Raw genomic sequence first — 70,243 nt, 5'->3', positions numbered from 1 at the left:
CTCAGAGCCACAGAGACCCCTCGAGAAGGAGGTCTGGCACACACATGTACGTGCACACACATGCACACACTGACCCCTGCCACAGAGTGACCTCAGCTCACCAAACTAGCAACACATACAATGGCATAGTGCCACCACTCCCCAGCACAGGGAGAGCTGTGCGTGATCTGCCTGCCGCCAGCACCATCATATCTCCCTCCTGTCCAGTAGCACAGTTTGAATCTGCACAGACGGAAACAACCTCATAGCCAAACCTTCACCGGACCTGGAAAACCACAGATGCTTCCTTCCTGTTCTGGGTGTTCCCATGGTGGGGGGGGGGGGGGCACACAGGACTATCTTTTTGGTGATCAGCTGGAGTCCCCTGGGTGGACTTTAGCACCTCCCCAGCCCTTCCGGCTGCTCACCAGCGGGACCCCGGCTGGCCACAGGCATGCGCTGTCCCTTTAAGAGAGCAGCCCTCGAGAGTTTGTGGACAGAGAGGGCTATTTGGATCTTGGAGGGAGGACAGGAAGAAGATAAAAGCGGGCTGGGCTACTAGAGAGGAAAAAGCCGAGTGTAGAGAAAGCAAGATGAGAAAACTGGTCCAGAGGGAGAATTTATGTTTGCAGCAAGGATTCCAGTCCCCCAGGGGCTCTTTCCACCAAACCCTGGGCCGGGCTGGGTCAGACACAAGTCCCTGCGCGGGGAGCCCTGCCATGGCCCTGGCCTGCCCACGGTCAGGCAGAGCCAGCATAGGGAGGCGGGGGGGGGGGGGGGCTGGCCGGCCCCTGAGAGCAGAGCCCAGAGACAAAGCTTCGGGGCCCCCAGGACCCCTGCCTCGTTAGCTCTTTTGTGTGGTGGGCACCTGTGCACTTGGCTCTGTGGGATTCCTGGGAGTAAATGCACAGCTTTCACAGCCTCTCACAGGGTGTTCAGAGCCCACGGGAAGAGTCGGGTTGAGGTCAGGCCCATATCAAGGCCCCTGAGAAGTGAGGGGATCTCGGGGTGGGTGAAGGTATGTCCCCAGAGTGGGCGCCAGACAGGTGACACCGTGAGAGCTCTCGAAACTGTAGAGGCCAGCTCAGGGAAGGGGGAGCTTTTTGTTTGTTTAAGATTGATTGATTTGTTTGAAAGGCAGAGTTACAGAGAAGGAGAGATAAAAAGAGAGGATCTTCCATCCTCTGGTTCACTCCCCAAATGGCTGCAATGGCCAGAGTCAGGCTGACCCAAAGCCAGGAGCCAGGAGCTTCTTCTGGGTCTCCTATGCTGGTGAAGGGACCCAAGGACTTGGACCATCTTCTACTGCTTTCCCAGGCCATAGCAGGGAGCTGGATCAGGAAGGAGCAGCCAGAACATGAACTGGCGCCCACATGGGATGCCAGTGCCACAGGCGGAGCTTAGCCTACTATGCCACAACACCGACCCCCAAGAGGGAGGTTTGTGGATGGCTTTGCCAAGTGTCCAGAGTCCAAAAACAGTGCCGTTGACACTGGCTGAGCTCATGGCACACAGAGGCCCACAGGTCCTGCACCAGACTCTGAATGTGGCTGCTCTAGGTACCAAGTAAGCCCATCCATAAACAGGCCAGACACCCACAGGGGCTCACCCCCGCCCCGCCCCACCCCACCAGCCCACCCTGGACCCCAGGCCCCATTGCAGAGCTGGATCTGCCCTGCTGGCTCTTGGAGGCCACAGCTCTGCAGTGGGGACAGCTGAGCACTGCGGGTCACGCTGAGGACACTGTCTGGCCTGAGGCAGGCGGAGGCAGCCAGCCCCTTCTCAGGGGACAGCTGGGCCCGGGTGTTCCTGGAGCCGGTTCCCAGAATGTTCCTTCCTGTCATTTTCAGAGGATTTGGGGAGCAGCCTCTGCAGGGAATTATCCCATCCAGGCTGCTCCACGCCCTAGCTGCACCAGCTCCAAAGCCTCTCCTAGCCCGAGGTCGGAGGAGAAAGACGGGGGGCTCCCCAGGCTGTGGTGCCCCTCCACACCTGCCACTCCCCCAGAGGTCCTAGTCTGTGGAGTCCGGGCCCTGGAGCAGGGCGCCTGTCTCCACCGTCACTTGTCATCAGGGGGCGCCCTGTGAGACCAGACTCCGTGCCCCAGGGAACGGTGTGGTGCCGCTTGCACTTGGGCTGCTTGCTCCTGGGGGAGCCAGGGCAGCTGTTGGAGTCTGAAGAGGGTGTGGGGCCCCCCACTGCCCCTCCTCCATGGCACCCTGCAGCACTGGACAGGTCCTGCCGTGTCAAGTACAACGGCTTGTGCCTAACAGCAATGTAAAAATTCTTGGAAAATGGAGTTAACAGGTAAGTCTCTTTTGGTGCAAACAAAATTTGAAATCCATGCATAGTTTTCTTGAAATACACACTTTTGGAAGGCCCCTCATGTGCATGGGTTTCAAAAGTTTTGCACCAAAACAAACATCTTTTAATGCCATTTTTTAAAAACTTATTTACTTATTTGAAAGGCAGAATGAGAAATTCCATCTGATGGTTCAATCCCCAAATGCCCACAATAGCTACAGCTGGGCCAGGGCAAAGTCAAGAGCCAGGAACTCAATTCAGGTCTCCCACATGGGTGACAGGGACCCAAGTACTTGAGCCACCACCTGCTGCTTCCGGGGTGCACATGGGAATGGGAATGGTGCAGGGACGAGAACCCAGGCACTCCCACGTGGGATGCAGGCTTCCCGAGCAGCATCAAAGCTACAGCACCGAAAGCCTGCCCCTTTTAATTCCATTTTCCATGAATTTTTTGAAGCACCCTAATATGTGTTGTTGGGAAAAAGGAAGGGAAGACGGGCAGATGGACCGACAGTATCAAACCAGTCAGACCTGACTGGTTTTTCCTTTCTGGGTTCCCCATCCCAGCCAGTTCAGAAGGAAGCAGCCTACAAAGACTGGATTGGGGGTGAGGGGAGAGGATTCAGGAGGCCGGCCCTGGGGGAGAAAGAAGGAACAAAAGTAAAAACCCCAATTGGCCAAATCCAAATCCCAACGGCTCTTGAACCGTCTCAACAGGGCTGCCTCTGCCCCGGGACTGGGCCAAAGTGCCCATTTGCTCAAGACCTGCCCCAGGCTCCCGTCCTGGGCCGGCTTCGCCTTCCCCTCTTGCTAAATAAACCAGCCTTTGTGTGTGTGTGTCCCAGAGGAGCGAGAGAGGGCTGGGGGAGGGGAGGAGGAGCCCTTTGTCAAAATAGACCTCCTGAATGCTTTTAAGGGCCTGCAGTTGGATGGGTAAATATTTTCCCTTTCAGATGAAAGGTGCAATCATTGCCGTTTTTTAATTACTTTAATTAGAAAAGATTGCCTTAATCTTTTACTTATCTGTTCCATTGTGGGAACTGCCAGAAAATGAAGTGCAGGCAAAACAGGTGGAGTTTGACCTTTGCTCCAAGCATCTTGAATTTCTTCTAGGCTGGTAATTAAGAAGAATCGGGGGAAGTGCCTTGCAGAAGCTAGGAAACCAAACACACACAGAATCCTGGCTACACAGGCACTCACTCGGGCTCCCTCCCGCGAGCTCGGACTTCCCCCCCCCCCCCCCCACACACACTGGCACACTCTCATGCACTCGTGTGCACGTGATCGGAAGGAAAAATGGACCCCGGTACCGCAGACCAGAAAGCTCCCACTTTGAGAGCAGCAGAGTTCCTGCTCCCGCCTGAGAGGGGCTTAATGAGTTTCCCAGGGTGGTCTGAAATGATTAATTAAGCAGCAGCCCCCCACCCCCGGCCCCTGCCCAAACAACGGAAACCATAACGGTCTGTTTGAGGAGGGCGCGGCAGGGGCCCCAGACTCCAGGGGCCGTTGGGGACGTGGCGTGGCGTAAGAGCCAGGAGCCCCAGATAAGGGACGAGAGCAACCGCTTGTAACGGCCGCCGAGGCTCATCCTGCCAAGCCCTGGCGAGAGGGCCGGGCCTGGGAAATGGCCTTCCTGCCCCATCTCCAGGCCCGAGGGGGCCTTCAGCAACATGGCTGCGCTGGCCTCCCTCCCGTGCCATTTCTACACTGCACCGCTCCTGAGCCCATTCCTGGACCCTGGGAAGGGGTTCGAGAGACTTCCTGGGTATCCAGACCCCCATGGGCACGGGTGGCAAGGACAAAGGAACAGCTAGGGAAAGGCCCCTGGAGCTTCTTCTAAGATCACCGCTGTCAGGGGGCCTCTCCATCCAGGTGTCAGGAGCCCCCAAGCCCGGCATGAGCCATTCACTGTCACAACAAACACACATGGAGCGTGTCCAGTGTGCAGCCACGATGGCGGCGTCCACACAGACGCCGGGCCCTGTGGCTGCACTGGGGGAGTCCTGGAATCCAGGTATCTTTCTGTGCACATGGGCTCCGTCTGCTTCTATTGCACCCATGGCATCGGGCTCTCTGTGTCTCCATGTGGCCCCCTGAGAAAAAGAGACTGGCCTCTCTGATGAGAGCGTGTCTACCTCCAAATCCTCGCTAAAATAAACCTGCTGGAAACACTTTAACAACAACTTGTTTTTTTTCCTGTCCTTGGCATGGCCACCAACACCAGCAGATCTCCATGGTCAATTTAGGAAGCTTGGGAAAACATCACTTGTAATTAAAAGTCTAGAAGCGCCTCAATTAGGACAGTGTTGGCCTGCCAGGCTGTTCCCAAATCCCACTAGGCAGCATTCCTCTCCTGGCTGGAAAAGGCCTTTGATTGGCACCAAATGTGCAGTGGCCACACTGGACTGGGCCTGGGCACTGTCGGCCCTGGCAGCCGCTCGGGGCACAGGCCAGTCTCTGCCCCAGGGCCTCTGTCAGCACAGGCTCAGCTCCCCGCCGCCTGACTTCATAGCCCTGCGTGGCGCTGAGCTCCCATTTTTGGAGGAGGCAGACCCCCTCTGAGAGGGCACTTGAATCCACCCGACCATCACCTTACACATCCTGGTCCACAGGCCACGGGCAGGCGGCACTGAGGACAAGGCAGCCACTGACTGTGCTGATGGGAGGGAGAAGTTCCGGGGCCTGCACCTCTCCTCGCTCCCCAGAGGCCTCCCCTATCTGAGCAGAGGCCTGTCCTAGAATAAGGCAGCTAGAAGGCTCGAGACCCCAGAGAAGAGAGCGGCTGGCCAGGAAATACACCCCGGCCTCTTTAACCTGATGGATTAAAGACCCACCGAGCTCAGCTAACTGGGCCCGGCCCTGGGGCCAAGTTGGCCCCCTCCTGTTGGTGGGGGTGCGGCAGCCACCACAGGGACATGAGCAAAGGCCCAGGCTTGGGAGGGAGGAGAAGGCAGAATCAGCTCAGGGACCACCTCTTTCCCCTCCCCACGATGCACACACTCACACCACCTGCTTGCCCCCACTGGCTCTCACAGACACGCACCTGTGTTCACAAGCAACACACACACACACACACACACAAGCTGAGTCTGCCAATGGGCCCTGGGTGTCCCAGGTCATGGCCACCCGCATAAACTCCCATCCCTCCACCACTTCACATTGCCCCCCATGCATGGTCACCAACACAACGATGGGCACACAGGCCTGTAGGCCCCATGCAGGAGCGTGTGGCCTGCCAGGGTGCTCCAGTTCTGGGCAGCCCCCACCCTTCGCTGAGTGGGGATAGAACCCCTATGCAGGTAGGTGGTCCCTGGGGTCGGGCCGTGAACCCCACTGGCCACTGAGGGAGCGGGTGTGGGCACAGCCCAAGTGCCTCCCTGAGCCTAAGGGAGAGCCTCAGGCCAGCAGCAGGGGGCCAGCAGGGGAAGGGTTACAAGCTAACTAGAAAAAACAATTACTAACGGGAAAGGCAGCCCATCGCAGCCGCTGAGCAGGCCTGCCAGGGCCGTGGGTGGGTCTTGGATTATGCATTTCCTTGAAAACAAAAAAGAGAGTTCAGGGCAGTTCAGCTGTGCCCTGAACCTCACTCTGGGGCCTTTGTGTCCAGCCCCTCAAGGCCTGCGTGCCTGTGTACACGCACACGCGGTGCCCGGCCCAGCCAGGCTCAGCTGGGAAAGGGAGAGCCGGACCCTGCGGGGAGCCTGTGAGAAAGTGGGGAAGGCTGCGGTAGTAAGGGGGGGGCTCTTATGGCTGGACGTCTCCCTGCACTGGGGAGGCTGGGCAGAGCCCTGTCCCGTCGCTCCCACGGGGGGAATTAGAGCCCCTGCTGCTCCAGGTGTGTGCCAGGCCTTGGTTGGGGGTCCCCCGGAGGGTTCAGTGAGGAAGGCCTGATGGCCCCCTTCGGCCCCGGATGGGGTCTCTCCCGTCTCTGTCCCAGTGTGGTTCTTCACTAACCTGGTCTCCCCTAGACTCTGAGGATCATGGTCATTCGGAGGAGTGCGGGCTGGCAAGGCATCAAGGGGGCCCCCACTTGGAGTGTGGTGGGGGAGCAATAGAGCTCGTAAACAGGGTGAGGACGGGGCCTCCCCAAGGAAGATGGGAGGGGCGGCCGCGGCACTGCCGTCATGGGAGCAGACTTGAAGGCCTCTGTCCTGCTCATCAGTGGGGGCCCCTCTGTTCCCCACTGAGGCCCTGTGAGTAGGCAGGGGCAGCACAAGGCCTGGAGCAGGAGCAGGGTCAAAGTCTTGCTTAAGCAGCTGCACGGGCCACCTCTGCCCGCCCTTCCCTCGGCAGCGCTCTGAGCGGCCGCTTCATGTCAGCTCCCAGAAGCCGCAAGCGACCACCTGTCGGAGCAGGCTGCCCCTCACTGCCTCCTTCCTCTCCCCTTCCTCTGTGTGAGCTTGTTAAATGTCCACCCTCCCATCAGCCTGTAAACCCCAGAGGGAAAGGCCTGACTCTGCATTGTCTGCCGCGCGGCCCAGCACACAGCAGGCCCTCAGTAAGTGTGGCCGGGGCCGGCGCTGTGGAATAGCAGGTAGAGCCGCCGCCTGCAGTGCCGGCATCCCATATGGGCATGGTTTGTGTCCTGACTGCTCTACTTCCAATCCTGCTCTCTGCTATGGCCAGGGAAAGCAGTAGAGGATGGCCCAAGTCCTTGGGCCCCTGCACCCGTGTGGGAGACCCAGAAGAGGCTCCTGGTTCCTGGCTTCGGATCAGTGCAGCTCCGGTTTCTGTGGCCAACTGGGGAGTGAACCAGCAGATGGAAGACCTCTCTCTGTCTCTGCTTCTCCTTCTCTCTCTGTGTAACTCTGACTTTCAAATAAACAAATCTAATAATAAGAAAAAAAGTGTCTGTGGCCACATAGCTGGGGTAGGTGCAAGCAGGTGGAGATCACGGTCCCTTGGCGTCTGGGCCCCTGCACTAGGGTCTGTGGTTGCTCTCCCCATCCTCCTCCCTCCAGGAGAGACGTGGGGAGAAGGCTCAGAGCCTATCCACCCAGCTCCATGCTGGGCCAGAAACAGCCCAGACTTTAAACTAGAGTCAGGTTCTGTAGCCGGGCTGCCTGTCGGTTAGGTAAGGGTCAGATGCCCAGGATTCAGAGTGTGCCAAAAACTTGCACTCATAGTGATCCCCAAGGAGGGCCAGGGCTGGCTGGTGCATGCCACTGGGCACATTTGTTCCCACTCTGGCCCATGGACATTTTCCAGGTGACAAGCCGGGTACTTAGGGGCAGCACCGGCCTTCAGAACACACTTGGTCTTTCCGGAGCATGGCAGGGGCAGAGCTGGGAAGTGTCTCAGACCCAGCACAGCAGGATGCTCTAGGAGCCAAGGATGTCAGGGCCAGGGGAGGGGCAGATGTGGGCAGGCCTGCCAGGCACAGGGAACAGCATGTGCAAAAGCACAGAGGTAAGGGAGGGCCTGGGGGCCTACGGGTGGGCGTGTGAACAGCCCGTATCAGTGACTGGGTTTGAGTCCTAGTTCCACTCTCGGATCCAGCTTCCTGCTAATGTGCCCCTCGGGGGGGCAGCAGGTGATGGCTGGAGGCAGAGGATGAAGTGTCGGCCTTGGCCTTGTGTCTGGGTGGCTAGAACGGATGCAGGTGCCGGCTGAGCTCTGAGTGGCCTGAACCTGAGCCTGGGGAGACGATGCAGCAGTGGAGCGAGCCTCTGCCCTCTGCTTAGACCCGAGCACGCTTCCGTGGGGGGGGGGGGGGGGGGGGCACTCAGCCAAGCCTGTCGGGAAGGGAGCAGCTTGCAGGAGGCCTTGGAGAGTGGCAGGGTGGGTTGGGCAGAGGGCCTTGGATGCAACAGCCAAAGTGCACACCACCACGGAAGGCGAAGACCAAGAGCGAGGGCCGGATGCTTGCAGTGCCCGCCCTTCCCTCTGGGGCACAGACCCCAGCCCACCCCAACGCGGCAGCCAGATGCTGCAGAGCACTCTCCCGGCTGGGGCTGTTAGCCCAGGGCCCGCGGGGCCACCCTGGAGCCGGGCTCTCCAATCTCTTGTTTCTTTCCACTGTGAGGCCTCTGTGGCCGAGGACAGGAGCTGGGCACGCTTTCCTGCTCCCTCTCCTACTCCGAAGGGAGACTTTCTACTTCCTGTTTCATTTTCCTTGGTGTTTTTGCAGGCCATGGTCCTTGGGAATCTGTCACCAACTCTCAGCCCCTTTTCCTGAGCCCCGCAGTAGAGGTCAGGAGAGGCCCTTGGTGCCACCGCGTGCTCCTGTCCCCTCTCCCACCCAGACCCCAATGCCTTCTCACCTGGGCTCCCCACTGCTGCCCGGCCTGTGTGCTGTCCCCATAGCTCCCCACAGAATCTGTGGGACCAGCAGACGTGGCTGGTTTCCGTGCCTTGGCTCTCCTAGTGTCGGTGACATTGCTGGTGGCCGGTGGCTAGCGGCCCACTCTGTGCCACAGGCCTATGCCCAGTCAACTCTGATGGCAACAGACACCCTGCCTCCTCTGGGCCCCCTGCCCTCCCCTGGCCCTCTCTGTCTCATTTCTGTTCCTGATATTCCTTCCCTTGGCCTCCCTCCTCAGACCGGACAGCCTGCGCGTATCCGGGATGCAGGGAGTGACCCGAGCCTTGGTCCTGGCCAAGGCGACTGCCCATCGAGGTGGAAATCATCACAGTAATGAACAGAGCTCCTGGGCGGCGCTGGGGCGGGGGGCGGAGAGGTGGAGGAGCACACAGCGGAGAGTCCCCCTCTTGCGCCAGCAATGGAGCCGGTGAGGCCCCTGGAGCAAGGCCAGTGCTTCCTAAACCTTTCTTGGGCGCAGAACAGAGAACTCACCCCTTACCCTCTGGGGCCCAGCATGTTCACTGGTGTGAGAGAAGCAGGAGTTGGGGACCTGGGGGAAGGGCCAGATCCTAGCCCAGCAGTGGCTGTAGCCCTGGGTGGGGGGCACCCAAAGAACACGCATGGGGCATTGCTGGGTACCCTTCCTGGGAGCTAATCTCTTCCTGGTGCCTCCCTGCACCAACAGGGCCCTACAGAGCCAAACTAGAGGGGCAGGAAGGCTCGGGGGAGCAGCTGGCGCCCGCCCTGTTTCCTCGGCAGCCACTCTGTCCTCGGCCCAGGGCTGCAGGTGAGCTCGATTCCACCTTCTCAGAGGCCCCGGCTGCACCGTTCAAAGCTGGAGCCAACCCGACCGCCTCCTCTGGGAGGTGGGAGAAAGCATGGGAGCCCCTCGCAGTCAGAGTGATCTTCAGGTCAACGAGGCACCTGCACCTCTGTCCCGACGAGGCCAACGCCTGGGCCAGGAGAAGGCGCGGCACTGCTGCGGCGGTTGGATGGAGAGATGTGGCCTAATGGTCATAGCAGCTTTTCCTCTGGCCCACAGGTGTGCCTTTCCAGTCTTCCTGTGTCAGGTCTCCCCAGCAGGAGGACGTGGGGTGACATCTGTGGTTTTCACACCCTACTCTCAGAGCCCAAGCAATCTATGGGGCAAAGCCAGAGCTGCAACAGCTCTGGTGTCCCGGTTCTACCCCAGCCTTTGTCCCCAAGAGCTCGTCCGCAGAAGGCGCCGGTGGCTGAGAGACACTGGATCAGCTCTGGGCTAGCTGAGGCCTGCGACCTCCCCAGCAGGAAACTCCCAGGGCTGCGCAGTACCAGAGCAGCTGGAGGCGGGCCCAGGAGCTGGAGAGAGGGTTCAGGCCTGGGAGGATGGCCAGGACCTGGAGGGGTGAGGCTGGCAGTGGCGGGTAGGCTCAGGACAGGTCCTCCTTTCGTGCCTGTGTGCACACGCATGCACATGCACACCCGCCTGCCCCTCACACGGAAGGTTCTGGCTGGAGAGATTCCCCGCTTCTCCCCCTGAGCCCTACCCCGCTCCCACGTACGTCCTGTGTGGACGCCTCAGGTTGACCCAGCACAGCTGTGCCTGGAGATGAGCAATCACCTCTCTCTGGGCTTGCTAAAGACCAACACATTCCCACCCACCCCCCATTTTTTTTTTTTTTTGGTTATTTATATAAAGGGAACAAATTTCATGTATTTCATATCGACACTTTTTTTAAAGTGTAATCTGAGGGCAATTTGATCCGTATGTTTCTGATTCCCTTGCACTTAAATCATCAAAATATTGGTTTTTAAGAGCCATTTGATGTCTAAGGAACCTTTTTAATAAGCTTTTAAAGCTCTTTAAACCCAGAGCCTGGAGCCGGTGCCAGGGCCCAGGCTGGCCGCTGGCCGCCTGCGCTTCACCCCGGCCCGCGGGGTCAGGATAGCTTTCAGCCGAGTCTCACTGCCCCTTGGCAGCTCCCCACCAGTCTGGCCTCCCTGCTCCACCCCCAAGTACCACCCAGGGGTCCCCGCCACAGCCTCCCGTGGGCGTGACGAGGGGCCCCCCACTCTTTCCGCAGCCTTCTCTCATGGTTCCTCAAAGCACCCTGAAGACACAAGGAGGAGCCCACACAGTGTCTTTAAACTGCTTATCTGTGGCCGAAATACGCTGTGACTTATTGAACAACAATGCAAGGGCACTCGGGTCCTTCCCCAGTGTGCACCTTCATGCGTGTTTCTATTGTCCTGGGATACGTTTCTGGAAGTGAAAACGCTGGACCCAGGGTACGTATGCCTGGGTCTCTCTCTCTGCTTTCGCCATATGAACTTACCAGCTGTGACGGCAGAGAGTTCTCCCTCCCACTGCCTCAGTCCCCAAATGCCTGCGAGGGCCAAGGCCGGCCAGGTTGAAGCCAGGAGCCAGATCTCAATCCGGGTCTCCCACGTGGTAGCAGAGACGCGAGTACTTGCGCCATCCCTGCTGCCTCCCTGGTAGGGGGCTGGAGCGGAGAGCAGAGCCAGGCCTGCAACCCAGAAGCTCCCATGTGGGGTGCAGGCATTGTGTGGCCCCAAGTCTCTTTACACACAGCTGCCACACCATGTTTCTGAAAGATTGGGCCAATTTATACTTCCAGAGGCGCCACCATGTACTCCTGGGCGGAGCTGTTGCAACAATGCTACCCCCTTGGGGCACCGGGAAGGGCTCCAGTGTAGCACTTAAGCCTGGGCTCTGGAACCACAATGCCTGCTGTCCTGCTCCATGTGGTGTTGCTCTGACAGGATACCACAGACGGGATCACTTACAAAGCGATTTCTTTTACTCACGTTAGCTGCTGAGGGCCCTCTCGCTCTGTCCTAACGTGGCAGAAGGCATCAGAGGACGGGAGCACCCAACGGAGCAGGCCAGCTCAGCTCTCTCCCCCAGGCTACATAGCCACGGATGGCCATGGAGTCCCACCCCCACGACCTCACCCCCAAATACCGTCAGTGGACGACTTTGGGCTCTATGTTTCCAACACAGGAACTTTGGGGAGCTCATTCAACCCAGAGCACTCACTCTGTGTCCCCAGTTGCAACTGGGGGATAACAACAGCACCCACACACATCAGTTTAGGTGGGGATGAAAGGAGACCCCTGAGACCAGTGCCTGATGTGCGCCTTGGGCTCAGTAAACGATGCTTGGTGTTATTCTTGCTTATCCTCCCTCCCCTTCCTTTTCTCTACCAGCCCCTGCTCACACCCCAGGTGTCCACTCAGGGGCTTCACGCTTGTCGCTTATACCGACTACACCCCTCCTTTGAGGACACTCACTACGGGCGCCGATACTCATCGCGACGCTTAATATGTACCTTCCTTGCGAAGCTGCCAGCCCCAGGAGGGCACAGTTGGAGCCTATCCGACAGCCAGAGCCTACGGCAGTGCTCACACACACCAGACAATAAATGCCTGTTGAACTGAGTGCAGCGGAATTGAATGGCATGCATCGGGTAGCGATGCCTTTCAAACCATACTTCCTAAAAATATTCTATTTACCCAGCAAGGGTGATTTTCCCTTTGAGAGTCAGAAGAGCTTGCAAAGACTAAAGGCCCACCTCCAAAGTGTTTAAGAAGGTGGCAGCGGCGGCAGTGGCGGCGGCGTCACCAGTAGCATGCGCACTGGTGGAGTGGGTGACGAGCCTGCTCTGGGGGAAAGGCCTGCCGTGAGCAGGCTCTTGACAGCAGACCAGGCGAGGAAGCCCCCTAGTTCCCTGCCTCCATCCTGTACTCATAGGGGAGCCCAGTTCTGCCCCCAAAAGTCCCATTTCAATCTGGTTCACCCCCAAAACATGGGCCTTGTGCAAGCCAGGTCTGGAGAGCTGGGCAGAGACGTGTGAAGCAGACGGCCCTCGTGGTGCAGGATGTCAGTGCCTTTAGAGACAGACCGTGACCCCACCCCAGCACTCCGTCCACCGGGGCCATTCGGGAAGGGGCCATGGACGGCTCTCTGGCACAGCTTCTTTGCTCGCGGGTGTGTTGGCACGTGTGTTTGCATGTGTACAGCGGTGGCTTGAATTTCCTGGAGTGCAGAGGCCACATGGAGAGAGGCTGCCCCACAGATCCTGCTCTGGCCTAGGCGCAATGCTGTTCAATAAACGGGTGAATGAGCAAAGCAGCCATCAACCTAAACCGCCCCACCCAGGCTGCCATCTGGGAAGGAGTCAGCGGGAGGCCCCATGGGGCACGGGCTGGGCTGGCTACTCTACGGTGAAAGAGCTGAACCCCCGTGGTCTCAAAAGTTCTTTCTGGCTCCGGAGGCTCCCCCTACTCCCCCACCCTGCAGGGCCTGGCCCAGTCCCCAGCCCTGCTCCGTCCCTGTAGCTGTAGAAGTTCTTAGACTCACAAAGGCCCCCAATCCAGTCACTGCCCAGCCTGTGGGGCTCGGGGCTATTTTGTCAGAATTCTCCAGGAACAGAGAAAAGTACAGAGGCTTTTACTAAAGCCCAGTGGGCAGGTCTCTCGGAGGACGCGGATTAAGTTCGTCTCTGTTGATCCCCCTTCACGGAGGCTGCTGTCTGGGTACAGGCTTGGGATTCCTTAGGGTTTATCCGCCCTCGTCTGTTTCCATTACCTTTACATTACCCTTGTGCCATTTTTAGCCTTCCCTTTGCAAAGCAGAACAAACCCCACGGGAACAAAGGAACTGCTGGGCCGGGCCAGTTCTAAATGGAGTCCCTCTTTCTTCAGCAAGCCCACCCCGGGATTGGCGGGGAGGACGCTCTCGACTCCCAGGCCTGGGCATCTCTGCCAGACCCTCACTCCAGACCTCCAAGACCATCCCCACTGGCGAGGAGAGGGCCCGGTCCCTTTCTCCCCAGCCAGGGCCAGGCTTGGGCTCGGCTGGAGCTGGAGCCGCTGGTGCCGGATTTGTGGAGTGACCCTGAGAGGATTATCTGGCTTTCGGAGGGTCACACAGGAGTCAGCAAGTCTGAGAGGCTCCAGCCTAAGCCACATGGGAGAGGTGGGACGAGGGGTCTCTGCCTCCCAGCGACCCCCTTTCGCTCTCGGAAATGCTTGTCTGCCCAGGAAAAAGTCCGATGCCTCTCAAGAGGGTCTCACCCTGCACCCGAGGAACCTGCTTCGGGCTCCACGTTGCCCTTTGCACTGAACACCACGCTCGCAGGCATGTGAGCTCTGTTTAGTGAGGGGATCGTGTTTTTGAGCAATGTATATGATTTTTTTAAAAATCTAGGTAAAATATTGATGTTTAAGTATTTAAACTGAACAATCTATTATTTTTAAAAGCAAATCCTCGAGGCCAGCACTGTGGTGTAGTAGGCAAAGCTGCCGCCTGCAGTGCCGGCATCCCATATGGGCACTGGGTCAAGTCCCGGCTGTTCCACTTCTGATCCAGCTCTCTACTGTGGCCTGGGAAAGCAGTGGAAGATGGTCCAAGTCCTTGGGCTCCTGTGGGAGACCTGGAAGAGGCTCCTGGCTCCTGGCTTCAGATTGGCTGAGCTCTGGCCATTGTGGCCATCTGGGAGTGAACCAGCGGATGGAAGACCTCTCTCTCTCTCTCTCTCTGCCTCTCCTTCTCTCTGTGTTACTCTGACTTTCAAATAAATAAATCTTAAAGAAAAAAAAATAAAACAAATCCTTGGTAGGGGAGAGGGGCCGGCGCTGTGGCATAGCTGGTTAAGCCTCAGCCTACAGTGCCCATCCCATATGGGCACCAGTTCTAGTCCCGGCTGCTCCACTTCAGATCCAGCTCCCTGTTGATGCTCCTGGTAAAGCAGCAGAAGATGGCCCAAGTGCTTGGGCCCTTGCACCCATGTGGGAGACCTGGAAGAAGCTCCTGGTTCCTAACTCCAGACCGGCCCAGCCCTGGCCTTTGTGGCCATTTGGGGAGTGAACCAGCAGATGGAAGATCTCTCTGTCTCTCCCTCTTTCTAACTCTGCTTTTCAAATAAATAAATAAATCTTCAAAACAATAATAAATCCTTGGAGTCCTGGCCAACTGGAAGGTTTTGGAAGTTCAGGGGCTGATTAGGAGAATGTTGTTCATGAGACTCGTGCATTGTGTGAATCCCTCACAGCATCTGGGGGATGAGATAGCTCAAAAAGTTCATGGAAAATGGAATTAAAAGATACAGGGGCTGGCAGTGTGGCATAGAAGGCTGTCTGTGCCTGCGACGTCAGAATTCCTTATGGGCATCGGTTCTAGTCCCAGCAGCTCTGCTTCCGATCCAGCTCTCTGCTGTGGCCTGGAAAACAGCAGAAGATGGCCCAAGTCCTTGGGCCCCTGCACCCGCGTGGGAGACCCGGAGAAAGCTCCTGGCTCCTGGCATTGGATCAGCCCAGCTCCAACCATTGCGGCCACTTGGGGAAGTGAACCAGTGGAAAGAAGACCTTTCTCTCTGTCTCTCCCTGTCTGTAACTCTGCCTCAAATAAATAAATAAAAATCTTTTTTAAAAAGATACGTTTAATTTGGTGTCAGAAACTTAAAAATCCATGCGTAGTAAGGGTCTTATGTGTATTGTGAAAAAGTGTGCATGGATTTCAAAATGCATCGTGCCAAAATAAATTTATTTTTTTAATTTCATTTTCCATTAACTTTTTAAGGCACCCTCATATCTGCTTCTATCAGGGCAGAATCTAGGACCAGAGATAATATTTCTAGATACTTGGTAGACCTGTTACCAACTCAGAGAGTTTGTCTTCTTGTTGCTAAGTCCACGGGCAGGGCCTCGGACCAGGGTGGCACAGGTGCTTTGGGAGTCTTGGCTAACTTCAACTGGTGCTGTCCACCTGTGCTGTCTCCCGTGCCTGCCGACAGGGAGGTGGTGCAGACACAGGACATTCTGAGTAAGCATCGGTGTCTTGTTGAGCTCTTAGTGACCATCTCAGTGTTAAGTAAAAATTACAGGCTGCAGTTCTGGGCTAAGCCGCTGTCCTGGGCCCCAGCAGACCAGGTGAAAAATCAAAATGGAGTCACTCATGCCAAAGTTCCACATCACCAAGCTAAAACTAGGCTGCTCATCTGACCTCCTGAGAACCCTTGAGAAAGAAGAGCTAACAGCCAAATTTCCCCAACAGACCAATTTTAATTGGCATAATGATGAAATTCTCTTTGTCTTAACCCCTACACATAAAAGGTAAGCTAAAGTTGCCTATCTCGGCCCATCAGCTCCTTTTATTTCTTTTTTTTTAATATTTTATTTATTTATCTGAGAGATAGAGTTACAAACAGTGAGGGGGAGAGACAGAGAGAAAGGTCTTCCTTCCATTGGTTCACTCCCTAAACGGTTGCAATGGCCTAAAGCTGTGCTGATCTGAAGCCAGGAGCCAGGAGCTTCTTCCTGGTCGCCCATGTGGGTGCAGGGGCCCAAGCACTTGGGCCGTCTTCTACTGCTTTCCCAGGCCACAGCAGAGAGTTGGATCCGAAGTGGAGCAGCCGGGACTAGAACCAGCGCCCATATGGGGTGCCAGCACCGCAAGCAGAGAATTAACCCACTGTGCCACAGTGCCGGCCCCATCATCAGCTCCTTTTCTATTGCTCTGTCGACCTACCTCACCTTGCAAGGACGGCCACTTTGAAATCACCAATCCACGTTCTAATTTTTGCTTCTGCTTTCCTCAACTCTTTTCTGTCTACAAAACCAACCTGCTCTGCTCAGCTCACCGAAACACCTGTTCTGGTTTATGGACTGAAGCTGCCTGCTTCTGGATCCCAAATAAAGCCAATTAGGATCATCAAGCTAAATTGCTATGCTAGTTCCCTTTGACACCAGGAAAAGAATGACATCTACCACTGGTACGGTGGACCGGGGCTTCCAGAATGGGAAGCACAACACTGAATGGATGTTTGGGAAGCTCTTCAACAAAGAAAGGCTTCAATAAAGCCGAAAACCAGCATGCAGCCAAAAACCAAGGAAGAAGTTCCTACTCCATCACAGAGGATAATTGCCCAAAATTCAGCTGGATGTTTTCCAATGGGCCTCGAGGTCTTGAGCCCCATCCATGCCCCACCTTTACTGTTTCGCCAAGATCATGTTGTTGGCGGGCGAGGTATATGCTAGAACAGGGTAGGAGACTACAGCCCATGGGCCGATTCTGACCAGACAACCTGTCCTAAGATCTTCTGGAGCAGGGGCCGGTGCTGTCACACAATGGATTAACGTCCTGGCCTGAAGCACCAGCATCCCATATGGGCACGAGTTCGAGACCTGGCTGCTCCACTTCCGATCCAGCTCTCTCTGCTGTGGCCTGGAAAAGCAGTGGAAGATGGCCCAAGTGCTTGGGCCCCTGCACCCGCATGGGAGACCAGGAAGAAGCTCCTGGTTCCTGGCTTTGGATCGGTGCAGCTCCGGCTGTTGCAGCCAATTGGGGAGTGAACCATTAGATGGAAGACCTCTCTCTCTCTCTCTCTCTCTCTCTCTCTCTCTCCTCTTTGTGTAACTCTGACTTTCAAATAAATAAATAAATCTTTTTTGGAAAAGAACTTCTGGAGCTAAAAGCTAACAGGTAGGAATAAAATAGAATGCACTTGTCAACTGACAGTTGCAACAGTTGTCAAGCAGCATCTTATTCAGAAGAATGAGTGCATTTTACGTCATCCCTACGTGTTAGCTTCAGAAGTTCTTAGGACAGGATATCAGAAGCAAGGCAGGCACTTAGATTGGTTCATTTCTTAAGGCAGTTGATGAACGAGAGGCAGGAAGTCGGATGCACAGGAGAGTTCTGCCACTGTGGCACTACTTTCTCAGGCACAGGTTTCAGTCCCAGCCGCTCCACTTCCAATGCAGCTCCCTGTCAATGTGCCCAAGATGGCCCAAGGACCTGGGCTCCTGCCACCTTTGTGGGGGACCCAGATGGAGTCCCTGGCTTCTGGCTTCTGGCTTCGACTCTGCCCAGCCCTGAGCATTGCAGCCATTTTGGGAGTGAACCAGTAGATGAAGCTCTCTCTCTCTCTCTCTCTCTCTAACTCTGCCTTTAAATAACCAAATAAATCCTCTTAAAAAAAAGAATTAATTGAGAGTCAAGGGATGGGACACAGCAGGTTAAGCCACTGTTTGCAATACCAGCATCCCATATTGGACTGCAAGTTTGAGTCCTGGCTGCTCCACTTCTGATCCAGCTTCCTGCTAAGGCACCTGGGAAAGCAGTAGATGATGGCCCGAATGCTTTGGCCCCTGCCACCTACACACATGGGAGATCCAGATGGAGTTTTAGGCTCCTGGCTTTGCCTGACCCACTGGTAGCCGTTGTGGACATCTGGGAAATGAACTAGCAGGTGGGAGATTTCTTTCTCACTCTGCTACTCTGCCTCTCAAATAAATAAAATAAATCTTTTCTAAAAAAATTTTTTTAATTAAGCTCTACTCTTAAAATGTGTGCACTATTCTGAATACATGCAGTACTTAAAAACAAATGTTCATGGCCGGCGCTGCGGCTCACTTGGCTAACCCTCCGCCTGCGGCGCCAGCACCCCAGGTTCTAGTCTCGGTTGGGGTGCTGGATTCTGTCCCGGTTGCTCCTCTTCCAGTCCAGCTCTCTGCTGTGGCCCGGGAGTGCAGTGGAGGATGGCCCAAGTCCTTGGGCCCTGCACCCACATTGGAGACCAGGAGAAAGCACCTGGCTCCTGGCTTCAGATCGGCGTAGTGCCGGCCATAGCAGCCATCTCGGGGGTGAACCAATGGAAGAAAGACCTTTCTCTCTGTCTCTCTCTCTCTCTCACTGTCTAACTCTGCCTGTCAAAAAAAATGTTCATGAGATGAAAGCAGGGGCCAGTGTCATGGCCTAGGAGGTAAAGCTGCCACCTGCTGTGCTGGCATCCCATATGGGTGCCAGTTTGAGTCCCAGCTGCTCCACTTCCGATCCAGCTCTCTGCTATGGCCTGGGAAAGCAGAAGGAATGGCCCAAGTGCTTGGGCCCCTGCAATCATGTGGGAGACCCAGAGGATGCTCCTGGCTCTGGGCTTCAGCCTAGCCCAGCCCTGGCCAGTAAAGTTTTCTGGGGAGTGAAGCAGTGGATGGAAGTTTATCTATCTATCTATCTATCTATCTATCTATCTCTCCTTCTCTCTGTAACTGACTTTCAAATAAATAAATAAATATTTTTAAAAAGAGCGAGCGAGAAAAGCAAATAGGCCCCTTCCTTCCACCCTACCAATCCCTGCCCAACGTAGCACATTTTCAAGGGAAAGAAGGCCTGTGTCTAGAATGCCATAAGCAGTGGCCCCCTGACCTGGGGCTGCCAGTTCTGAACCACACAACCCAGCCATATACTTTGTCCTGTACCCTGAAGGTGATGGAACAGAAATCACAAGACTTGGGAGTCAGACACACCCCAGCTCTGTCACTTAGCTCCTGTGGGACACTAGGCAAGTCGTCCAGTCTCTCCAGCCACTCCCCATGGTCTAAACCACACACGCTGTTGCTGGCATGTGCTGTTTGTTGTCCACCCAAATGCCATTCCTTCCCGCAATGGCTGAGCGTCCAGCTGAGCGACTTCCCTGTCTCCCCAGTTGCTGGAACATTGTATGTGGCCCTTCAGAGTGCCAGGGTGGGGAGCAGAAGCAGAGGACACCAGTGATCTTGGTGACATTGCTGTGCCAAACCCGGACCTGCCCTCTGGCTCACTGGGGGGAGAGAGGTGCCAGGGGTGGTCTCTCCTAAGGGGCTCGAGGGCTTCAGCTTCTCCACCCCCCACTAGAACTGAGCGATGCGAGGGTCCTCCTGGCAGCAGGGCAGGTCCCAGCGGAGGACAAGGAGTTGGGCATTTGGGTCCAACTATGACTGTCCAGGAGTAGCTTCTTTTTTAAATTTTCTATTTTTATTTATTTACTTGAAGGGCAGAGACAGAAAGACAGATGGAGAGAGAAAAAAGGTAACCCCTTGTCTGCTGATCCACTCCCCCAGTGCCCACAACAGCAGCCAGAAACTCCATCAAGGTCTCCCACAAGGGTGGCAGGGTCCCAAGTATGTGTGTGATCACCTGCTGCCTTCCAAGGTGCACATTATCAGGAAGCTACAATCAGGGGGTGTGGCTGGGACATGAACCCAGACACTAATATAGGACAGAGGCATCCCAGAGACATCTTAACCACTATACCAAATGCCTACCCCAGGGTTGCCTTCTTTTTCGTTTTTTAAGGTTTATTTATTTTATTATTTGAAAGACAGAGAGAGAGGGAGAGAGGGAGAGAGGCAGAGAGGCAGAAAGGCAGAGAGAGAGAGAATCTTCCATCGCTATTCACTCCCCAAATGGCCACCAACAGCCAGGACTGGGCCAGGCCGAAGCCAGGAGCCTAGAGCTTCTTCCAGGTCTCCCAAAAAGGTGCAGGCCTCAAGGACTTGGTCCATCTTCTGCTGTTTTCCCAGGTGCATTAGCAGGGAGCTGGATTGAAAGTGGAGCAGCCAGGACTCAAACAAGCGCCCATAAGGGATGCCAGCATCGTGGGTGGTGGTTTAACCTGCTATGCCACAGTGCCGCCCCTGAGGGCTGCCTTCCTATGTCTGTTTCAACAGTGCCTCTGACTCCTAGATCCTTTGCCTCATGGTGAAGAGACAGTGATGGACAAGAGGTTCCCCGTATTTGCAGAGCTGACCACCATGTGACCCCAGAGGCTCCATATTGATGCTTTTACAATCACAGTGAGCACATTCCCAACGCTATATTTTGAAATCCATCAAATATCCCAAAGGCACTCCCAAAGCCCTTAATACACACTGCCAGAAATGAGCTGAGAAGCAGGCAGTTGTGGGACCACAGACTTAACCACCACCTGGGACTCCTGCATCCCATGTAGGAGTGCTAGTTCGAGTCCCAGGCTACCCTACTTCCAATTCAGCTCCCTGCATGGGCACCAGGAAAGCAGTGGATGATGGCCCAAGTACTTGGGTCCCTGCCACCCACGCAGGGAACCCAGATGAAGTTCTTGTCTCCCAGCTTCAGCCCAGACCAGCCCAGCTATTGTAACCATTTGGGGAGTGAACCAGCAGATGGAAGGTATCTCTCTTCCTCTCTCACTCTATCATTCAAATTAATAAATAATCTTTAGTGCTGTATTTATTAAGTATCCTCTGTATGTAAGACATGAGTACATAAACAGATGGAGTGTGCTTTCACCCTATAAGGAGCTTAAATTCCTTAAAATTTATTTATTCTGGTTTTATTTGAGAGGCAGAGAGACAGAGATAGATGGAGCAAGTCTTCCATCCACTAGTTTACCCCCCAAATGCCTGCAACAGCCAGGACTGGGCCAGGTTAAAGTCAGGAGCCTGGAATTCAAACCAGATCTTCCATGTGGTTGGCAGGGATCCAGCTACTAGGCCCGTCATCTGCTGCCCCCCAGAATATACAGCAGTGGAAAGATGCATCAGGAGTGTGGAGGGAGCAAGGGCCTGCAGTGTGGCACATTATGCTAGGGGGCCACCTGCAACACTGGCATGCCATTTCATAGCACAGGTTCAAGTCCTGGCTGCCCTGCTTCTGATCCAGCTCTCTGCTAATGCTCCTGGGAAAGCAGTGGTGGATGGCCTAGTGCTTGGGCCCCTGTCACTCATCCAGGGAGACCTGGATGGAGCTCTGAGCTCCTGGTTTCAGCCTGGCCCAGCCTTGGCCATTGCAGACATTTGGGGAGTGAACCAGTAAATGAAAGATATCTCTCAATCTCTCTCTCTGTTTCTCTCTCTCCCACCTTTGATCCCTCCATGCTTCCCTCCTTCTCTGTGTCATTCTGGCTTTCAAATAAAATAAATCTCTTTTTTATAAAAGATTTATTTTATTTTATTTGAAAGGCAGAGTTGGAGAGGGCGAGAGACAGAGAGAGATCTTCCATCTGCTGGTTTACCTCCCAAATGGACACAATGACCAGGGCTGGGCCAGGCTGAAGCCAGAAGCCAGGAGCTTTCTCCGGGCCTCCCACGTGAGTGCAGGAGCCCAAGTACCTGGGCCATCCTCCACTGCATTTTTCCAGGCCATAAGCAGGGAGCTGGATCAGAAGCAGAGCAGCCAGGACTCGAACCAGGGCCCATATGGGATGCTGGTGCTACAGGCGGTGGCTTAACTCTGCTATGCCGCAACAACAGCCCCATAAATAAATCAAAGAAGAAAAAAAAGAAGTATGGAGTAGCTGGGACTCTAACCAGGCATCCAGTAGGGGATATGGGTGTTGCCAACAGCAGCTTAACCACTGCACCAAATGCCCATCCCATGAGGGCTTAAATCTAAGGTGGCCAACACTTGAAAAAACATCTGACTTAGGTAGCAGCAGCTACCACGCCCTGGGGAATTCCAAAGAAGGTCCAGCGCAGCTGAGCCAGCTTTGGGAGCCACGTGACCCTAAAGGCGGCAGGATGCTGCCAGGCAGGAAGGCTGGAGATGGTCCCCGCACAGGCCGAGGGCACGGCTGTAATGGAGCAGAACATGCTGACGGCGGAGACAGGGGACGAATCGGGCACCGTGGGCAGTCTGGCCTGGCAGGACCTCAAATCCCAGGCCAAGGAGTGCGCTCCACATCCTGCGATTTCTACAAAAAGGGCGGGGTGCGTGGGAAGGGAGCCTCGGTGGCATTTGTGATCGCTGGAGCTGACTTAGAGGAGGAGCCCACGGAGGCAGCAAACGGAGCCCCGAACGGCTTCAGAGCTTCCCCAGGGGGCACCACACTCCGGGCTGATTCCTGGCTCCGGTTACCCTGCCGAGAGAGTCTGTGCCAACCCCGCTGTGGGAGACCTCGGGTAGCCTCCCAACATCCAATTCCCCTTCTCTCTCCGCTAACAAGATCCTGAATCTGTTTGTGGCAGCAAAACTGCCTGGCAAGCACAGTCACCTTCCATACGCTCAGCTAACAAGCTCCCTGGCACCTGTTTCCGGCAAATGGGGTAGATAAGGAATTTTATGGCGGAGCTTCTAGAAAGGAAGTGTCCTCGTGATAAAAAGATAGATGCACTGGGCACAACCTTTCTCTACCTCCTTCTTCCAGTCTGGAACTCGGATGTGATGCCTGCCTGGAAGTGTTGCAGCCATTTGTGACCACGAGATCAAAGGGTGTAAGTCAAGGACAGCAGAACAGGGGGGTAGCTGAGGTCGCGAGTCTTCAGAACTCCCTGAGGAGCTGCAGCAAGCGAGGATGGTGAGAGACAAATCGCCCTTTAGCTGTTGTCTTAAGTAGCCAAGCGGAACTCGTAGCTGAGTTGCAGTTCTTCCAAAAGCTTGTGGAAAATAAAATGAAAAGGTAAATTTACTTTGCTGCAGGAAACATTTTGAACTGCACACATAGCTTCTTCATAAGACACATTTTCAATGAACTTTTTGAAGACTTTAATACATTTGGATTTCAAATTATTTTTGTACCAACATAAATTTATCTTTTCCTTCCATCTTCCATGAACTTCTTGAAGTACACTTGTACTTGGCAATCGTGAGTGCCTCCTTTCCATGAGCCTGAGACCTGGTTCAGGAGAGGGTCCTGTACCTGCCTCGCACTTTTCAGAAGCTGCCATACAAACAGCAGAAGAAGCCTGCAACCCAGGCTGCCCGCCTCAATCCCAACACGTGCAGCCATGCCTGGATATTCCCGAAACAGCGAGCAACACTAACTGGGACAACCCAGCACTCCGGACCCCAGGCCAGCGGTCGGGAATCCTGGGATCCTGGCCCACCTCTGCCATGAACCAGAACATGAACTTGACGCGGTCTTTCCCAGTCTCTTAGGTCTCAGCCACTCCACCTTTGAAAAGTAAGAATTGAGCTAGGCCAACAGTTTTTCAAAGCACACGCGTTAGCTTGCGCTCAGCTATAAATGACAAAAGCAGGCAGGCAGACAAAAATAAACACACAAAAAAATTGGCCTAATGGCTTAAACTAGCTGAAACAAGGATATTTATTATTTGAAAATAACAAGAAGTCCAGGGAGAGAGGGCCACTGCGGGGATGGTATGGACGGCTGCTCCCCTGGGCCATTAAGCACTCCGCAGTTCTCCATGGCTTCGCTCTGCCCACATGGCAGCTTCCTGCCGGGGCTCCGGATGGCTGTTAGCAGGCCCAGCAGCAGCCAGGAATCTTTCCTGTGCTTCCTTCTTAGGGGCAAGAAGCCTTTCCCACTGGATCCCGTCAGCCATCCTTTTACCTCTGCGGGCCAGAAGGGCCTATTCCTAAACCAAGCTGTGGAAAGGAAAGTGAGGGTGCCGAGAGGTGTGCACGTAAGCTGAGGAGCCCCTCGTGACCGGTGCAGAGAGGGAGGCCTCCTTTTCAAAGGCAGCACCACACCGTGCGACAGAGCAGGGGCCAGCCAGCCCCTTGCACTCCCAGTTCCCTGGGCCAGACCTCCAAGGCAGCTTCCTACCACAGTGTCGCCCTGGGTCCCTGTTTCTAAGAGTCAAGGCGCCAGCACAAGGGTGCCAACAGGAAAGGGGAAACTAATTGTGACTGTCGAGGTCACCCTGAAGATGAAGCCAGCCAGCCAACAGGCTTGCGATCAATAAAGAAACTCTCTGCGTTACTCCGCACTTACACACACAACAGTAGCCGGGGTCGAGACAACACTTCCTGCGCACAGGCTCTTGGTTGGACACATGTTGATGTGGGTAGGGGGGCAGCTAGCACAAAGGCACTGAGGATTGCCCACACCTGTGCTGCAGCCCCAAATCTCACTCCCATCATGCACTTGATACCATGACACTTCTGAGGTTTCCAAAAAAGGGGTGCGGAAGTGGGCAGTACTCAAGACCTGCCCCAAAGACTACCTTGTTTGACTATTCAATTTAGTCCTGCCCCAGACACCATCCCCTGTGCCTCCCCACCGTATGACCTTAAAGGGGAGTTCTCTCTCCCTTTCTCTCTCTCGGTTGCCCACACTCCCTCCCTCCTGAGTTTGTATTTTCCCTTTGCCCGTGGGTAAATCTTGCTTTCCCACTCACCTTTACCTATACTTCTCCCTTGAATGCTTTCTTTTTTAAAAAGATTTTATTTATTTGAGAGGTAGAGTTATAGACAGACAGAGGGAGAGACAGAGAGAGAGAGAGAGAGAGGTCTTCTACCCTCTGGTTCACTCCCCAAACGGCAGCAACAGCCAGAGCTGAACTGATTCAAAGCCAGGAGCCAGGAGTTTCTTCCAGGTCTCCCACACTTTGCAGGGACCCAAGCACTTGGGCCATCCTCCGCTGCTTTCCCACGTCATAAGCAGAGAGCCGGGTCAGAAGAAGAGAAGCCGGAACACGAACCGGCGCCTCTATGGGATGCCAGCACCACAGGTGGAGGCTTCACCTGCTATGCCATAGTGCCAGCCCCTGAACTCTCTCTTGTTTGGAGACAAGAACCTGGATCAAGCCCCGCCAGGGGTCCCCACAAGCAAGTGAGCTCATCCAGTCTTCCGAAGAAGCCCTATAAACCGTGTAAGACCCACGTGGCTCTATTTTAGAGGTGGGGAAACCAAGGCACTAAACAAGGAGGCATTTGCTCCAAAAACCCAGGACTGGTAGGGCCTGGCTTGGACCAGCAGCTTCAGATTTGGCCTAAGAGCAAAGGCGGCTCCTGAGAGGCTGGGAGAGCCAACGGCCAGGGCAAAGGGCACAGGCAAATGGCAAGGCCACGTCACTCGCTTTCCCCCAGCCTCCCTGTCCTCATCTGCAGGGTGGGGTCACTCAGCATGTGTCCCTTTGGGGATCACTCAGAGGACTGGGGGAACCCTGCAAAGGCCCCTGGGTTCTCTCAAAGGGCTGGGGGTCATCACAGCCTAGGCTGCGACAGCTCTGGGAGGGCAAGCCCTGCTTTCTCACCTCCACACTGCACCTGAGACGCCGGCTGCCCCGTGCCAGGCCACCGCCTCCTTCCTGGGGCGGCCTGGGCCGCAGCCCTAGCCAGACACTTCCCCCACTCCCTGGAGGCTGTCGGCGGCTAACGGCTCTCCCTGCAAGCTGGTTCATTAAAGATTTGTTCTTTCGAGCTACAATCAAAATAAACAGACAGGCCTGAAGGCCAGGGAACTAAAAACCAATTAAGAGGGCCTAGAGAGGGAAGGGGGTAGGGACAGGAGGGAAAAGAGGCTGCGGCTTTCCAAAGACGGAGTTCCCATGGCAGCCGGCTTCCAAAATAGTCTGGGCACGAACAATAATGAAAACCACCATGGCGAGCACCCTGATCCTGGCAGGAGAGCCCTGACCTGGGGATTGGCTAAGTCCTCTGCTCGGGCTGCCAGGGGGCACCTGGCCACCCAGCCCTGCCCCAGCCCTCCTGGTAGGGGGGAATAGTGCAGCCCCTCTGTGGGACCCTCCGCCAGGGCTCCAAGGGGAAGGAGCCGCCGTCAGCTCCCACCACCGGGGAACCAGCACTGCATGGAGAGACCAGAAAAGCATGAGAGGGCGAAGCCAAGGGGGGCGGAGGGCCAAGTCTGAAAGGGGAACGAGGCCCGTCATGGGACCCCAAGGAGGTCCCTGGTGCAGCTGCAGAGGGCTTCCTGGAGGAAGTGACATTTAAATAGATCCCAGCATCAAACTGTGCACCCTGCTCCCACCTTCTTTCCCATTTGCCCAGAGCCAGGCCTTCTGGGATGCCCACTGCCTTCCCTCACCCCCGTGACAGGCAGTGCCAGAGTGGTCGGGCATCTAGCAGTGGTGTCTTGGTGTTGTCTCGAGGGAGCCTTGCCCGGCAAGCAATTGCAGGCCCCTGGTGGCCTGCTCTCTGTTTCTTTGGTGAGGCTGCAGGAAAGCTGAGAGCCAGTGAGATGGACTTGCAGATGCCCAAAGAGAATAACAGCAAATTAAGTTAACCCTTTCTCCTTCACCTGCCTCTCCAGCCACAGAAATAACAGCACTGGAGCGCACTGTCTCCTAGGAGAAGCAGCCGCCTCGGGTGCCAAGGCCAGAGGGACTCCTGACCTCCCCAGCCAGGCCTGATGGGAGTGAGCCACGGTGCCCATCCCAGAGGAGCTCCGAGCCAGTGGCACCTGCCAATCTGAGGGGCTCCTGGATGGAAGCGGGACTATGCAGACAGGAGCCAGCTCTGCCCATCAGTGTGGGGCCACACGAGGGTGGACGCGGTTCCTGCCCAGGCGCTGACTTCTCACTGGCCTCTCTCTCTAAGTGGTGCAGCCAGCACCACATGGGAGCCTGTGGGAAATGGGGCAGCCCTGAGAAGGCACCAGCAGGGCCATTGCCTCCTAACCCCACGTTCCTGAAAGTTCCAGCTACACCAGGAGCCTAGGTAGCGAGGAACGAGCACTGGACTGGGAGTCCAGGAGGGAGCAGGGCAGGCAGAATGAGGGCCGGTTTTACGGCCAGGTCAGTCCTATTGCCATCACCCGGGAGCTGTGAGACCCTGGGCAAATTACTCCTCCCCGAGCTTCTATTGCCTCTGACATCCATGGGTGGACACAGGGGTGACACAAGGTGCCAAGGTACAGAGAGCAAGCATTCCTTCCTCCTCCAGGCCTCAGTGTCCTCAGCTGTCAGATGGGCTCACATCTATCCTGAGTTAAGTGTGTCAAACCTCAGACAACCACAGGGGGCTGCAGATGCCACAGCTGTCTCTGGCTGGGGAAGACACGAGAAATCATCCCTCCCAGCCCCGTTACCCTCCACGTTCCTCTCCCCACACAGACCCTTCCTGGGTAGCCACGGGGATAAAAAGAACACGCACGGAGCCCCCACTCACACCAAGGTAGGAAATGAGGATTGTTATGCGCCCCCCATCCCAGGGTCCGGTGGAAGGAAGGAAGGTGCAGGCACAAAGCGGAACCTGCCTGGAGTCGCACAGTTCAGAAGCCCTGGGTTTGGAATCCTACTCTGTCCACTGTCCGACTCCCAGCCCATGCCCCACCCTGCCAGACCCCACACCCCCATGTCACCAGCACAAAGATGGCCAGGGCCTCGGCGTGGGGACCCTTCTGAGACCTGACCGTGGCCACGACGCTGAAGCCATCCCAGGGTGATGTCCCTCCCTGAGTTTCCGGGGGGGGTGTCACATCCCCAACTCCCACCAGCTTCCTCGCAGGCGTGGGCCGCCTAGAATGAGTGGCCTGGAGGAGGGGACTCCCAGACTCGCTGTCTGGACAAGCCTCCTAACCCCTCGTGCTCCCAGGAAAGTCACCGAGGCCCAGGACAGGAAGAGCGCTTCCGTCTCACAGGCAGTTGGGGGAATTCAAATGCGCTGACAGGTGCTGAGCACGGTACATCTGGGTGTCGTTAGTAATTAGCACACTCATTATTTGTGCTTCTAAGCAACAGAGCTGCTAGGTGCGTTAAACGGCTTCTCAATCCACACTCCTCCAGCACACTGTCGACACCAGTCCTGCCCTGGGCACAGACCACCCAGGCGAACCTGCCCAGTGCCCAGTACAGCCTCTACCCCGGTGAGCACCCACGCAAGTGCTGGGCACCCACTCACACCAGCAGCCTCGGCCCTAAGACCCGTGGAGCCACGGGCGACAGGTGCAGCCGGCATGCTTCCTCCTGCATGCTCCCATAAATGAAGAAGCAGACAGAGACGTCGGCTGCACAGCCACCCCAGCGAACTCGTGTGCAGCACTGGCTGCCGGCCAGGCCCTGCGCCGGCCCCTGAGGGACAGAACGCTGGCAGCTCACACGGAACCTCCTGACGCAAGGGGCAGCTTCCCTTGGTCTCTCGCTTCCCTTTCCTGCTTCTTTCCCTCTCCCTCCCTTCCCTTCCTTTTCCTTCCCCCAGCTTTCTACTTCTGACCCCAAGAGCCAATTCAGGGCAGTGGCGGGGGAGGGAGGACCAGGGGCCTCCAGGCTCCTGTCTGGTGCAGGAGGCAAGGGCCCTGGGAGGACCTGCAGCCAGGGCAGCAAAAGCAAACAGGACAGGTGAAGAGATCGTGGGCTCAGGCCAGGGCATGTGCTCAAGAGGCCCCATCTGGGTTCCCCACAGGTACCATTAGCCAACCAGCCCCCAAGGTCGACGCCTCTACAGACTGTGGCCAGAAGAGGCCACGGCAAGGCCTGGGACGCCATGGGCACACAATCAAAGAGAACCCAATCAAGCAGAGTGGGCAAGAAATGGCGGCTTTCTCCCACACCTGGGGAAAGCAGGAGGGGGTGCCGCCCACCCCACCTCCAGCTGGGCGGGGTCTGGGGGAAGGAGGAAGGGAGTCAGAGAAAGCCCGGGGCAGCTGAGGGTGGGGGGACCCTGGCCCCTCAGGAGCTGCATCAGGGGCTGAAAGAAGCTCCCAGCCCTGGGGGCGCTAAGGGAGTCCCTTAACCCTAACCCTAACCCGTGTCTCTGCCTACAGCCACCCCGGGAGCAGGAATCGTCGAACCCAGAGCAATCGAAGGAGCCAGAAACTCAGAGAAGTGGAATAAGTGGCTCTGGGTCACGCAGTGTCCTTGTCAGTCCTGTCATCTGGCAGGATGGGTCCCCTCCAGCACTGACCATCCCCTCCACTCCTCTGACCTGCTGAGGGAACTCGGCCTGGGCCCCTCTGTCCACGTCCCCAGCCTTGAAGAGGGCCCCGCCTTGCAAAGTGGTTCTCTGGCACTTTGAAATGCAGAACTGGCAGCAAAGGGACCAGTTGCAGGGGGATCTGAGCAGCACTGGGCTAGCAGAGGTGGGGGCAGCCCTGAGCTGGAGCCCCGAGGACAGGAGACAGAACTGGACCCTGGGAGGCACAGGAGCTGAGAAGTTTGTGGGGTCCGTGATGCTGCCCTTGGGGACTGAGAAACGCGGGAAGGCACCGCTCTATGCCTGCCAAGCAGCACCACCAGGAGACCAGACCGCGCATGCGGCCTCTCCCGGCTTCCTCTCCCGGACGTGTGCAGTGAGGAATCGGAGCTGGCGCAGAGGTACCGCCGAGCCTGGCCGCCTTCTGAATTTTATTTTCAAGATTTATTTATTTGAAAGACAGTGTTACAGAGAAAAAGGGAGAGACACAAAGAAAGAGAGATCTTCCATCTGCTGGTTCACTCCCTAAGTGGTCGAAAATAGCCAGGGCTGGGCCAGGAGCTTTATCCAGACAGGGTCCAAAGGTACTTGGGCCGTCTTCTGCTGCTTTTCCCAGGCAATTAGCAGGGAGCTGGACCGGAAGTGGAGCAGCCGGAACATGAACTTGCGTCCACATAGGAAGCTGGCGTAGCAGCAGCAGCTGTACCCGCTGTCCACAGCGCCGGCCCTCCCTTGTGTGCTGTCCCCCTCTCGTGCTCACCTGCGTGCTCTGGTCAGTGCTAGTTTCTGTCCTTTTATATGTGGTCACCATGTGGCCTGCTGCGGCCCCCTGCAGCCTCTCTCCAGGCCTTTCTAGAGTCAGGACACGCTGCTTCAGTCCCCACCACTCATCGTGGCAATACAATCGTGTTTCCTGGTTCCGAAATCACTTCCCATGGTCGTTCTCCTCCGGGACATTTCTGGAATCATTTAAGCGCAGCCGTACGCTTTTCTCAACTTTTCATTGTGGCCTCATCTTTGTGGTTGTTACTGGGTCTAGAACGTATGTCACTGCAGGGCTACAGGCTATCCTCAAAGATCAGCCTCCTTTTTTTGTAAAGATGTAGATGTAACTGATCTGTTCAAGAGTCTCTACTTAGTAGGGACTAAGCATGAAAACAGATTTCTTCTGTCTTCTCCTGTCTGTGCTAAAGGCATCTGTACCACAGGAGGTTCCCCGGCGGCCCCTCCCTCCAGGACCCGGTGACTGCCAGCGGTTGCATCCACTCCGCAGGAGAACCTGCCTGCTTACAGGGATGGTGCGTGACCAAGGCCTGCCTGCCAGGGGCTCCGGGCCGGGGCATCTGCCAGGGAGGAACGTGTGCAACCTGCCTGCTTTCCCTGAATGCCGGGCCTGTTTCCACCTGGACAGAATGTGTCTCCACGAGGGGCCGGCGGTGACGGAGCACTCGAAACTCTCAGAGGAGCTGACGTGGACAAGGCGTGGGCAGCTCAAAGTGAATTATTGTGGGCCGGCGCCACGGCTCACTTGGCTAATCCTCCACCTGCGGCACCGGCACCCCAGGTTCTAGTCCAGGTCGAGGCGCCGGATTCTGTCCCAGTTGCTCCTCTTCCAGTCTAGCTCTCTGCTGTGGCCCGGGAGGGCAGTGGAGGATGGCCCAAGTGCTTGGGCCCTGCACCCCATGGGAGACCAGGAGGAAGCACCTGGCTCCTGGCTTCAGATCGGCGCAGCCCATCAGTGGTAGCGGCCATTTGAGGGGTGAACCAACGGAAGGAAGACCTTTCTCTCTGTCTCTCTCTCTTACTGTCCACTCTGCCTGTCAAAAAGAAAAAAAAAAAGTAAATTATTGTGCTTCGTGGCACTTCTGAAGTAAGACAGGGATGAGAACCAGGGGTGGCCAGGAGAGAACCCTGGGAAAGTGCCACAAAGACAAGCTGAGAATGAGTGGCAGAGGCCGGCGCTGTGGGTTAAAGCCATGACCTACAGCACTGGCATCCCATGTGGACACCGGTTCGAGTCCCGGCTGCTCTACTTTTCATCCAGCTCTCTGCCATGGACTGAGAAAGCAGCGAAAGATGGCCCAAGTCTTTGGCCCCCTGCACTCATGTGAGAGACCCGGCAGCCATTTGGGGAGTGAACCAGCAGATGGAAGATCTCTCTCTCCTTCTCTCCTTCTCTCTCTCTTTGTAACTCTGCCTTTCAAATAAATAAGTAAATCTTTTTTAAGAAAGAAAGAAAGAGAATGAGTGTAACCAGCAAAGCAGTCACCCGTGTGTTTAGACATTGTGTTTGATGGTCTCTCCCAACTCCACTTTCTCACTTCTTTTCTGTACCCTGTCAAAGAACAGGTTGGCGAAGCAAGACCAGCTTCCCCCAGCCGTGTGCCAGGTATCACAGCCCTGAAGGACCACTTCCCCACAATCAAAGGAGTTTGCTGGGTCGGCAGCCCATGAGGATGCCTGCATTGCACAGCGGAAATAGGAGGTCAGCCAAAACTTCCCCTGGACACAAGCTTGATTCCAGTCTTCTCTGGAGAGAGAAAGCAGGGTTCGACAGGTCTGGATCTCCCAGCCTCACACCCCACCACGCAGGGAGAGACAGGGCCTTTCCCAAAGACCTCCTTACAAGTCACAGGATTCAGGCTCGCTCATTGGCCAAAATGAGGCCATGCGCCTCTCTGTAAGCCAATCAGCATGCTGACTGGCCTGCCAGTCAGAACCCTCAGAGCTGCCACTCAACTGACTAGGGAGCTTCACTCTCCAAACCAGCTAAACACCTAACTTGTCACATTTTCCGACAGTGCAGATAAAATCGGTATTTAGTCATTTAGCACAGGGCCCTGACACACTCTGCATTGATCAATCGTAGCCATTATAGCTGTTAGCACGAATACCAAAAAACGAGGGCTCTGTCCTCACTCCTGGAGTGACAACAACAGCCTGCAACTCCTACTCTGAGCAGGAAGAGTGCGGTAGATGTAAAACACAATCCCCAACCCTAAGAGGGAAACTGAGGCAGTACGTTCAGAACACTACTGAAAGCACGGGGACCCAGGGGAGTCGACAGTGCCCACTACCCGCCCAGCAACCCCGCAGAAAAACAGGTAGAGCCGACGCTGCCCAAATATGACTTCCCTGGGGACAGGAAGCTACACTGTGACCTCCCCAGGGGCGGGGCCTGGGCCCCCGGAGCGGGACTGTCCCATCAAACGGCCACATTCAAAGTGAGAGGAGCAGACAGGCCTCAGAGCCCCTCTGGCTGGGCTCAGGGTGGGTGACAGGGTCATATGTCCTGACAGGCCTTTACCCAGGGAGAAAAATCTTTCTAATAGCCGAGAAGAATGCCCTAATCTGACAAGTTGTTTAGCAGATTATTGGGACCAGCTTTGATCTCCACTGGGCATAATGAGTGTGGCTCTCGGGCCAATCAGCGGTCATTAATTAGTAGCACAGCCAGCAGCTGGGGCTGCCCAGGAATGGGGCCCCGGCTTGTGAACTGAGTGGATGGTGGATGCTTCCAAGCCAGTCCAAGCCGGAGCCAAGCTAGGGAGGTATCAGGGTCACCGGGACCATTCCTGGGGTCTCTCTGGGAAAGTGCTCTCAGCCAGGTTTTCACAGGACAGACGATGCCACCCAGGGCTGGGCAGCGAGGGCCGGCCCCCCACTCCCTGCAGCACACGGCCCGAGAGCGAGTCTGCCCTGAGTCAGGGCATAGCAAACACGCGTCCCACTCGGCGAATGGCGGGCGGTCCCCAGCTGTGCAGCTGGCCCTCTCTGGGAAAGCGGGATTTTTGGCTTATTGGTTCTTGGCAAGAGTTTTCCCCCTCCTTGGGCTCCTGCATCCCCCCGCTGTGGCTCTGGTGTGTGAGAGTGGGTGGGCAAAAGAACACAGGTACTGAGGCCTCTGGTTTCCAACCTCAAGGCCCCAATTTAAGGCTGGGATTTCAGTACTGGGGGGGTAGAGAGGGCAGAGACTGGGCCAGAGGCAGTACTGGGTGGGGGTGCATGGTCTACAGCTAGCATGGGAAGTGCAGGGTTCCCGTGCAGCCTCCGCCACTCCCTAAACAGCCCTGTGACCTTGACCCCTGACCTTCTCTGGACAGCAACTTTGTCCTCTGTGTGAGGAAGGGGCTCTTGTCCACACAGCCAAGGTAGCGCGGTACTGTGCTTAGTTTTTGTATAACACCAAATACAGGGTTAAAACATGTATTTTAAGTGTTCAAACTTTTTAATGCATTGTAAAATCAGTGAAACTAAACATTTATTTTAACTTCAAAAATGAATGAACCTATAAAACTAAGTAAAACATAGAAACAAACATCAGACATCACTTCAAAACAAGGCATTAGATTACAATTTTAAAAATAAACCAGCATTCTAAAGAAAAAGCAATTAATGGTAAAAGTCAAATATTAACTGTTTGATCTTTTAAAATAGAAGCCTAAGGAAAATTAAAGATGTCATTTTAAAAAAATCATTATCATGACTTTGCTCTTTTCTAAAAAAATAATTTTTTTAAGATTTATCTATTTATTTGAGACACAGAGAGGTCTCTAAGCACCTGGGCCTCCTCCACTGCCCTCCCAGGACACCAGCAGAGAGTTGGACCAAAAGAGGAACAGCCAGGACACGAACCAGCACCATATGGGATGCTGGCATCACAAATGGAAGCTTAACCCACTATGCCACAGCACCAGCCCTTATTAACTAATTAATTAAATTGAGAAATAGAGATACTCCACAAGGCCCACCATGGCCAGGGCCAAAGCTGACAGTGGAAACTCAGGACAGGTCTCCCATATGAGCGGCAGGAACCCGACTTATCTGAGCTGCCACTGCTGCCTCCCAGGGTTCACATGAGCCCGGAGGCTGAGGTCAGAACCAGCACCAGGCTTCAAACTCAGTTCCTTCCCAACATGGGACGTGGGCATCTTAACCCCTAGGCTAAGCATCCCCCCAAAGGTTTACTGTTAGGTCAAGCACATTTGTGTGCCAACTGTTCCTACTGCTGTAAGAACATCCTCTAACTCACACGACTTAGGGAACACCAAGAAGAGAGTATTAAACGGATACCAATGTCTTCTTTTTGACATCATTATTGTTGATGGGGCGGGGAATCTACCTCTTGCCAAATAACTTTGAGAGAAGCATTTTGAATTTTTTTTTCCTAGCAGGAGCAGGTAGAAACGGAGATCTTTTTACAGCCAGTAAGTATTTGGGTTGGGTGGGTTGGAAGCCTTCTTTCCTCTCGGGGACACCACTCTCTGTATATATTGAGATGCTCTTGCATTCTTTGAACAAGAACTTCGAAGGAGGCTCTGCTGGCACGATTAGCATTGTCTTGCTCCTCTGCAGAGATGTGGAAATACTTTTTTTAAAAAAATAAAATTACTCTGATTTTACATTTTTTAAAAATAGAAACTACTAGTGTCACACTGAAACAACTGATGTCTGAGCGTTAAACACTACACACGGAGAGAAACCGACAACTGGGTTTGCAGTGTCTTCCTCTAGGCCAAGTCTTTTTCTGCTATTCTCTAAGATCCTATTGAGGGCAACCAGAAGGTCAAAAACAGCACAAGTGGCAGCGCTGTGGCTGGCAGGTTAAGCTGCCACCTGTGATGCTGGCATTCCACTTGAGCACGGGTTTGAGTTCCGGCTGCTCTGTTTCCTATTCAAATCCCTGCTAATGAGCCTGGGAAAGCAGCAGAAGATGGCTCACATACCTGGAGCCCAGCCACCCACATGGGAGAACCAGATGGAGTTCCAGCTCCTGGCTCCAGCCTGACCCAGTCCTAGCTGTTGGAGCCATCTAGGAAAGTGAACTAGCAGATAGAAAATCTCTCTCTCTCTCCCTCTTTCTCTCTGTAATTCTTCCTTTCAAATAAATAAATCTTCAACAAAACAAATAAACAAAACAGCAAAAGCAGGGATCCCTTTACCAAGTGTTGAAAAAGCTCAGAGCCCCACATCTCTCCTCTCTCAGTTGGATGTATTAACATGGGGAGGGGCCGGTGCCGTGGCTCAACAGGCTAATCCTCCGCCTTGCCGCGCTGGCACACCAGGTTCTAGTCCCGTTCGGGGCGCCGGATTCTGTCCCAGTTGCCCCTCTTCCAGGCCAGCTCTCTGCTATGGCCTGGGAAGGCAGTGGAGGATGGCCCAAGTGCTTGGGCCCTGCACCCCATGGGAGACCAGGAGAAGCACCTGGCTCCTGGCTTCGGATCAGTGAGCTGCGCCGGCCGCAGCGGCCATTGGAGGGTGAACCAACGGCAAAAAGGAAGACCTTTCTCTCTGTCTCTCTCTCACTATCCACTCTGCCTGTCAAAAAAAAATTTAATTAATTAATTAATTAAAAAATAAAAAAAAAAAACATGGGGAGGGTGGTGATGACCATATTGATTTACTCAGTTGGTTCTTTTGATCAAGGTTTGTTAGGCACGACTCTAGGCTCTGTGCTAGATTTTGAGAATGGAGTGGTTATGTGAGAGCAGAAAGATCCCTGTTGTCTGAGAGTTTACATTAAATAAATGTATATAGGTGCTGGCGCTGTGGCATAGTGGGTAAAGCCACTGCCTGCAGTGCCAGCATCTCATATGGGCTCTGGTTTGAGTCCCGGCAGCTCCACTTCCTATCCAGCTCTCTGCTATGGCCTGGGAAAGCAGTGGAAGATGCCCCAAGTCCTTGGGCTCCTGCACCTATGTGGGAGACCTTGAAGAAGCTCTTGGCTCCTGGCTTCAGATTGGCTGAGCTCTGGCCATTGCGGCCATCTGGGGAGTGAACCAGAGGGTGGAAGACCTTTCTCTCTGTCTCTCCCTCCTACTGTCTATAATTCTACCTCTCAAATAAATAATATCTTTAAAAGAAAAGTAAATGATTTAAAAATAAATAAATACTTTTTAAAGGATATATCGACTTAAAATCAGTATTTAACTGTTAACCGCAGGATTAAAGTTGTGGGGTATCAGAAGAGTGGACATCATTCAGGGACTGCATCCCCTTCTGGAGAAGGAACTTTTGCATTTTGGGCTATGTGAGGGCCAAGTGCATCATGTTAGGTGGAATGATGACCTTGTCATCGCTTTATTTGCAGATGAAATATGGTTTAAGGTGGTTCAGATGGGTACCAAGTTGACAAGGAGTGAACTTGTGATGGACAACTCTGTATACGTCAGCTTTGCTGGGCTTAAAGATACCCAGAGGGGTGCAAAGTGGAAACACTCTCACAGACACACCCATCGAAACAGCGGCTTGCCCTCTGTCACTCATTGCTTAGCCTGGTCAACTAGACATAGAAACTTAGCCAACACAGTGGTCAGCTGGGAGTAAACCTCCAACTGGTTTCATCGATGAATAGAATTTTTTACAGCCCAGTTTCCGGCTCTGTACTTCTCAAATCGTATTTCTCTTCACTCCCCACAAGCTTCCTGCTCTGAGAACCACTGGACGTACACACCACATCACTCCACGTGAATCAATACCACAGGCAGCAGGAGCATTCCGGAAAACAGCTGCTCCCCCCAGTAACCGTAAGGTCACAAAGAAGTGGCCGGGAGCCATATTCATGGAACAGCATACACAGGGCAGGCTCTTGGCACAGCAGTCACGACACTGCTTGGGACTCCCGCATCTCACATCAGAGGACTCAGGGTCAAGTCCCAGCTCTGCCGCTGATTCCACTTCCTGCTAATGCGCATGCTGGGAGGCAGCTCGTGACGGCTCCAGAACTCGGGTCGCTGCCACACAGGAGGCCTGGATTGAGTTCCTGGCTCTTAGCGTTGGCCTGGGTCAGTCCCAGCTGCCGTCCCAGCTGTTGCAAGACATTGAAGGAGTAAACCAGTGGTTGGAAAATCTCTCAAACCAAAAATGTGGAACAAAATTTTAAAAATTGTATGGACATCTGTTGCACGCCACATAAATGTATTCCCAGTTGCCCACATTAAAGGCACCTCCAGCACAAGTTCTGGTGAACTGGACCCCCAAAATGGCTACACTTACTCCACTGCCACCTCACAGGAGGGAAAATGCCACAGAGGGCAAGAAGTCAGGGTGAAGAGAGACAGCAGCCCCAAAAGACTGTGGCTGAACAAACACACTGTCACAAATTTTACCAAAGGAGGCCAGCCCTGTGGCATAGTAGGTTAAGCATCTGCCTGCTAGGGTGCCTGCACCCATGTGGGAGACCTGGAAGAAGCTCCCGGCTCCTGGCTTCAGATCAGTCCAGCTCCTGCTGTCGCAGCCATTTGGGGAGTGAACCAGCAAATGGAAGACCTGTCTCCGTCTCTGCCTAATAAAATGTTTAAAAAAAAAAAAAAAAAAAAGCCTACATGTTTTCAATTTTTTTTTTCACCAAAGCAGGAGACCAATGTGAAAGAATGGTCGGGCTCCTTCCAAGGTCTTGCAAAGAGCAAGCAAGGGGCCCGCAGGGCTCTGCAGAGGGGCACGTTGGTCCTGGGAGATGAAAGACACAGGGGAAGGGTAATTACTGAGGTGGGGCCTCAGAGCGGCAGCCTCTGGCACAATTACCTTAACAAGCTAAATTAGCCCCAGATAAACCTGCACCTCGTCTACCCGGGCTGCTTGCGCCTGGAGCCCTGGCCAGGATGACTTCAAAGCCCAAGCCCGGGTCATGAGAGGTAGTTTCTCCCGCTGTGGGCCCCAGGCGTGTCCATGGCTGCAGGCCAGAGCAAGGCCTGCATCTCACCTCTACAGAGCCCGGGGACCTGGCTCGCAGGGGAGCACTCACGCTGCCTCGTGCCTGCCCCGTGCATGCCCCGTCCCCTTGCCCACCCCAAAGCCTTCCCATTCCCAACACCTGGTCTGATAGAACACACACACACACACACACCTGTAGGAGCAGTTCTGAAACACATAACCAGGGGCTCCAATGAGCCCGAGCACAGGAGGAAACCCCTTTGTGGGGAAGCAGAAAAGGCTGTGCCCCCTCCTCCCCACCTGCAGGGGGTGCTGCCAGGGCCCAAGGCTCTACAGCCCTGGAACACTTGCTCCCTGCCCCTGACCCTTCACTCACTCCAAGGGGCCTAGTGGGCGGGGCTTGGGTCACAGGCACCTCTCTCAGATGGGGTGCACGCATGGTTTAGATGGCGTGGGACTGTATTACTTATCACAAGAGGGGGGTGTCCTAGAGCAAGGCAGCCCCCACGCTGGCCTCTTCTGCATGTGCGGCTCTCACACGTGCTCCCATCATGGGACACCATTCACCAAAACCCTCAGATAGGAGCCGCCTGACCTTGACTTTCAACCTCCAAAACTGTGAACTCAATGAACCTCTTTTTTTTTTTCTTAATAATAACTTACCCAGCTTCAGTATTTTGTTAAAACAACATGAAAAAGACTGAGACGTAGTCCATCCAAGAAGCAGGGGGAATGAAACACTGAGACGTAGTCCATCCGAGATCCCTGGACCTGACCGTGGGAGCAGGTGTGCAAAGCCTACGTGCTCTGGCGCATTTGCTGACTGAGCCACGGTGCTGTGCCAACCCACACGACGTGGGCTGGTGAGCTGGGGTGGTGATGCCCACCGGCCCAGCCTTCACCCATGGCACAATGGGAAACAAGGTGGGGCAGGAGGAAGGCTCTGAACCAGGGGCCCTAGGGTGGCTGAAGTCCTGGCTTGTCCCCTCTCTGGCCCCAGACCAGAAACCTGCCGCCCAGGCCTAGCTCCTTGGTTCCAGGGCAGCACAAAGCCCAGGTTTGCCGAGGGTCTTGAATGATCAGCAAGGGGCATTCAAAAGCCTGGGGAGAGGGGAGACAGCAGCCAGGAGCCTCCCAGGCTGGGCGGGTGAGGGGCTCCTTGTCCTGAGCAGGCAGGCCGGCCAGAGCCGGCTGGGCCCGGGCCAGGTCTGAGAGGCTCTTCCGATCAGGAAGGCCTTGTTCTCTGCCCCGAGCCAGAGGGAGAAGGAAAACAGGAAACACATGTTCTTCAGGGGAGGCTGAGCACCCAGCCCTGAGAAGCCCCCGGGGAAGACCCGCACCGGAGCAGCAGTTTCCCACCCCACCTGGGGACCTGCCCAGACCAGCCTTGAGGGAGGAACAGGCTTATCAGGCTCGTACAAAGACCCCAGAGCTGTCAGGCCGGATGTCGGCGTTCTTACAAACTCCTGTGCAATCCCCAGCAAGCAGCTTGGCCTCTCTGGGCCTCTGCTCCTTGCCCTGTGAAATGGAGGTGACTGCCTCTGCCTTTGCCTCTGTTCTGCCTGCCTTGAGGGGCTTAAACATACAGTACCACGCACACAGAGACATGGCTGGGAATCCCAAGGCAATGCTTTCCTCCCTGTTCCACAAGTCTCACCCTCCAGAGAGGCGTCCCTGATTGTCCCAAAGGGAAGGACTGACCATTGCCTCCTCTTCAAAGGGCGCAGGCTCTGCTGCAGACAGGAGTCACAGATGTCAGGTCAAGCCCCGAGCAGCTCAAGGTGCTGCAGCCTTGTTACTCTCCGTGTCCTTCCCGACCACCCGCATGTGTATGAGCAGCACTTGGAGTCCCGGGGCCTGGGCCAGTTCCCAACCCCACTCACACCTGTCTCCCTTGATCCAGTCCTGACTGATGGGGACTTGGGATTTTGCCAGCTTGGTAACCAGAGCACACAGGGAGAACAGAGCAGGTGACCCCCAGCAGGTGCCTCTGAGCAGGAGCGATGCGGCTCCAGGAAGCCCTTCCTGGCCCTGCAGCATCGGCCCCGGCTCCTCACACTGGGACTGCGGTCCCAGCGCCGCACCAAGCACACCTGACCACCAGGGCCGGGATGTGGTGCAGACGGAGGCCACGGAGAGCACCCAGGGAGGCCTGAAATGCTTGGCCAGGGTGGGTGTTGTCTCTTGGAGTTTGTCTGCCTGTGTCATGAGCCCCTGGGTCTGCTCCCGTGCGGAAGTCCTCTTAAAACCTGATCTGGCTATGGTGACAAGCAAGCCGCTTAGACACTTAGGGGCCCTGCCGAGGAGGAAGGAGGCCGGCCTCCGGGGCAGCTCTCCCTACAGAGTGGGAGCTGGCGGAGAGGACCCTCAGGAAATAGCCCTCTCCCTTCTACTGAATGGAGCTGTAACTCCAGGCCACTCTTGGATCTTGGAGACTCGTCGTGCTGGATGGAACAGACATGGGTGATAGAAATCGCAGATAGATGTCACAAGGTTAGAAGCCCGTGTGTCTGCCCAGCAGGTGCAGACAAGGGCCTAAGGGCAGAACTGCAAGATGCAAGGGGCCTTGATCCCTGCATCACCGTATGGAAGGCCTCTTACTGGCCAGGAACACCCACCGACGGCCGCTACGTGGGTGAGAATTAGCATCTGCTGGCTTTGGCCACTGAAGTCTTAGGATTTGTTCCTTCAACGTTGATTACCCTGACAGGTCTGCAAGCAGAAATCGGGTCTCTCACTCCAGATACGCCTAACTAGCCCCATGTTAGGACCTGGCACGTGACCAGGCCCACTCCCTCAGCCTTGCCCTTTGGTTTGGCCCAAGTCGGGGGGACGCTGGATCACCACACTGCACCTGCACTTGGGGTTAAAATTCCCAACTCACAGATGAGAAGTCCAAAGCGAGAAGGGGACATGTGGCCTGCTCAGGGCCCAGTGTGCAGTCAGACTAGGGAGGCTCTGCTCTGGAGTCATCACGCCACATGGTCACACACCGCAGGTGCTCAGTACACAGGTGTTGGGGAGGGGAATCAGGAGGCAGGCAGAGCTCCAGGGGCTGATAATGTCAGGTGGCCCCAGGACCTTGGAGGAACGCTCCTGGAGAGGGTGGCATTTGGGGTTAAGCCATACGATCTCAGGGGGTCTGCTCTCCCCGGAGGCAGTCGCTCAGGGGTACATGTGAAACCCACATAGGCCTCGCCTTAGCAGTACAGCAGGGGGAGGCTTCACAGCAGAACCATTCATAGAAATAAGACGCAAGCCACGGACTTAAAGTTTCTAGTAGCTATGCTGGGAGTGGCCGGGGCCACCACACGGCTCAGCACAGCTCTGGCCAGGGCCCGTGAGGTCAGGCTGGTCCTGACAGCAGCATGGTGTGCCTCCCAGGCCCTGGGAAGCCCAGATGCTTAGCCTCTGGCTCACAGAGGACTACAAAGTCCGTAAGGGGCACGCAAGGAACCGAAACTGCCTAAACCCCCGAGCACCACGTATTCCGATTCGGGAAAAGCAGCAGATGGTTTCCGTGCGCTGCGCCATCAGCATGTGTTGGCACTTTCTGCTTCACAGTAGGCCCTTGGGGGGGGGGGCTCGAGCAGCACCAAGTAGCTCAGCCCCCACCACAGCTGTGCCATGGCCCCTGATCACCCCAGGCCCCCAGGTGACAAGCAAGCCAGGATTGAACCCAGAAAGTTTTCCCGACCATGGAGCTCCGTCCATGAAATGCGCTGGGGGAGAGTCTGGGTACAAGAGCCAGGCTGAGAACCCATAGCCAGCCATGTCTGTGGGAAGTGGGGTTAGGACCCCCCCAAAGGAAGGAAGCGCTGATCCCCGCCCTGTAGCATCCAGACTCTGTGGCCAGGCTGGGGGCTGCCCCGAGAGAAGCTCCGGAAACTCTCGCTTGGCCAGCAGCGTGGGAGTGAGCAGCTGGAGGTCAGGCCAGCTCCCTGGACAGGCAACCGGGGCCAGCAACACGGGGCCCCTCGCACAGCAAGGGCGCATGCTCCGAGGGACCATGTGTTTGCCTCAATGTCACCATTTGAAACTCCGAGGACTTTGTGAATCACGGGTGCACATTTTCATTGCATGTTCATTGTGGAGTCTTTCCTGACACAGGCCACTTGGACAGCAAGAAGCCCTCGCTGTCCCAGGTTCCCACTGGGCAAGGGCTGAGCAGTCCTAGGTTGGCCTTCCAAGGGCCAGCACAGCCTTCGGACCTGTGGGCAGTACAAGAAGAGAGCATGGAAGAGAGACTGGAGCCGCCCAACAGGGAACTTGGGGAGTCAGGCCCTGGAGGGAAGCACCAGGATGTTGTGTATTTTCCAAAGTTCAACTCACAATGGTTTCTTTTCATTTAAAGAAAAATACCACAACCATTTCCTACCAAAGGTTAAATCTTTGCAGTTAGGAAAAAAAAAAAAAAAAAAACTTTTGTAACCTGCCAAGGAATGTGCTTTTTAAAGCTTGGCGTGCAGCCTGAGGCCAGCGTTCCCTCCCTCTGCTCACAGAGAGCCCTGCAGTCCTATGAGAGTGGCAAATGGCCCTGCAGGTAGGGCCAGGGAGCTGGAGAACCAGCCAATGAGGACGGGCGCCCCTCATGGCAGAAATCCACGGAACCCCCAGTGCTCAGTGCAGGCAGGGACCGGCCCCTCCCAGCCAGCCATCTGCTCCTCCAGTGCCTTCCTGAAGGCCACAGGCCTGGCCATCCTCCCCCTCCCAGACTCTGCCTACCTCTCGGGAAGCAGAGAATCCACGGAGGCCTTGGCCTGCACTGGAATGAGAGCGCATGCGCGCAGGCACCGTGCTCAGAAGAGTCCCCAGCAGCGAGGAAATGCCGCTGGGCGAGCCCTCCATACCCGCCTCCCGCTGCCCAGGGGCTCTGTCCCGAGAGCCTCTGCTTGCCCTGCCCGAGAGCACGGCTCCAGCAGCTCTCACCTCCCCCTCCTGCATCGGTTGTCCCCATTCCTGGCTCACTCTCATCAGCCCACAAGCACAGCCCAGTTCCTCCCACCCTAAACACACCATCATCCATGAGAAGTTCAAAAAAGACATCGACTGCTACCTGCCCTGCCTTCCTCTTCGAGGAAACTTCCTGGCAAGAGTAGGCTGCACTGGCTGTGTCCCGTTCCCTGCCCCCAGGTCTCTAATTCTTTACAGGTAAGTGTCATGAAGCCTTCCTAAGCAGGTGCACCATGGACGGCACTCAAACAGAGAAAACCTGGGCTGTATCAGAAGCCTGGGGGGCCCTTGGCCGTTTCCCCTCCCTCCCTCCGGGCAGGACCACGGCCCCCACTGCCAACACCATCTCCTAGTTTTGCTTGGTTTGGGATATTCTGTGAGTGAAACCAGAGAGTGTGCTCCCTTTTGGGCCCTGCTGCTCCGCTTGTTTGTGGGTCTCACCCAGGGTATTTAGTGTGGCTCTGTTGGCTCTCTTGCTGGGTAGTGTTCAGCGTTCAGTAGACCAGTGTTTGCTCATCCATTGCATGGATGAGGCTACTGGGGTGGGTTCTGATTTGGGATACTACATAATGCTCCCAGGGACATTCTCATCCATGGCTTTTGGTGTCAAACGCATGCATTTCTATGAGGTATAGGCCCGGGGTTGTAGAGCACGCATGTGTTCAAGCAGTTTCAAGGTACACTCCTCCAGCATGTATCACGGTTCTCCACATCACACATCAGCGTGCCCTGGCTCTCCAGGCTGTCAGCCTGCTCTGCAGATGTTGGACTTGCCATCCTCTATGATACGGGAGTGAACACACATGTGTACGTGTGTCCATACATATATGTAAACATACATACCATATCCATCCAGTTGGTTGTGTTTCTCTGGAGAACCCTACCACAATTCTCTGTGTTGGATTAAGGAAATTCTCTTCTGGGCTGGCATTGTGGAGTAGTGAGCGGGTAGAGTTGCTGCCTACGACACCAGCATCCCACATTGGTGCAGGTTTACAGTCCAGCTGCTGCACTTTCAATCCAGCTCCCTGCTAATGGCCTGGGAAACCATCAGAAGATGGCCCAAGTGCTTGGGCCCTTGCCACCCACATGGGAGACCCAGAAGAAGCTCCTGACTACTGGTTTGGGGCTGGCCCAGCCGGCCCTGGCCATTGTGGCCACCTGGGGAGTGAACCAACCGGTGGAAGATCTCTGTCTGTCTCTGTAACTCTGCCTTTCAAACAAATAACTCTTAAAAAAAATAAATAAAATTAGTTTCTCAGGTTCTTATGATTTTTTTCAATGAATACACATGCGATTTTATCAAATAATGTTCCTGCACCAATCAGGACAATTTTACATGTTTTCTCTTTTATTCCATAAATGTAATGAACTAAACTGATTTATTTTCAAGTGCTAAACCAGACTTGCCTTCCTGCAACAAGCCCAGTTTGGCCATGACCTAGTATCATTTTTGTTTCCCCTGAGTGATACTTCACTAGGGAGTTTTGCCTTTATATTCCTGACAGAAACTGTCCTGTCATGTTTCTTCCTTGTCAGATACTAGGGCTTTGCTGGGCCAGGAGAGCAGGTTGAGAAAGTTTTCTTTTCCCATCCTCTGGAAGTGTTGCTGCTGTTTCTCCCTCTGAAGCTTGGTAAAATTCACAAGGGGGGCTGTCTGAGCCTTGCGTTTTCTCTAGAGGAAGCGTTTTTAAGTAAGGACTCAATTTCTTCGACAGTTATGAGCATTCAGGTTTTCAGGCTGTGTCAAATTAGAGTTGTGTGTTTTCAAGGACTTTTCCACTTCATCTACGTTTTTGAACGTACTGGCATAACATCGTCCACAATGTACTTTTTATTCTTTCCCTGCGTCTGTAGGATCGGTGTAAAAGTCCCCGTTTTCATGACTGATATCGTTTATGTGTTCTCTCTCTGTGCGTCTCTGATTTCCCTGATGGACCTCACCAAGGCTTGTCAGTTTCACTGGTCTTTTCACTGGACCTTCTTTGTGGGTCTTTTCTATTGATTTTTGCTGTCTCCTGTTTCCTTAATTTATACTCACAATTTCATTATTCGTTTCGTCTAACTTTCTATTGGTTTTAGTTTGCTATTATTTTTCTAATTTCTTCAGTTAGACATTTAAATCATTGATTTCCTATCTTCTTTTTTTTTCTTTTTGACATAACCTAGGGGTTTTTTGAGAAGCAGAGAGACTGAGGGAGAGAGAGAGACAGAGCTAGGATTGGGCCAGATTGAATCCAGGAGCCAGGAACTCAGTGCAGGCCCCCCAGTTCCTGGAGCTGCAGTCTGCCTGCTGGGTCCGCACTGACAGGGAGCTGCAGTCACCTGGAACCAGGCATGGAATGTGGTGTGGGACACGAGAATTTTTTTTTAAGATTTATTTATTTATTTGAGAGGTAGAGACAGAAAGAGAGAGAGGTCTTCTATCCACTGAGCTAATCTGAAGCCAGGAGCTAGGAATTTCTTCTGGGGCCCAAGTACTTGGGCCATCTTCCACTGCTTCCCAGGCCATTAGCAGAGAGCTGGATTGGAAGTGGAGCAGCCGGGACTAGAACTGGTGCCCACATGGGATGCCATCTCCACAGGTGGAGGCTTAGCCTACTATGCCACAGTGCCAGTCCCAGGACTGGGGAGTCTTAACCAGCATCTTAACCCACAGTCCCACCTTTCCTTTGCTATTACAAATATCACTCAAGTCTATACATTTCCTTCTAAGCCTGACTCTAATTGTATCTTGAAAGTTTTACAACGTAATTTCTCTATCATCATTCAGTTCAATAACTTCTAATTTCCATTGTTATTTCCTCCTTGTCTATAAGTTATTTAGAAAAACTATTGCTTAATTTTCAACATTTGGGAATTTTCTAATAGTCTTTTTTTGCTGATTTTAAGCTTAATTCCAATGTAGTCAGTGAACATATTAGATTGGATTTCAATCCTTTGGAACTTACTGAGACTTGATTTATGGTCTCACATAAGATCAATTTTGTAAATATATTCCATCTGCGCTTGCAAAGAATGTGTGTTTACTTTTATTTATTTTTTAAATACTTATTTGTTTGAAAGAGTTATAGAGAGAGAAGCAAAAGCAGAGAGAGGTCTTCCATCCTCTGCTTCACTCCCCCAATGGCCACCAAGAGCCAGGGCTGGCCTGGCCCAAGCCAGTAGCCAGGAGCTTCTTCCAAGTCTTCCATGTGGGTGCAGGGGCCCAAGGGCTTGGGCCATCCTCCACTGCTTTCCCAGGAGCATTAGCAGGTAGCTGGACTGGAAGAGGAGCAGCCAGGACTTAAACCAGCGCCCATATGGGATGCCTGCAACATAGGCATTGGCTTTACCTGCTACGCCACAGCGCCGGCCCCATGAATGTGTGTTTAAAGTTATTGGGAGCTGAGTTCTGTATATATCAATGGATTAGAGATTGTTAGCCTTGTTGCCCAAACATCATAACTCCTTCCTGGGGTTTTCTGCTTGGTCTGGCAATCACAATTGAGAAAGGCATGTAAAAGTCCCCCAGCTATGGGACTGTGTGTTTCCAGTGTTTCCTTTAAGTTCTGTGACTTATCTGAGGCAATATTATTAGGTTTCTACAACTTCAGAGTTGTTTTCTCTTCCTGGTCTATTGGACCTGCAGTAGCACCAACTCCAGTAATTGTGTTTGCCGTAAAACCTGCTTCACTTCTTGTTAATACAGCTGCCACATCTTTCTTTGTGCAGTATTTATTTTCCTTCCAATAATTCTGTTACTTTATATTTAAATTACATGTAAGCAGGGCGCAGTTAAGTTTGCTTTTGTCATTTTCTCTGACAATTATATACTTTATGCGGAATGCTAAGCCTTCTAATTTTATCATAATTATTATTCTATGGTTCTTCATCTTATTTGCTTTGTATGTGACTATTTTATGAGCCTTTCTTGCCTCCTTTTGGATTGAGCCAATATTTTTATAGTATCATTTTCGTCCACTCTTGAGAGTAATACGTCTTTGTTTTGCTTTTAGTGGTTATAATCTGCATCTTTGAGGGGAAGGCATTGTGGCATAGCGTGTGAAGCTGCCACCTGCGGTGCCAACATCCCATTTGGACACTGGTTCATGTTCTGACTGCTCCACTTCCCAACCAGTCCCCTGTCAATGACTTGAGAAAAGCAGTGGAAGATTTCCAAAGTGCTTGGGCCCCTGCATCCATGTGGGAGACTTGCAAGAAGCTCCTGGCTCCTGGCTTCAGCCTGACCCAGCCCCCATCATTGCGGCCATCTGGGAAGTGAACCAGTGGATGGAAGACCTCTGTCTCTCTCTCTCTCTCTCTCTCTCTCTCTCTCTCTCTCTGTGTGTGTGTGTTGTGTGTGTGTGTGAGTGAGTGTGTCTTCTTCTCTCTCTCTCTCTCTCTCTGTAACACTGACTTTCAAATAAATAACTATATATTTCTTTGAATTTCCAAAGTCTGATACAAAGAAGTGTGTCTGCCACTTTCCAGGTAACACAAGAACCTCAGGCTACTTTAGGTCTTTACTGTCATCTTCCATATGCTGTCATTGTGAGATCCTTTAATTCTCCACACTCTGTAGACCCCACAGATATCATTTCTGTTGAACAAGGAGACTCCGAGAAGCCCATGGAAAATGTGTGTGATCTCCTGCCTTTTTCCCATGAACTTTGCAAAGCACCCTCAGATACACAGTCAGTATTCACTTAGATTTGCCACCATTTGTACTTTCTCTGTCGCTCCCCATCCCTTGCTACATCTCCTAATTACATCTTTTTTAGAAAGCTTTTATTTAATAAATCTGAATTCCATAGGTGCAGCTTTTGGAATACAGTGGTAGATTACATCTTAAAAGAACACTCAGGTATTTCCCGCTAACTGCTACAGACCAGCCAGTGATGCGATTTATCAAATTCTGGTTTTCTTTTTTAAAAAAAAAAAAAAATTTATTTCATTTAGTTGAAAGACAAAGTTATAGAGAGAGATAGAGACAGACAAAGAGAGGTCTTCCATCTGCTGGTTCACTCCCCAGATGGCCTCGACAGCCGGAGGTGAGCAGATCCGAACCCAAGAGCCAGGACTTTCTTCCAGGTCTCCCATGTGGTGCAGGGGCCCAAGGACTTGCGCCATCTTCCACTGCTTTCCCAGGCACATTAGCAGGGAGCTGGATTGGAAGAGGAGCAGCCGGGACTAGAACCGGAGCCCATATGGGATGCCGGCACTGCAAATAGTGGTTTAACCCATGACACCACAACACTGGCCCCCAAGGGGCCATGATTTTTGTCTGTTTTGATCACTACTATAACCCAGCTCCTTAAAGAATGCCTGGCATTAGCAATGTTCAGTAAATATTTATCAAATTAATTGAATAGGATAAATGGGGGGGGGGGGGTGGCCTGCCTCAGCAGATTCCTTCTCCTCAGGCAGTGTGTTTGCCTAGCCACCCACTCTTCTCCCCAACCACCAATGATTTCTGAAGCACCGCCCCATACAAAACCCTGTGACACATGATTGGCTGTGTGGATCCTGGCTGGTCACCTCTCCCCACCCTCATCACACACAGCTCACATCTGGCCTCCATGTATGTTGTAGTAGTACATGTGGGCAGGTGCACAAGACAGGAACAGCCAAGCCACAAGTGATCCAGATAACACTTTACTGTGAAACAGAGGAAGCCCCGCTGATGGAATACTCCTCTCCGAAGTTGTGCCTTCCCTATTAAAACCTTCGGCTGCCAGAAAACTGCACCGACCACAGCGAGGGCAGAAAGATGGCTCCTGGCACCGCTGGTTACCCCCGAGAACGCATGCCGTGGGGAGCCCCACCCACTGTGCGCCCGCCTCCAAGCCTGGGGTGTAGCAGACAGCAAGGACACAGAGCTGTGAGAACACGCCTGGTGAGCCCCGTGTGCTCACGTCTAACCTTGGAAAACGCGGCAGAGAGACTGAGAGCTCCCAGGCTGAGAACCCCGAGCAGGAAAGGCACACCTGGCACGGGCCCGCACGGCCCTCGACAGGGTCAACAGAAAGAAGCCTGGGCTCGCGCCGGGGCGGCACTGCTCTCCCCGTCTCCCGGCGAGGAGGAGCTGCTGCTCAGTCCCAGGCGCACTTCTCCTTCTGCCTGGGGCTGCCAGGGGTGTGTGTGTCTCAAGCCCCATGGGTAACTCAGTCTGGGATGGAGCTCAGGTTCCCGCTGCCCTGACAGTGCTCTGAGACAGATCTTCCGACACAGGTGGAAGCAGCGGGCCCAGCAAACCGCTCCGGGTGAAGACGCTGCATCCAGAGTGGGCCAACGCTTTGCCAGTCACCTCTGGGCTGGCAGGGACCAGCATGGGGCCAGCTCCCGCTCATCAGGGGTCCCCGGATGTGCCACAAACAGGCATCTCCCTGTTCCTCCATAAGCACTCCCCGAATACCCACTGCCGGCCACTGGAGCAGGAACGAGAGCACTCCTGGGATTCGGAACCTATTTTCTGAGTGGCCTCAAAGGTGCCGGCTGTAACGAATGGTTCTTGCTGGCAATGAGGACTGGACACATTGCGCTGGGCATGTCCAGTGCTCTCGGAGGGTGCTGGCCCGGCCTGATGGACAGAGCTGGCTCCGCTCCCCCCACCCCGGAGAAGCGTCAGGGTCACAGCCCTCATGGTCTGAGGACAGACGCCACCCGGCTCTCCCGGTGGCCCTTACACAGCGGCGAGGACTCCGCGTGGGCCCCGGTAAACCCAGCCCCAGCGCCATGCCCTGGTCTTGGCGGCTTTGGTTTTCCGTTCCTCCAGAAGAGAACGCACAGCCTGGGCCCGGGGGGCCTGGCGTGGCCTTGCAGGACAGAACCACAGGCTGTTTCTGGGCTTGCTGTCCCCCAGGGTGGGGCGGGCAGGTGAGGGGACGGAGCATGTGGCCAGCTTCTGCAGCGTCCCGCTGGTCTCAAACCCGCGCTCTCACTTCTGACCCTCACCATCAGCAGGGGCTTTGCCTTAGTCCGCCGTGGCTACGGGAAGCTCCGCAGCTGAGCGGCTAAAACAGCGCCGCCCTGGCCGTGCTGGAGCCTGGGAGCCTGCGGGGTGGGGCTCCGGGCAGGGCTCGCTCCAGGGCTGCGGGCTGCCGCCTTCTCCATGTCCCCTCAGCTGCTGGAAGCTGGCTGGTGTCTCTCAGAGGGGTCCTTACCCGGCTCAGCAGGCTCCAGTGCACGACCTAAAAACCCCTGCAAACCCCCACCTTCTCACGTCGTCACATCCGGGGACCCGTCCGCATGGACAAAACCTTGGGCGCACAGTAGGCAACCTTGGGCGCACAGGAGGGCTACTGTCCTCCTTTTACGAGGGAGGCACTGACATGGAAACAACTGGGCAGCTGCGGAGAGAGTCCTGGGGCGTCAGCTCCCGCTCGGGGCCTCCTCCCGGCTTGCTCTTAGGGAGTCCCTGGCGGGGCTCTGCCCACAGCTGACCGCGGCCTTGGACGCGTCCCTTGTTCCCTCCGGCCCCGGCTTCCTCCTTTACAGGTGGGGACAGGAGTCCTCACCTTGCCCAGCTCCACCAACCAGGGAGGTGGCCTTGCCCAGTCCCACTTGCTCCTCTGGTCACCAGCCTGAGGCTCGGGAAGGGGCCCCTCCCCTGGGCGCTCCCTCCCCCTGCACACACCCCACACGGTGGGGTCCACTTGCCTGCCGCCCCGCCCCCAGCAGGACAGCTTATGGGGTGAGGTGCGGTGTGACCACGTTTCCCCGGGGGACCTGCAGGTGAGGAGGGGGAGCCGGCTCAACCCCAGCTGCTCCGGGCCTGGCCTGCTGACACAGTCACCCATGAGCCCCTCTGGGGCTTCGTCCTCTCTTCCTGCAGCTGTGGGGGCCAAGGCCAGCCAGAGACGAGGGCAGCGCTGGGGGGCCTCCCCCCGGGCCCCCTCCCTGACCCTTTCTCTGCCCCTTCACCTCCGAGGACCTCGGTCCTCACCTTAGTGGCCACGAGGGACTCGCTCTAGCTTCCAACCTCCCAGAGGAAACAGCACCAATGCGGGACCCCAAGGCAGGGGTCCCCTTGAAACGGGGGCGGGGATGACCGGGTGGGGCCCACGTGATGGGGGAGGCTCTTTCCTGTCCCCTCAGGGCCCTGGAAGCTGATGACCAGCTGCACCTGCCTGCGAGCTCTCTGCCGGTGAGTTAATGAACGTGGTTGTACGGGAACTGCCCATCGGGGCGGAGGGGCCCGGCCAGCACCCTCGGGGAGGGAGTGGGTGCGGCCCCTAACTCCCAGCCCATCCCATAGCAACTGGCTCCCGGCTCCTGGCCAGCCCAGCCCACCTGCAGGAGGAAGAGAGAGAGGGCCGCTACAGCTCTGTAATCACTGTTTTCACTCCGCTCTGTTTATTCTGTTCAAAGCGTGTTATAAAAATGTTCTGCAATTAAAGAGAAAAGAAACAGGAAGTCTTGTTAAAAACAGGCCTGCGGGAAAGAGCAGGTTCCTTCTCTCAGCGCGGGGTGGGCGCCTCCTGCCGCACAGGAACCCCAGGCTGTCATTGTTGGGGCTGGGGACAGGGGGCAGGGAGCCTCCATGTGGTGGCCGGTGGCCGGAGCCCCAGGGAGCCAGAGGCGTGGCCTGCTCTGGCCAAGCGGCCTCCCGCAGGAAGTCCTGCCCAGCACCCTCAGCCCCAGGCCAGGGTCCCACTGTGTCTGCCTGGCTCCTTCCCCTCCAGGAGGGACGGCTCCCGCACCTGGGCTGTGGCCACCCATAGGCCACCCACTTGCTCGCAGTGCCCGGCTTCAAGTCCATGGCCACAGACTCTGGAGGGCTCGCCTCCCCATGGGTCCCCTCAGGGCTGGCTGAGATCTTCGGCAGGTGCCGCACAGGTGGTCTGGCCCAGGGCCCTCAGCTGCAGAGCCACTGTCCCTGTTGTCACAGGCCCTGGCCAGCTCCACGGCCACACACTCAGCAAGCTTCCCGCCTCCCTTGGGCTCACACAGACCCCAGCGTGGATCCCACCTGCACAGCGCAGACACACAGGGCCGCTGGAGAGCACTTCGCTAGGGCCCGCCCCCTGCCTGGCCCCCCGCAGTCACAGCCTCCACCGGTGGGGGCCAGGGGCTGAGCTCTGAGGTGACCTCCTCCAGGCCACCCTGTCCTTGGCATCCCCGCTACCAGACCAACACACCCTCTGCTGGTTTTCTTCCATTTGAAGGGAGAGAGACAGAGATCTCCCATCTGCTGGTTCACACCCCAAGGACCCACAACGGCCAGGGCTGGGACAGGCTGGAGCCCCGCACTCACGCCTGGTCTTCCCCATGAGTGGCAGGGACCCAAGCACCTGAGCCAGTGTGCACAGCAGGAGGAAGCTGAACTGGGCGCAGAGCTGGGACTCGGACCCAGGCACTCCACTGGGGGCTGCGGATGACCCAGGGAGCTTCTTTATTTTTTTAATAAAAATTTTATTTCTTTATTTGAAAGGCAGAATTACAGAGAGGTCTTCCATCTGCTGTTTCACTCCCCAAATGGCCTCAATGGCTGGAGTTGTGCCGATCTGCAGCCAGGAGCCAGGAGCTTCTTCCGGGTCTCCCATGTGGGTGCAGGGGCCCAAGCACTTGAGCCAACTTCTGCTGCTTTCCCAGGCCATAGCAGAGAGCTGGATCGGAAGTGGAGCAGCTGGGACTCGAACCGGCGCCCACATGGGATGCTGGCACTGCAGGTGGCGGTTTTACCCACTACGCCACAGCGCCGACCTCCAGACAGCCTCTTAACCCCTGCATCCACTGCCTCCCCCAAACACCTCCTCCCACCAGGGCTCGGGACCTGGCCCCCGCCCCTGCTTCCCAGCAGCCCTGCGCTTGGAAGGGGCCCTGCGCAGCCTCCTGCAGCTGGGGCATAGGGCGCTCTGCCCGCAGCCACCACCTGACCCTCCGTGAGCCCAGGGAGGCCCCACAGTCATCTTTGCCGTGCAGCCAGGGCCGGCAGCTTGGAGCCCAAACGTGGTTCTCAGCCCAGTCCTTTCCTGTGGCCCCCAAGAAAACACGATGGAAAGGGCATTAGAGAAAATTCACTCCAACGGCTAAGACAGCAAAGCGTGTGTGTGTGTGTGTGTGTGTGTGTGTGATTATGAATGGAGAGACAGGGGGGAGGAGCGAGATCTTCGTCCGCTGGGTCATTCCCCCAGCCACGAGGGCTGCAGCAGGCTGAGGCCAGGAGCCAGCGACTCTTCCAGGTCTCCCACAGCAGTGGCAGGGCCCCGACTACTGGAGCCGTGCTGCCACCTCCCAGGGCCACATTAGCAGAAAGGAAGCCGGAGTCGGGGCAGAGCCAGGACTCACACCTACGCGCTCCGATGTGGGACGTGGGTATCTGAACCGGCTCTTAACTGCTCCGTCAAATGCCCACCCCCGTTATGCTTTTAAGCACAATTTTTTAAAAAATTTTTTATCAGAGCTGGTGCTGTGGCATCGCAGGTTAAGCCTCCATCTATAACAGTATCCCATATGGGCGCCGGTTCGAGTCCCAGCTGCTCCACTTCCGATCCAGCTCCCTGCCTATGGCCTGGGAAAGCAGTGGAAGATGGCCCAAGCCCCTGGACCCCTGCACCCATGTGGGAGACCCAGATGGAGCTCCTGGCTCCTGGCTTTAGCCCTGACTAATGCAGCCATTTGGGAGTGAACTAGTAGATGGAAGATCTCTCTGTCTCTCCCTCCCTCTCTGTAATTCTAACTTTTAAATAAAATCAATAAATCTTTAAACATCTTTGATCAGTGTTTTAAAAGAAATCAGGTGGAACTGTTTTCCCAATGATTTCCGCCTTCTATCACGAAGCCCAGGAGAGACGTGCAGTGGTGTGGGCCGATGCCGTGAGAACCCAAACATCACTTCTGGACAACGGGGCTCCCGCCGCTGCTGCTTCCTCCCTCTCTGGGGTTCTTAGAGCCCTGACTGGCCACGTCCCCCTAAGGAGGAAAAGGGGCTCCCCCCAGCCCGCTGGGGGACCTCCCATCCCCACCCCCAACAAAATCCTCTAACCCCTCCCTGCCACAGGCACGGGAACTCAAGGATCTCCACCTCTGCCCTGAAATGCTCCCTGCACCCAGGAACAGCAATGACCGCCTAGGACAGAAACCCAAATAACAGTGGCTCAAACAATTCAGGAACTTGTTTCTCTTTTACATAATGACAAGATCAAAGGTTGGAACTTCAGAGCAATTTATCATCACCTCAATCTAGCTTTCTCTGTGACTTTTGAACTCATGCTCATAAGATGGTTGCTGGAGTTCCTGCCATTACACCCACAGTCCAGGCAAGATGGAGGACTTTGGGCTCTATTGTGTCCCCTGGCTGAATGCTCGCTCCTGCTTAAGGGTCTCTCCTAGATCCCCATTTCTGCATCCCTCTGGTTATCTGCAGGGTGTGGCTATGGCCAGCTTCAGAGTGAGGCTGGAAAATGAAGTGTGTTGGCTGGGCCACTGACAACCCTAAAAGAACCAAGATTCTAGACGGGAAGAAAAGAAAAGGCAGGAGGCTGGCCAGGCGCTGGCAGCTCTGTCACACATTCTTAACTGCAAGGTCCCCATCAGAAGCCCCGGGCCGGCTTCGCTCTCACTGCCTGGTCCCCGACCCGGAGGATGAACCCCCGAGAAAGGGAAAGTGTGGTAATGATTTTTGTCACTCCCTCTTTGCTGCCCCCACCTGATCCTCCAGCCCCACGAGCACTGTTTTCACAACCAGCAGCGGAGGCGGGCATGGTGGCACAGCAGGCTAGGCGGCAGCTTCGCGCCTCCCGTGCTGCAGGGTCTGCTCCAGGCCGGGCTGCACCCATAGCCATCCAGCTTCCAGCTAGCGCCCGGGGAGCGGTGGGGGACAGCTCCGTGCTGAGACACTCCCACCACGTGGGAGGCACGCATGGCGCTCTGGGCGCCTGGCTTCAGCCTGACCCAGCCCTCGCTGTTACAGACGTGTGGAAGATCTCCCCCACCTTGTTATTTCAAACAAGTAAGTAAGCATTTTTAAAAATAGAGAAAAAGCAGCCACCCCCACTGCTAACCGTGGGAGCCTGGAGACAAGGTTTCCATCCTCGCGAGTCACTCTCGTCCTGCATTCGCAGGGGTACACAGCAGCTCCTCCACTCGGCTGTAAAGCCCTGGGGGCCTACGTGCTGGATGCACTCATGAAATGGGGAGTTTGCACGGCCCGGGTTCGAGTCCCGGCAGCACCCTCATTACTGACGTGTGACGTTGGTGACGCTTCCCGGGCACACCGGCCCCTCAGGGTGCATCCGCTCACTCGGTCTTCCAAGGAGCTCCTTGGAGCGGTGCTGCTGCCATCAGCCGCCTTCCCAGGTGTGGAAGAGGCGGCTCAGCCCAGGTGCATGGCTCAGCGCAGGTGCACGGCTCGCCCAGAGGCACGAGATGAGCTCTTGGCCTGGAGCTTCAGCACAGAGCTGTGTGTGTGTGTGTGTGTGTTTTAATTTTTTTGACAGGCAGAGTGGACAGTGAGAGAGACAGAGAGAAAGGTCTTCCTCTTTGCCGTTGGTTCACCCTCCAATGGCCGCTGCAGCTGGCGCACCGTGCGGTTCTGAAGGCAGGAGCCAGGTACTTCTCCTGGTCTCCCACGCAGGCGCAGGGCCCAAGCACTTGGGCCATCCTCCACTGCACTCCCTGGCCACAGCAGAGAGCTGGACTGGAAGAGGAGCAACTGGGATAGAATCTGGCGCTCCGACCGGACTAGAACCCCGGGTGCCGGCGCCAGAAGGCGGAGGATTAGCCTAGTGAGCCGCGGCGCCAGCCAGCACAGAGCTTTTGACCTCGAATCTCACACGTTTCCAATGTTTCCATCAAACTTCCGCCTTCAATTCCCTAACTGTCAAAATGAAGGAATTAATTTGGATGATTTGCGATGCACGGCCGTCCATTCGACACAGCACGGAGACACACTCAAATCTTATAGCAGTCACATTTACAAAGTAAAACAAGTGGAATTAACTTTTTTAAAGATTTACCTACTTTGAGAGGTAGAGTTACAGAGAGAGAGGAAAGAGAGGTCTTCCATCCACTGGTTCACTCCCCACGTGGTCGCAACAGCCGGAGCTGTGCCGATCCGAAGCCAGGAGCCGGGAGCTTCTTCTGGGTCTCCCGCGTGGGTGCAGGGGCCCAAGGACTTGAGCCATCTTCTACTGCTTTCCCAGGCCATAGCAGAGAACTGGATCGGAAGAGGAGCAGCCGGGACTAGAACTGGCGCCCATATGGGATGCCGGCGCCACAGGCAGAGTATTAACCCACTTCGCCACAGCGCCGGCCACAGGATTAAGTTTAATAAAGTTGAAGTATAATTTCAACATGAAATCGTAACGATTGATTCTTTGGCTGTTCGTTCATAAAAGCCAGTGTGTTTACCATACCTTCAGCGCACGCCCACTCAGATCAGCCACACTCCAGGTGCTCAAAAGTTGCCACTCTCAGCCAGTGGTCACCATAGCGCTAACATTAGCTCTAATGTTTGAAAGGGAAAATTAAAACTAAGCTCTACAGGTGCTGTAGTGCAGAGGGTTAAGCTGCTGCCTGCAATGCTGGCATCCCATGTGGGCACAAGTCCCAGCTGCTCCACTTCTGATCCAGCTCCCTTCTAATGAACCTGGGAAAGCGGCAGAAGATGGCCCAAGTGCTTGGGCCCCTGCACCCACGTGGGAGACCCAGAAGAAGCTCCTGGCTCCTGGCTTTGGCCTGGTCCAGCCCTGACCATTGCAGCCATGTGGGGAGTGAACCAGCAGATGGAAGATCTCTTTGTCTCTCCCTCTCTCCCTCTGTAACCCTACCTTTCAAGCAAATAAAATAAATCTTTTCAAAAAATAAAATTAACCTCTGTAATTTAAGTTTTCATTACCATTTATTTTATAAATTATTTAAAATAGTTCTTTTCTCTCATGTTTTGCCGTAGAGAACTATAGAAAACCCAGGGAGCTTTACTTAGCTCCATCGCAAAACACTACTGCCATCTGGTGGCAGTTCTGTGAATTGCAAGCAAATTCCCCAAGAGTTGATAATCAGGTTCAAAGCGTGTACTGCTGACCCTATCTGGTCCAGGCGAGCTGGTTAAAAACGCACATTGCCTGGCCCCACTGAATAGTAAGCTCCAGGACAGATCTTAAACACTCACATTTAAAATAAAGCACCCGGGGTGAGTAAACTGGCCTCCTGCAGTGCTGGCATCCCATATGGGCGCAGGTTCAAGTCCCAACTGCTCCACTTCTGATCCAGCTCCCTGCTAATGTACCTGGAAAAGCAGAGGAGGATGGCAATGGAACAATGACATAAGGTTCAGCCAGTAGAGCCCATTGCCCAAAAGAGAGATAAAATCGGAATTTATCCCTTGCCCCTGAGGATCTCAAGTGAGTCTCACACCCATTTGTCTTCACCCCACCCCTGCATTCTTCCCCAGGTTCAGAAGCCTTGGGGCCAAACTTGAGAGACCTGTATGAAGGAATTCACCTCCACCTGCTGCACCCTACCCCAGCCCACCTAAGATATTTAAAAAAATGCCCAGAGCTGGGGTCTGGGCTCTCCGCCATGTGGTGGGTCTATATATATACATGTGGGCAGCTGGTTGACCTCGGCGAGTTTGTTTTCTCTGAATAAATTCAGTCTGGCTGCAAGTTCGTATCACGTCTCCTCTCTGTTCTGCCATCTCTTTTTCTTACAGATGGTCCAAGTGCTTGGCCCCCTGCACCCTCGTGGGAGACCCAGAAGAAGCTCCTGGCTCCTGGCTTCGGATCAGCCTAGCTCTGGTCATTGCAGCCATTTGGGGAGTGAGCCAGTGGATGGAAGACCTCTCTCTCTCTCTCTCTCTCTCTCTCTCTTTCTTCCTCTCTCTCTCTCTCTCTCTCCAACTCAGCCTTTCAAATAAATAAATCTTTTAAGACAATAAAATTAAAACAAAGCACCCGAGTTTTCGTCGCCTGCACTAAAACTGGAGAATGGCCGCTCTAACGGATGTGCAGAAAATCCAGGACAGCAAACTCCGGGAGGCGCCCGCTTTCCCGATCTGCTCTGAGATGCAGGCGATCTCACCTACCAGGCTCCAGGCAGCTGTTTCTGAACACCTCACTCCCAGTGCACACACACAAAGCCGGAAAGAATCCACGACCCACTGAAATCACCACACCACACCTCCCTCCCGGGTGCAGCCCCCACCCCCTTCCCTCACCCTCGCTCCCTCCCCGCGGGGTCCAGCCAGGTGAGTCCCCTTCCCAGTGAGCCCCCCCCCCCCCCCCACTTCCCTCCCCACGGCAGACCAGCACTCCCTCCCCCCAGCCCGGGGAGAATTTGTCCCTGGGAATGCAGCCCAGGTAGCACCTGCTCCAGAAGCCCCACCCCCACGGGGGGGGGGGGGGGGACCCTGTAGGCTGAGCGGCGCTCCCCTCCCCCCAAGGTGCCCGCTCTGGCGATTGCACGTCTGACCCCCACACAGCTGTAAGCTTGAAGGGCAGAGCTGTGTCCCTGGTCTGTCACTCTGCAGCCTCGCAGGACGCGGCCACAAAGCAGGCATCAGTACCTGTTCGCTGGTGAATAACCGTGCCTGACTTTTTACAAGGCGGTAGTGGAAGCTACCAAGGAGGGGGCTCCAGGGGGGTCTGCATTTCGCAGGCTTGGTTCGAAGGCCTGGGGACTTGGTTGCCGGCGCTAAGGCACCAGGACGGGCTGGTCGAGCGCCTGAGGCAGGGTGGGCCGCCGTGGGCACAGGGAGAGGGCAGGAACACAGCAAGCCCAGAACGTCCTCGCCGCCTCCCAGGAAGGGAGCCATTTCCCCAGAGGACAGAGGCCTGTCGCATCTCGCCCCGCTAATCTGACGGGAGCCAGCCAGGGAAGGCGTGCTGAGGCTGGGAGCCACAGGCTGCTGCGGCCCCCGGGGACAGGGGCACGAGGGGAGGGTAATTGACTTGTCTCCCAGATTTATTTATTAATTCCTAGCTGTGCCATTTGATGTGGTTTCCAGGAGGCACGCCGCCGTGGAGATGTGCCCCCTCCCTGCTCGGGCCCCCCGTGCTGCCGTGGCCCTGGGGGAGGGGCTGAAGCTCAGAGCCAACCCCCCAGGGAGGCGGTGCAGGCGGGGCCCAGGAGGGAGAACGAGGGCCAAGGGTGCGGACCCGGCACCGGCCTGCCGCGCTGCGCACAGCATGTCCGGCAGGGGGCGCTCGGCTGTGCTGGGGGCACCTCTCCGCGTCAGCTTCTGCAGTTAGCACGAGCGAGTTTTATGAACGGGACAGCAGGGTAAAGCAAACGTGGGGCGTCCGTGACCCCGAGAAGCAGCGCGGGCCGAAGCTTGCATCCTGCTGGAGCCGAGGCCCCGCGGCCACATCTGAATGTGAACAGTCACAGGGTGGAGGGGAGGGGCGCCCACCGCAGCGGGGACGCGGAGCCGGGAACGAGCCCCTTGACAGGGGCGGTATGCGGCAGGATGAGTACGGAGCGGGGAGTAGCAGCCGCAGCCCCCAGCCAGGCAACACTGGGACGGGCGGGGCCGAGGCGCGGGATTGCAGCCTGCACCACGAGCCCCAGGCAGCAGGGTCCTGACCTTCAGCCAGCACCGGGTCAGTCCCGCAGAGCTTTCTGTGCCCGGCAAGCTTCGTGCTGTGTGGGTCCCCTCCCTGGACCTTCAAAGACCCCTCCCAAGCAGAGGGGAAGTGAGAGCAGGGGCCTGGAGCGGCCCAGGCTGGCTGTGGGCTGGGGCCCCGGGCCCCTCAGAAGGCTGCCTCCCTGCAGGAGAGCCGCTCACACGGTCCAGGCCCCTCACCACTCCCTCAGCGTCACCTCTGCCCCGTGTCCCAAATCTCGGAAAGGAAGGTCCTGGGGCCTTCAAAGCGACAGGACAGAGCTGAGGGGCGGAGGGGCCTGCCCTTGTAGAGAGCAGGACCAGCCCACCGCCTGCGGCTCATGCCCGGCTCCTGCCTGTGGGCTCTGGCCTCTAGGAGGGCCCCTCCTGCCTTCCTCCCCGCCTGAGGGCCCCTCACTAAGGCAGGTGGGTGTGGGGTGGACCCTGCGAGTGCGACCTGTGACTGCCCAAGCTCTGTCGCCTCCCCAAACCCTCCTCCACAGAAATGAATTCTCCCCTGGCTTCTGCAACTGCCTCCCCGACCCCCCGATTCTGCTCCCCACTTCTCTTCCCCCACCAAAGCCGCCCCAGTGTACCCCAGAACCATCAGCAGACACTCCAGAATCCCAGAAATCTGTCTCCCTCCTCACCTGCCCACCGCAGCCCCACACACACCAGGCTCCGCCAGCCGCTTCCAGCCCTGGGGATCTGTGCTCCCCAGCCCACCAGGATCCAGACCAAAGAACCCTTTCTCTCCGCCTCTCTCAGCCTTGCCATTAAGGTGAGTGAGGGACCTGCTTGGGGCGCAATTTTGTTTTTTAACATATACTCATTTACTTGAAAGGCAGAGTTACAGAGAGAAAGAAATCTGGTACACTTCCCCAAATTGCCATCAGGGCTAGGGCTGGGCCAGACCAAAGCCAGGAACCTGGAACTACATCCGGGTCTCCCACGTGGGTGGCAGAAACCCTACTACATGGGCCATTTTCCACTGCTTTCCCAGGCACATTAGCAGGTAACTAAATCAGAACTGGAGCAGCCAGGACTCAAACTGGCGCCCATATGGGATGCAGGCATTGCAGGTGGCCGCTTAACCAGCTGTGCCACAGTGCTGGCCCCTGGGCACAGATTTCAGGGAAATACCAAAAAGCTCAGTAATCCAGACAAATCATATTATAACCAGAGGTGGGCCTGTGGCAAGGACAGTTTCAGGGGCTATGCCAGCTGTCAGAGTTCTGTCTGCCCATGGAGCCTGAGCTGTGTCTCCATTCACATTTATTCACCCAACAACGTAGGCCCTACTATGCGCAGACCCAGGCCCAGCCAGGCCAGGCTGTGTGCATGCTCGCGCTGGGTGGTACACACGCAAGCCACACTGTGTGCACACTCAGGCGGAGTGGGATCCACCCCTTCATGAGGCCTGGCCAGAACTTGCGCTCAGGTTCCCACCCAGCCGGGCCTGGCCTCACTGGGCTACAGTCACACCCAAGGGCTCCCTTGGCTTTTACCTCTTCCCACTGGTGTGACAACCCCCCAGTCACAGGTGCTACCTGTCCAGAGGCCAGGCCACTGTGGGCAAGGACGGAACTGTGGGCAAGGGGCCGGGGCCTGGCCTCTGTCTCCCAGGCCCATCCAGCCCAGCTGGCATGTAGGGGAGGGGCTGTCTCAGCGCTCTCAGCTCCAGGGCCTGCAAACACAGACACAAGACCTGAAGAGGCCCCAAAATGGGAGCGGGACTCTGGCTCCGCCACTCCGCCCCGCCCCCACCGAGCTTGGGCGCTCTGTCCAGGGCGCCTTGGTTACTAACACCCCTGCCTCCCCACACCACGGGGGCCTGCTCACTAACTCCCATTTCCATCGGGTCACTCCCCTGCCTTGAGGCTCCCCAGCTGCTCCCCCACTGTCTCAGGCTGAGCGGGCACCCAGAGCCCTGCCTCCCCCTTGCCCCTCCCAGCCCCTCGGGAGCAGGGCCGCAGCCATCCCACAAAGCTCTCGACTTTTCCAAGGCAAAGCCTTGCTGAGCCTCCTCCTTCCCCTGCGCCTCTTGGAATGGGCTCCTGCCCTTAAGTCCTCCCCGCCTCACAGGGCATACCTCCTCCAAGAAGCCTTCCCTGATGACCACAGCCCCAGGGACCGCTCCACTGAGCCTCCTCTCTGTCCAAGACACCTGCACAACCATGATACACCAGCCCCTGCTGGGGATTTTGCCCTCACCTCCTGGACTCCCAGCTCCCTTAGGCCTGCGACTGGCCATGCACATGAGCGCAGAGTGGGGCACACAGGCCGCTCTGGGCCCTGGCCCCTGGCAGCACACAGCCTGGGTGACTCTCTCCCCGCGGTGCTGGTGCCCACCGGCAGGGCTGCCCTTGCAAAGCTGCAGGCTCCCAGTCAGGCTGGGGCCTGCTCGGTTGGGCGGACCCACACACATTCTTTCAGAATTAAGCACGACCCGCTGGCTCCGGACGCCAGGACAAGCATCATCCAGTTTGCTCTTGGAAGCAGCTTGCTCCCTCCCTGGGTGGGGAGGCCCCCTTGGTTCCAAAGGAAAGCTCTCTGGTCTCTGGGGCAATGACCTCAATAGTTGCAAAGGAGGGTGAAAGGTCACATCTGTGGCGCTTTGCAAACCTCATTCACCTCCTGCCCAGTGTTCATGTGGCACACGTCCACCGTACTTACAAACATGCATGGGCACAAACACACACATGTGCATGCACGCAACGGGGACAAGCACACATGCACACACATGAACACATGCAAGGCATAACCTGAGACATGCGCGCACATGTATGTGAACATACATGCACGCAGAGAACACACGTGTGCACATACAAATGTAAGCATGCCAAGATCTGGTGAGCTGCGGAAAACCACCTCAGCTCAAGAGACAGAACACCTTCAGCAAAGAGAAAACAACAGTGTTCCAATCACACTGCCCCCTCCCGAGTGTAGCAGGAGAAACGGCTGAGGGGCTGTGCAGTGGCATAGCAGGTTAAGCGCCGCCTGAGATGCCAGCGGTTTGTGTCCTGGCTACTCTACTTCCTATCCAGCTCCCTGCTAGTGCACCTGGGAAAGCAGCAGAGGATGGCCCAAGTCCTTGGGCCCCTGTCACCCATGTGGGAGCCCTGGAGGAAGCTCCTGGCTCCTGCCTTCAGCCTGGTCCTATTGTGGCTGTTTGGAGATTGAACCAGCAGATGGAAGATTCTGTCTCGCTGTCTCTCTGTCTTTCTGTCTCTCTGTCTCTCTCTCTCTCTCTAACTCTGCCTTTCAAATAAACAAATCTTAAAAAAAAAAAAAAAAGAGAGAGGAAAAAGAGGAACAGCTGAGTGAAGTGGAAGTGGCGAGGGGAGACCAAGACCGAGCTCCCAATCACTTGGAGCATCTGGGACAGGCTGCAGCTGCCTGTGCCTGCAGGGTGGATGGCAATGTGGGGGCTCCAGAGGTTCCCCCCAAAAACGCTCAACACTTGGCTCCTAGTGTCACCCCCATGACTCTCCTTGCTTCACAGACTCCTCTCTCTCTCTCTCTCTCTCTCTCTTCCTTCTTCCTTCCTACCAACCTTCCTTGTGCTGGGCCCTGAGTTGGAGGACATCAGGGACCGGAACGGTCCTGTGCATAGGACAACGACATAGGCAATGGATAAGTCTCCGCCGGAGGTAGATGAGTTCCGGAAGCCTCAGGGCAGTGGGGAAGGCTTGGGTGGTTGAGCCAGCCTTGGCCAAGGACTCCAAGATTGTTCTGGAAGGTTACACAGAGAAAGGGAGAGACAGAGATCTTCCATCTGCTGGTTCCTTCCCCAAATGGCTGCAATGACTGGGGCTGGACCAGGCCGAAGCCAGGAACCAGGAGCTTCTTCCAGGTCTTTGTGTGGGCACAGTGGCCCAAGCATTGGGCCATCTCCTGCTGCTTTCCCAGGCACATTAGCAGGGGGCTGGATTGGGAAGTGGAGCATCCAGGTCTCCACCCAGCACCCATATGCGATGCTGGCATCACAGGTGGCATCTTTACCCGTTATGCCACAGCGCCAACCCCATGGTACCTTGTATAGGAAAAGAAATGCTTTTTCGAGATACCTTATTTCTATAATGGAATAGTGTCTGAATAAGTATATCAGTTGTATCTACTGTAGGAAATGGGCAAATTGCCACCTCTAAACATATGAAGAGCCCCCAGCAATGAAAGCACCCATGATACGAACAGCAGCGCCCAGCTACGGTCCCCGGGCACTCCCCTGGAGGCCCTGCATCCGGCCTCCATCACCCCCGCTACCGGCTGAACCACGTCTCCCCCAGATGCCTGTGTTGAAGAGCTAGCCCCAGGCCCCTTAGTGTGTAGCTGTACCTGGAGATGGGGCCATCGGCGAGGTCGTTGCATTTACAAGGGGTTGTCCGGGTGGGCCTCCTTCCAGTCTGTCCCGTGTCTTCAGAGGAGAGAAGAGCAGGACCTGCGGAGACAGCACGGAGCTCGGGCACAGAGGGCCAACAGCAGGGCAGCCAGCTGCCCGCCATGGAGAGGCCTGAGAGGAATCCGCATGAGCTTTGACCTTGGACTCACAACCCCCAGCAGCGTGAGGAAATGCATTTGTGCTCTCGGGGGTGGCCCCCAGCTCCAATGCAAGCCTTTTTCTAGTTCCTGTACCAGTCCCACACTCCCATCCCAGGGAGGACCATGGCCACCCTCAAGAACAAAGCGCTGGGGACAGGGACCCTCACACGGCCCCGACTGTGCAGGCGGACAGAGCCTCGCCCAGCACTTTCGCCAGCTCTGACAGTGTCAGGCCACATTATCCACTGCCGGCCACAGTCCCCTGACAGCTGCCCCAGGACCCTCTAGGGGACACTTCGCCATCGTCCACCCTACACCAAGCAAAGTTGCCACGAAGGAGGTGGGCCGAGAGGAGCAGTTCAGGCATGCCGAGCCTGGTGCGGTCTGGGGACGCAGAGCTGAGGGGACCCTCAGCAAGCCAGGGTGTTCCCGGGAGTCCCCAGGCCAGGGCTGCAGGAGCACGGTGCTCCCCACCCCTCCTTCCCAGGGATCTACAAGGCAAGCCCCTCGGCTCAGGCTGCCCTCACTGGTCCCTCAGAGCTGGCACAAGTCCTGCCTTGTGCCCATATGGTAGAACTCACTCCAGGGGCCGGTGCTGTGGTGCAGTGGGTTAACACCCTGGCCTGAAGTGCCAGCATTCCATATGGCCACTGGTTCAAGACCCGGCTGCTCCATTTCCAATCCAGCTCTCTGCTGTGGCCTGGGAAAGCAGTAGAAGATGGCCCAAGTGTTTGGGCCCCTGCACCCACGTGGGAGACCCAGAAGAAGCTCCTCTTAGCTTCAGATTGGCACAGCTCCAGCCATTGCAGCCAATTGGGGAGTGAACCATAGAATGAAGACCTCTCTCTCTGCCTCTCCTCTCCCTGTGTAACGCTGACTTTCAAACAAATAAATAAATCTTAAAAAAAAAAAAGAAAAAAAAAAGAACTCACTCCAGAGGCCACCAGGGGAAGCAAGGGCAAGGGTTCTTGAGCCAGGGTCAGCGCAGGGGCCGGGCCAGGCCTGCAGCTGAGCAGTGTCCCCGCTGTGCTGCTCTGAGTCCATTCGGAGCCTGCAAACCCTGCTGTGCAGGCCAGGTTCGCCTGCCTGCCTGCATCCTGCTGGCCGCAGCCGGTTCACTTTGAGCGCTGATTTATGGGAAACACAAGGTTGCCTGAAATCCCCTTGAATTCCTCCTCGGTGAGGCAATGGTTCTGGGAGGGAGGGCAGGACTCTGGCATCCCAAGCAGGATGGGGAGATGGAGGCGGGAGCATCAGAGCAGCTGGAGCCGTCTCTCGAGAGAGGGAACACGCCCAGGGACCGGAGCCGTTCTCTCTGGTGGGCCTGCTGCCGCTGCTGCCGCTGCTGCCCCAGGGGACCGCACAGAGCCCTCGCGGGAGATCTGACACACGCGTGCCATGGGATTCCATGCAGCGCCAAACATACATGAGCCAGAGTTACATGGGCCAGGAGGCAGGGGTCTCAAGGTCCTGGAGAACAGAAACAAGCTGTCTGCAGAAGAAGCCACATGAAAATGATTCTATTGTCACAGAATTTCACAGCAGGCCACCTCCCCTGGAGATACTTGAAACAAACTGGCCTACGTAGTAAAAGCAAAGACGAGCAATGCCAAAGCCAGGACGGTTCTCCTCGCTTGGCGGGGGCTGCCTTGGGGTGCGCTGCAAGGGGCACCCCGACTAGATGGGTTGTTTTACTTCTGACACTCACGCGTGGCTCCATGGGCCTTCATTAAGTTCGTTTGTGGGAGGATTTCTGCACATCTCCTTGCTTTCTCTTGCAGTTTGGTTTTGTCTTTTCTGGTTCGGTTCGATGCATCTGACTTACTTATGACCCCCATGCCATCAGGAGAATGAGACCTGAAGGGGTTGGAGGACGGAGAAAATGTTCCAACCTCACACCCCTGGATGCCAAGTCCCGGGGCAGGGCGGGGGCGCGGCTTTCCCATGGCTCCGTGACTCTAGGAAGGCAAAGGAAACACATGGGGCGGCAGGGGCCCTGTAGCCCCATTCCTACAGCACTGCGGGATGGGTCGGGGAGAGGCCCTCAGGGGAGACCTGTGGCTGCCCCACCCACATCTATGGGGGGTGAAAAGAGGCAACTGGAAAGCACCCACTGAGCTCAAGGCAGCAGTGAGGAAGCAGCCCCTGGGCTTCCCGGCTGGGGGCCAGAGCTCGGTCATCTCCCAGCGCAAGAACCTCTCTCCCCGAGCATCCCCCTCTGACCCGTGTGCCCTGGACTCCCCCGCCCCCAGTAAACCAGGGGCTCCTGAGAGGCTGTGCTGGTTCAGTACCGAAGCCAGGGCCACAGCTGCACCTGCACCCCCCGAAGTCGCCGGGGTAGCCTAGGGCATGGCCCTTCCTGGCTTCTGCTCCAGCTCCTCTCAGAAGTGGGATTCTGGGGCCGGCACTGTGACACAGCAGGTTCAAGCCCTGGCTGCAGCACCAACATCCCATACGAGTGCCAGTTCAAGTCCTGGCTGCTCCACTTCTGATCGGGCTCCTTGCTAATATGCCTGGGAAAGCAGTAGAAGATGGCCCAAGTCCTTGGGCCCCTGCACCTGCGTGGGAGACCCAGAGAAGGTTCCTGGCTCCTGCCTTCAGATCAGTGTAGCTCTGGCTAATGAGGCCATTTGGAGAGTGAACCAGTGGATTGAAGACCTCTCTCACTTTCTCTCTCTCTCTCTCTCTCTCTCTCTCTCCACCTCTCTCTGTAACTCTGTCTTTCAAATAAATAAAATAAATCTTAAAAAAAAAAAGAAGTGGGAGTCTGGCCTGGGTCCTCCTTTGCTGCCTTCTGTAGCAGAGCCAGGCCCTGGATACGGGACCCAGCTGAAGTCTCGTTGTCCAACACACCAGCCTGGCCTGGTCACAGCCTGGGGTCTTCCCATAAATCCCAAAGGCTTGTGTTTTACATTTTTATTTATTTACTTTCATTTTATTTGAAAGGCACATTTACAGAGATAAACAGAGAGGGATCTTCCATTCACTGATTCATAAGTGAATCAGTGGCCTGCAACAGCCAAAGCTGAAGTCAGGAGCCAAGAACTCCATGCTGATCTCCCACGTGGGTGGTGGGGCTCCAAGTGCTTGGCCATCAGCTTGCTACTCCCCAGGCTGCACATTAGCAAGAAGCCCGATTCCGAAGAGGAGCCGGGACTGAAACCAGGCACTTGTCCAATAGGGGCTGTAGCCGATGGCTTAGCCATGGTGCAACAATGCCCCCTCTGGGTTTGCATTTTTTTAATTTAAACATGTAAGACCACTGTGGAGCAGTTCTGGGGAGGGAATCCAGCCCTTCCCCCCCCCCCAAGCTGTGTCCTCCAGCCAAGCTGTGGATGCTGGTCTGAGAGACCAGCTCCATCCTCACAGCCTGAGTGACCCTTGGCCTGTAGAGCCCTCACTCCCAGTAGTCACCAGGGCAGGAATGAAGCCACCGCACTGTGTTCCCTTGGCCCAGGCGCCTGGTCAGGTCTCCTGCTTGCCTTGTCCTCTGCACATGTGGCTGTCAGGGTTCTGGTCTTGTTCATTCATTCAATCAACATACAGGAAGCATCCAGCATGTGCTGGTGCCTTGCTGGGCCCTGGGGGTTCAGTGGTAAAGCAACAGGCCCAGTCCTTTCTCTGCAAGACGTATCCAACCAAGTAATTGCGCTATGGTGGCAGCAGGCAGCAGGGTCACTGTCGGACAATTGGATTCAGACTAGCCATCAACCAGCCAGACCCTTCTACAGATGAAGGGATGGGTGCCCTGGGTGACATCGCTGCCCAAGGTCACGTGCTCATAGGGTGCAGAGCCAGGACTCCGAGCTGTTTCCATGCCACTTGATGACGCCAGAAGCCCAGGGACCTGGGGCCAGTGTGAGCCTGCACTCACTGCCACACTGGCCTTGGGGAACCAGGCCGAGCCCAGGCAGGTTCCTTCTGGGGACATTCTGGGGCCCTGCAGCCCCTTCCACCGGGAGGCTGCACACTGGGGAGGAGCTGAGGTCACGCGCACAATGCCAGTTTGCAGGCCAAAAGCTACCCTCCCCTCCCAGGAGACTTCAGGATCGTCCCCAAACCTGATGACTTTCTAGGGCTCCTTCCGTCTGCCAGAGGGACCACGCGCCTCCTCTTGCACCAGCCAGAACCCCGGGAAGCCTTGCTTGACAGTCCCTGCCACACGTTGAGTCCTGCTACCGACCTCAGAAAAGGGATGCTCACCGCCATGGCGGCTGCTTCTGCCCCGTGCTGCCCAGGGCCCAGGCCCGGAGGCCTCCACGTGCCCTGGGCTCTGTGTCCTTTCCTGGAGAAAGAGCAGGAGAAAAGAGTCCTGGCTGCTCCACTTCTGATCCAGCTCTCTGCTATGGCCTGGGAAAGTAGCGGAGGATGGCCCAAGTCCCTGCCACCTACGTGGGAGACCAGGATGAAGCTCCTGGCTCCTGACTTTGGCCCAGCCCCAGCCATTTGGGGAGTGAACCAGTGGATATAGGATCTCTGGGTCCCCCTCTTTCTCTCTGTAACTCCTCCTTTCAAATAAAAAAACATTTAAAGAGGGACAGAAGGGAAGCCGGGCTGGTTAAGCTCGGGGAGGTGAGAGCTGAGGCTGGTGGGGGCTGTGAGCAGTGTGTGGTGTCAACCCTTTTCTCTTTATGCTCCAGAGGGCGCTCTTTCCCAAGGTGCACAGGCACCCACAAGGTCCTGCCTCCCTTTCCCCAGGCTCAAAGCTTCCACCTACCCCTTGCACACGGAGGCCATGGGCGAGGGAAGGCGTGGCCGGGCCTCCAGCCCTTGCCAGGCCCAGGCTGTCTCGCAGACTTCCGAGACAGAGGGGATGGGCACTCCTGTCTGCAGAGGGAAGGCCAGGGCCAGAGATGTGGGGGCAAGAAGGTCCCAGGTGCTGGGGGGGGGGGGGGGGGGGGGGACAAGGGGAGCCAGAGAATGGGAGGGTGTGCTGGGGGCCTGGACCAAGGACACACATGTTCCTGGGGATTTGAAAGAGGCCATCAGGTGAGAAGGGCTAACCTTGACTTTGCAAATGCCACTTTGTCTCGTAGGCAACCAGGGTACAGGATTGACGGAACCCCTCCTGCTCCTCACGCCCTCCTCCCTGCACACAGTCCAGCGGGAGGGTAGGGCGGGGGGAGGTCCCAAAGTCAAAATCGTTTGGGTCACAGAGAGAAAAGGGTTGGCCACAAATGTCGCCAGGATAAAGAAACTGTAGGACAAGTGGCTTCCGGTGACCTGTCCATCTCCAGATTACGATGTCGGAAAAAAATCACCATCACAACAGCTCAGCTCCATAAAACACAAACGTGGGCCAAGCCCTGTTGTCTGTTTCTCTGTCTTTACACAAATCACTCACGGGGCGGGCAGAAATCTTCTCAGGAACCTCAAGGCTGAGAAAGTGCTTAGTGTGACTTCACACCCCCTGGAAATGGGGACAAGGTGGCACGCTCCGGTCTGAGCTGTGACAAGACCCTGGCTCCTGCTAATGAGCACCAAGCTCCCTCGGACCCCCAGCTGGGACCCCACTGTCCCCATCAACCATTACTGTTGTTGGGCCACTCAGGTGCAACCCAAAACCACCTGCCATCAGGGCCACCAGCGAGAGTGCCCGCAGTGGGCCGGGTCGGCCGGGGCCTCTGACCCTCCTGCCAGCCCCAGAGTGACCATCAGTGGGCGGGGCTGAGGACCAGAGGCCTCCTGGCTGACCCCCAGTCATGGCCATGCCCCTCCCTCCCCTGCACTTCTTGTTTTTTTTCCCTCAACCTGGTGGTGCAGCAGGAGATGGCTTCTCAGGCTGCCCACTTCCTTAGGGCACCCCACACAAGACTTAGCGTGCTTTTCACAACCAGGACTGCTTGAAGGAGACAGAATGGGGACAATCAAATGCCCTCCAGAGTTTCCCAGGTGGCACCTGGCAGGCCAGCGTCCTCCCTAGGAACTCTCACCCTCGCCCTCCTCCTCCCCCAACCTCCTGGTCACTGCCAACAGCCGGCTTTCCCAAATTGATCGATCTCCGCCAAAGAGAAGGCAAAGCCAGATCCAGTCCCACCCCCTACCCCTTGCCCTCAGGACACACGGAAGAAACAGGGGATACACGCCCAGGAAGGCGCTGGCTGCTTCTTTTGAGGGAAAACGCACACTCCAAAGAAGCCTCCTGACGGGTTCCGCTCAGAGGGAGCGGCTGGGTCAACTGCTCTCCTTCGGAGAGATACTAGTGATTGGCATCCGCTGAGCAGGGCAGGGCGTGGCGATGTCATAGAAACCTCTGCCTTCGCATACACACAGCCTCCCCCAGCACCGGCCTGGCCTAGGACGGGGCAGGGAGAAGGGGCGGGCCAGGGTCCCAAGCCCCTTTCCTTCCATATTTCCCAACCCCTTGAACTGGCATGCTCCGTTCCATGGGGAGGAAGGAAAGAGCCAAGCTCCGTGGGCCAGAGTCAGAGGGAAGATGCCCAAGCCCAGAGGGACAGGGGCTCTGGGCTCCTCCCTCCACGGGCCCAGAGATGGGACAGCAGGGTCTGTCACTGCACTGGGGCTGGGGTACTAGAGGAAGCCAAGTAAGCACTTTGAAAAGAGCGTGGCAATGCTGCCTCTATGTAGCCCCCGTGGTGCCCACGGGAGTCACGGCTGCAGCGGG

At 55.7% G+C, this 70,243-nt stretch overlaps 1 long non-coding RNA gene across 2 annotated transcripts; it reads right to left on the bottom strand.

Annotated features, from left to right (window-relative positions):
• Positions 1-22,275: 22,275 nt before the first annotated feature.
• Positions 22,276-64,699, bottom strand: LOC133773055 (uncharacterized). Of its 2 annotated transcripts, none has more exons than XR_009867856.1 (3): positions 64,551-64,699; positions 63,415-63,517; positions 22,276-22,762 (listed from the first exon to the last, which is right to left on the bottom strand). It is a non-coding gene; the product is annotated as an uncharacterized LOC133773055 (long non-coding RNA). The 2 variants fall into 2 exon arrangements; XR_009867855.1 differs by lacking the exon at positions 22,276-22,762 and adding an exon at positions 56,412-56,760.
• Between the last annotated feature and the right edge of the window lie 5,544 nt (positions 64,700-70,243).

Source organism: Lepus europaeus, chromosome 13 (genome assembly GCF_033115175.1).
Source record: "Lepus europaeus isolate LE1 chromosome 13, mLepTim1.pri, whole genome shotgun sequence".
NCBI lineage: Eukaryota > Metazoa > Chordata > Mammalia > Lagomorpha > Leporidae > Lepus > Lepus europaeus.
Note: the sequence above shows the minus strand (reverse complement) of the source record. Positions and strands in the feature narration are given on the sequence as shown.